The 65,691-nt window shown below is 46.2% G+C and overlaps 8 protein-coding genes and 1 non-coding gene across 17 annotated transcripts; 3 read left to right on the top strand and 6 right to left on the bottom strand.

Moving 5' to 3' along the window:
- Positions 1-7,726: 7,726 nt before the first annotated feature.
- Positions 7,727-11,085, top strand: sox17 (SRY-box transcription factor 17). Its single transcript, XM_028967305.1, has 2 exons — positions 7,727-8,130; positions 9,307-11,085. The coding sequence occupies exons 1-2, from the start codon at positions 7,827-7,829 to the stop codon at positions 10,224-10,226; spliced, it is 1,224 nt and encodes a 407-aa protein (XP_028823138.1). The 5' UTR covers positions 7,727-7,826; the 3' UTR covers positions 10,227-11,085.
- A 4,302-nt stretch (positions 11,086-15,387) lies between these two features.
- On the top strand, positions 15,388-34,676 carry LOC114767362 (tyrosine-protein kinase Lyn-like). Of its 3 annotated transcripts, XM_028959085.1 has the most exons (14): positions 15,388-15,585; positions 18,249-18,912; positions 19,686-19,842; positions 20,189-22,033; positions 27,995-28,079; positions 28,552-28,650; positions 29,105-29,208; positions 29,295-29,444; positions 29,657-29,809; positions 30,369-30,551; positions 31,354-31,430; positions 31,557-31,710; positions 31,825-31,956; positions 34,071-34,660. In XM_028959085.1, the coding sequence occupies exons 2-14, from the start codon at positions 18,253-18,255 to the stop codon at positions 34,271-34,273; spliced, it is 4,002 nt and encodes a 1,333-aa protein (XP_028814918.1). In that variant the 5' UTR covers positions 15,388-15,585; positions 18,249-18,252; the 3' UTR covers positions 34,274-34,660. The 3 variants fall into 3 exon arrangements, with proteins under 3 accessions (XP_028814918.1, XP_028814897.1, XP_028814907.1); XM_028959074.1 differs by lacking the exons at positions 15,388-15,585; positions 18,249-18,912; positions 19,686-19,842; positions 20,189-22,033 and adding exons at positions 27,251-27,348; positions 27,578-27,686; positions 27,822-27,867 and having other exon boundaries at positions 27,983-28,079; positions 34,071-34,676; XM_028959064.1 differs by lacking the exons at positions 27,995-28,079; positions 28,552-28,650; positions 29,105-29,208; ... (5 more) ...; positions 31,825-31,956; positions 34,071-34,660 and having other exon boundaries at positions 20,189-26,505.
- A 70-nt stretch (positions 34,677-34,746) lies between these two features.
- On the bottom strand, positions 34,747-39,834 carry LOC114767371 (kinesin-like protein KIF20A). The gene is made up of 18 exons (XM_028959100.1): positions 39,694-39,834; positions 39,280-39,375; positions 39,091-39,210; positions 38,872-39,010; positions 38,602-38,786; positions 38,348-38,441; positions 38,105-38,272; positions 37,916-38,027; positions 37,781-37,843; positions 37,571-37,714; positions 37,297-37,462; positions 36,959-37,138; positions 36,744-36,883; positions 36,504-36,669; positions 36,295-36,415; positions 36,135-36,205; positions 35,934-36,053; positions 34,747-35,128 (listed from the first exon to the last, which is right to left on the bottom strand). Exons 1-18 carry the CDS (start codon positions 39,832-39,834, stop codon positions 34,895-34,897), a joined length of 2,460 nt encoding a protein of 819 aa, XP_028814933.1. The 3' UTR covers positions 34,747-34,894.
- Positions 39,835-40,821: 987 nt separating this feature from the next.
- On the bottom strand, positions 40,822-42,401 carry rps20 (ribosomal protein S20). The gene is made up of 4 exons (XM_028969604.1): positions 42,243-42,401; positions 41,976-42,075; positions 41,692-41,765; positions 40,822-41,051 (listed from the first exon to the last, which is right to left on the bottom strand). The coding sequence occupies exons 1-4, from the start codon at positions 42,243-42,245 to the stop codon at positions 40,869-40,871; spliced, it is 360 nt and encodes a 119-aa protein (XP_028825437.1). The 5' UTR covers positions 42,246-42,401; the 3' UTR covers positions 40,822-40,868.
- On the bottom strand, positions 41,838-41,908 carry LOC114785027 (small nucleolar RNA U54). The gene has a single exon (XR_003749004.1). It is a non-coding gene; the product is annotated as a small nucleolar RNA U54 (small nucleolar RNA).
- A 1,180-nt stretch (positions 42,402-43,581) lies between the features above and the next one.
- On the bottom strand, positions 43,582-45,737 carry mos (v-mos Moloney murine sarcoma viral oncogene homolog). Its single transcript, XM_028970532.1, has 2 exons — positions 44,226-45,737; positions 43,582-43,817 (listed from the first exon to the last, which is right to left on the bottom strand). The coding sequence occupies exon 1, from the start codon at positions 45,703-45,705 to the stop codon at positions 44,731-44,733; it is 975 nt and encodes a 324-aa protein (XP_028826365.1). The 5' UTR covers positions 45,706-45,737; the 3' UTR covers positions 43,582-43,817; positions 44,226-44,730.
- Positions 45,738-45,796: 59 nt separating this feature from the next.
- Positions 45,797-52,111, bottom strand: plag1 (pleiomorphic adenoma gene 1). The gene is made up of 3 exons (XM_028970531.1): positions 51,972-52,111; positions 49,472-49,804; positions 45,797-49,198 (listed from the first exon to the last, which is right to left on the bottom strand). The coding sequence occupies exons 2-3, from the start codon at positions 49,702-49,704 to the stop codon at positions 48,136-48,138; spliced, it is 1,296 nt and encodes a 431-aa protein (XP_028826364.1). The 5' UTR covers positions 49,705-49,804; positions 51,972-52,111; the 3' UTR covers positions 45,797-48,135.
- Positions 52,112-52,457: 346 nt separating this feature from the next.
- On the top strand, positions 52,458-56,048 carry chchd7 (coiled-coil-helix-coiled-coil-helix domain containing 7). Of its 7 annotated transcripts, none has more exons than XM_028969043.1 (5): positions 52,466-52,520; positions 52,604-52,673; positions 53,840-53,919; positions 54,038-54,136; positions 55,381-56,048. In XM_028969043.1, exons 3-5 carry the CDS (start codon positions 53,863-53,865, stop codon positions 55,483-55,485), a joined length of 261 nt encoding a protein of 86 aa, XP_028824876.1. In that variant the 5' UTR covers positions 52,466-52,520; positions 52,604-52,673; positions 53,840-53,862; the 3' UTR covers positions 55,486-56,048. The 7 variants fall into 7 exon arrangements, with proteins under 7 accessions (XP_028824855.1, XP_028824876.1, XP_028824832.1 ...); XM_028969037.1 differs by lacking the exon at positions 55,381-56,048 and adding an exon at positions 52,809-52,853 and having other exon boundaries at positions 52,468-52,520; positions 52,604-52,713; positions 54,038-55,133; XM_028968999.1 differs by lacking the exon at positions 55,381-56,048 and having other exon boundaries at positions 54,038-55,131.
- Positions 56,049-57,215: 1,167 nt separating this feature from the next.
- On the bottom strand, positions 57,216-63,933 carry sdr16c5b (short chain dehydrogenase/reductase family 16C, member 5b). Its single transcript, XM_028968823.1, has 7 exons — positions 63,686-63,933; positions 62,763-63,093; positions 61,791-61,922; positions 60,094-60,193; positions 59,870-60,014; positions 58,408-58,533; positions 57,216-57,639 (listed from the first exon to the last, which is right to left on the bottom strand). Exons 2-7 carry the CDS (start codon positions 63,081-63,083, stop codon positions 57,549-57,551), a joined length of 915 nt encoding a protein of 304 aa, XP_028824656.1. The 5' UTR covers positions 63,084-63,093; positions 63,686-63,933; the 3' UTR covers positions 57,216-57,548.
- Positions 63,934-65,691: the final 1,758 nt, after the last annotated feature.

The raw sequence follows: 65,691 nt of genomic DNA, 5'->3' as shown, positions 1-65,691 counted from the left end.
TGTAATGTTGCTATGTTTATTCAAGTTTGTTGTAATATTACCATGTTTAATGCAGTTTGGACACTTTTACACTTGTGTAACTGTAATATTACCATTTTTAATCCAGTTTGTATTAATATTGCCATGTTTAACCCAGTTGGGACACCTGGTGGTTGGGATTTGAACCCGCAACCTTCTTTACTTTACTTTATTTGGCAGACGCTTTTATCCAAAGCGACCTTCTGATCACTTCCTTACCTGCTGGGCCACCACTATCATTAGCAAAGGCACCCCAAGAACTACATCCATTATAACACAGTGAAGACAAGTCTCACTGAGTTCAAACTACTCAGAATGAGTCGCGCCTGGAATTTACTTCTTTCAATTCCTGGACTCTGCATGACACTCGATGGCAGCCAATTTATTCAATTTATATAAATTTATTCCCAAATTCTCCCACACCTCCCCTCTGCTACATTCCCTCCACTGGCTCCCAGTAGCTGCACGCATCAGGTTCAAAATACTGATGCTCTCCTACAAAGCCAAACATGGAGTAGCACCATCCTACCTCACAGCTCTTATTACACCTGGCACTGCACCTCGTATACTCCGAGCCTCCAGTACTGCTCGCCTGGTCCCTCCATCTCTGAAGGTAAAAGGAAGACACTCATCTAGACTCTTCTCAGTCTTGGCCCCTCGGTGGTGGAATGAACTTCCCCTCAAGGTCAGAACAGCTCAGTCACTGAGCACCTTCAAACGACAGCTCAAGACCTTCCTCTTTAAAGAATATTTAGATTAAATTGTAATGTTCTTGTTGTCGAACTTTGTGTACAGAATCTACAACAGAGTGAATAAAATAGATGTATTCATAGTTGGGGTCCTTGTGAACCGGAATTGATCTCTTCATCGATGGTAACTTAAGCACGTTGTAAGTCACTCTGGAGAAGGGCGTCTGGCAAATAACGTAAATGTAAATGTAAATGTAAATGTATTCAACAAGGGACTGAGGTCCAACGCAGATGATTGAAACACAGAGTAAATAAAGAAATGTTGCAGATTTATGCTTCCTCTTATGGACCAAAGCAGGAACCATCCATTTTCCCACACAGAACCACAGACAGGTAGTCTAACGGGTTTCTAAAACACTCTCTCACACGCTCACATACACACAATGCATCTGTGCATATGCTTACTGAGTGTATGTGTGTGTGATCAGAGCAGGAAGCAATGAGAGGAAAAAGCAGGTGACCCGAGAGACAGAGAGCGGATCTATTATGAAAAATCCAAAGGGAAGCTGCAATTCAAAAGAAGTATGACTATATATGGGCAGAAAAACTTCCACCAAATACACACAAAAACACACACACATCTACACACAGAAGCATTTTCACACTCTCTTTCCCAAAAACACATAATTCAACTTTCTTGCTGCTTTGAAATATTCTAGACCTCTAGACCTCCGTGTCAGTTCATGACACTTTATGAATGTGTGTGTGAGTGTGTGTGACAGTGCTCGTCCGGTGCTCGGCCACCGCGTGTTAAGCATCTGTGCTGCATCTTGGGAACGTCTCGGGTCTGGAGCGTAACCCGGCCGCCGTATTTATTGTTGTTGCAGGGCCGGGTTGCCAGATTGGGGTCTGCACTGCGCTGATAGTGCCTGTGTTATTGTAAGGCCACAAGGCCATCAGATAAAGAATCTACACACAGTGCTAGATTATACCCGCAGTGATAAGGCATGTTTGGGATGGTGCGGAGCCAGAATCCTACAACGGCGCACACTTTCCACCACCGGTGCCCCGTCGCCTTCCAGTGCTGTGGCACAATGCCGCAGGGTCTGTAACTCACGTTCATCCATCACCGTGCAAAAAAAAAGCCTCCTGGAATCTGATTGACAGGCTGAGACTGTATTTATCAGTGTTGATTATTCATATCTAATTAGCCAAAAAGCCAAATTAGCTAAGCACGTGATGATGATTTCTAATACAGGTTACAGATTCCGGCAGGTCATCGTGCCACTCTAACAAGAACAAGTACTCACTTTAACTCCCTTCTAGCAGGTCTGCCTCTATGTACCATCTACAACTAATACATAATGCAGCAGCACGACTGATCTTCAACCTTCCAAAATTCTCCCACACCACCCCTCTACTACGTTCCCTCCACTGGCTCCCAGTAGCTGCATGCATCAGGTTCAAAATACTGATGCTGGCCTACAAAGCCAAACATGGAGTAGCCCCATCCTACCTCACAGCCCTTATTACACCTCGCACTGCATCTCGTATACTCCGAGCCTCCAGTACTGCTCGCCTGGTCCCTCCATCTCTGAAGGTAAAAGGAAGACACTCATCTAGACTCTTCTCAGTCTTGGCCCCTCGGTGGTGGAATGAACTTCCCCTCGAGGTCAGAACAGCTCAGTCACTGAGCACCTTCAAACGACAGCTCAAGACCTTCCTCTTTAGAGAATATTTAGATTAACTTGTCACCTTCTTATTGTCTGGCTTATGTATAGAAACTACAACAGAGTGAATAAAAAGATTGTATTCATAGTTGGGGGTCCTAGTGAACAATAATTGACCACTTCATTGATTGTAACATGGAAGCACGTTGTAAGTCGCTCTGGATAAGGGCGTCTGCCAAATGCCTTAAAAGTACCAGACCAACAGCAGTGCCGCACAGCTCACGGTGGCTCCTATTTTATACACTATTGTTTTATTAAAGATTATCTTTCATTATGTTTGATTCTCAGCCCCTTCCAACTTGTGTGTGTGCAAAAGGGCAAAGGTTAAGTGTGACATTAACTTCTCATAAACGGCATGACATCGTGTGCGTGTGTGTGTGAAGGTGACGCTTTGTTGTAGATGTGTGTGAGGGTGCAGGTAAGGATGTCATTGTGTGTAAATCAGGTACCTTGGACCGCGCTCGATCGTGTAAACAAGGCCGCCTTTGATGTTCTGCAGACGGATCCCGGACCGGAGGGCTTCACCTCGCCACTGCAGCTATTATTTCGGCAAAATCTCACTTCCACGTTCTTCCACGGGCCGTGTGTGACAGTGCAGAGCCTGGGAGCCGTGAGTGTGACATTACAGTAAGTGTGTGTGTCTGTGCAGAGCTTCCTCTTATATTTCTAATATGTTACAAAACTGGTCCAAATCCTTCATTGGCTAATTCACATTTCTGTAAAATAAACCAAAAACAGACATTAAAACACCAATAGAAAATTCCATGTTTAAGTATTTCATATCACTGACAATCACCCCCAGTGCAAAAGAAGTGCAGGATTGTTAAATTAGGTTCTTTCTTGTTTATCTCTTATCCTTATCCCACCTGAAGTATTGATCACCTGCAGGCGAGTGTGTGTGTGTGTGTGTGTGTTAAGTTTGCGCTCTCTGTGTTTCAGTGTGATCTGTTAGCACCTCTTCACAGTCAAAGGCCACACATGAAAGAGAAATGGTGTCTCTGGGTCTGTTTGCTGAGGAGGTGCTGTGATCAATGCAGGCTCTGGACGTCACACAATGTGTCCAGTGTCATTTCTAGTGACACTCGCACATGCACACACACACACATTTTATTGCTCACTTACACAGGGTGAATGTGCTACGTTTTTGAATAATCGACTTAAAATTATACATTTTTGTAGATGTGGGGAATCAATCACAAACACACACACTGAACTAAGAAGCAAAATAGTGAGAAGAATCTCTGCTGATGTCAGGTCAATATTTAGAGTCTGTCTCTGAGATTGTGTGCCTGTGTGTGTGTGTGTGTGTGTGTGTGTGTGTGTGTGTGTAAAGAGTACCCTGTGGAGGTCAAATACAGGTCAAAGTGTGGAGGTCCTGATATCTGTGGCCAGTGAAACAATGGAGCCATTAAAAGGAGATCTTTCTCTCTCTCTGTCTCTCTCTCTCTCTCTCTCTTTCTCTCTCTCTCTCTTTCTCCAGGAAGACGTCCATTCCTCTGTCTTCACCCACAAACTCATAAAAATTATGAACACGGCTTATAATCAGCAGCAGGACAATGTGGACATGTCACAAAGCTGTGTGTATGAGACGGGGAGGGACATATATTTCCTCCTCGCTGCTTACTGTTGACATTCAGCAGCGGCCATGGCGAAGGGAGAAAAGCTCCTTCCAGTCTTGTTCCTGATGCTCTGCAAGGCCATTTCTCGTTCTGGAGGTGAGGCCGACGTGCACTGGTTCACATCCCAGGATCTCACGCCCGCCCGGCAACCACCCGGCAACACTACAACAACCATGGCGCAACCTTTCACATCATGTGTGTGGTGCAGCGTGTGGCCACAGCCACCTTCCACTTCTGTCACACCATCACTCGGTCATGTTTCACAGAAATTACGATGAGAGGAGACGCCTCCTCTCCAAAACACACCAATTAACTTTTAAGTCTTATTTTACTTATTTATTCGTTATTAAAACCAATCAAGTATCAAATAGTCGCACAATATTATTTTTTTGTACTTATTTAAAGCACACAACATGTGTACATATATACTCTACCAGTCAAAAGTTTGGACACAACCACTCGTTTATGGGTCTTGAAAAAACAACCGAATATGGCATTTACAATCTTGTCTTCTCTCCACCACCTTAAGTTGGACAACAGAGGGAAACAGGGACAACGATCCTGAAGGTTTCTGCTGAACACTTTCTTATCATTCACTCATGTTAATGATCATCTCATTAAATGACTTTTGGTGACAACAATAGTGAACGAAGCAGCCATGAAGATAAAAAGAGGAAAAAACAGATTCATCAAACATACTTCACTTTCTTCTCATACAACAAGCACTAAATATGTTTCTGTCACATGACTCTGGTTGAGTGGGACCTTGGATTACTCAAAATTGCTCCATCTTAGATTTTATTTCACATTAGAAGAAAGAATATGGCATGTGTGACGTGTTATATTAATATTTTATCAGGTCATATTTCACATTTAGTAGTTTCAAGTAAGGTAAAGTTCAAGTAAGGTAAAGTTGAATACAGTTGTGAGCACTGAGCGCAAAATGCACATTTGTTATATTTGAGTGAGACCATTTCTTGGTTTCAGGTGCCTAACATTACCTGCACTTCATGCTACAGTTAAAGAACTCTTGTTTTATTTTCAGTTGGCACAAACCTTAAAAACTTCATTAGCTGTTAGCTAATGATGGCTATATAAGAGCATCTACATGCTGGTGCAATAAGATGTATATTTTACCTGAATAGTCGACTAATCGGTGACTAATCGACTATTAAAACAGATTATCATACTGCTTTAACCAGTGAAATAGTGAACAGGCCCCACAGCGCGGGTAAAATATCTCCTATAGCGGCCTGAGGGATCGTGTGTGTCAAATGTCATACAAGCGGAATTTTAGTTAAACTGAAGATTTATGATACATGGGTTCTACATGAGCGGCTCATCAAATAAATGTGCATTTGTGTGTATACTGGTTCAGATAATATAGCGAGTTTAATGTGAGTGTGTGTCGGTGCTGTTTGACCTTTGTGCATCTGAACGATTACTGAATATTTATGTGTGAGGTATGTGCATATTGTGTGCGTGTGTGTGTGTGAACACATATACAGCTTCCGTTGGGCCCAGTTGGAGTAACTCTCCACCCCCCCTCCCACAGTGCGGCCGGCACTCAGGAGCCAGTGGCATTGTGTAATCCAGCACAAAGACCCGCCTGGCGACAGCCGCCGCGTGTGTGTGTCTGCATGTCTGCGTGTGTGTGTGTGTGTGTGTGTGTGTGTGTGTGTGTGTGTGTGAGAAATATCATGATGCCGGGTGTCTGTGCGTGGAAGAACTGGGTGTGTGAGAATGTGGGTAAATGCCTTCCAACTGTGTGTGTGAGCGTTTCTTTCTAAGGTAGGTCAGTCATCGCACCAAAAGTGTGTGTGTGTGTGTGTGTGTGTGTGTGTGTAGGTGGACAGCATGTGCTCCCTTCTCCAAGGACAGGAAACAGTTTCTCTGGGACAGGAAATGCTGTTCGCCGCAGTAGCTCGCCACTGGATGAGATAAGCGCTCTAACCTCTCCCCTCCCGTACCGCTGGCCGACGCCACACACACACTCCACCCCAGACACACACACACACACACACCCCACCCAAGACTGGACCATGCCTTGTTGGGGTTACACATAGCCAGCACGCAAACTCCCACACACAGGGGGAAAACCGTATCAGGTCATCGGCAGCAAAATAGACGATGACAGTATTACAGCCAAGAACACACACACACACACACACACACTGTGGCCTTAGAGCAGAAGTACCACCCTGTCCCTCTCAAGCTGACCTTTCAGTTCATCTCTTGGGAGAGGAGAACAGGGTCTGAATAGGTGTGTATTAATCTGTGTGTGTGTGTGTGTGTGTGTGTGTGTGTGTGTGCGTGTGTGTGTGTGTGTCAGTAGAATGTTTGTACTATTTTTAATACCGGCACACATGTTGGTATGTGTGTGGTGTCTGTAATACACGGTGGAAAGTATGTAATAAAGGTATTTTAAATACAACAACATTTTCCAAACACAAAAGCATTTTTAAAATTCATATTTACCTTAAAGGGAAATTGTACAAAGGGAGACATTCCGGGGCGCAGCGCACGTAAGGACGAAGCTCTGCCCGCATTATCATGATTATTATTCACACCAGCAGGTGATAGAAGTTCCGTCTCTCTCACACACACACACACACACACACACACACACACACACACACACATCTCCCAAAAACATTCAAGGAAAGAATGGAACAGAGCAGATACAAAAATGCAGCTTCTCCCACCTTTCACGTGACAAGTTTTAGTATTAGTATTAGTATTACATTTACATTACATTTACATTTACAGCATTTATCAGACGCCCTTATCCAGAGCGACTTACAATCAGTAGTTACAGGGACAGTCTCCCTGGAGCAACTTAGGGTTAAGCGTCTTGCTCAGGGACACAATGGTAGTAAGGGGGATTCGAACCCGGGTCTTCTGGTTCATAGGCGAGTGTATTACCCACTAGGCTACTACCACCCTATTAATATAGTATTAATAATCTGAAGTCCAAAGTTTTCATTAACCAGTGATTCAAATGTGTTTCTTATCTTCCCAACAGTAACTGTGAAGTAGGAAGGGACTATCTAAAAGTGTAAAACACATTAATAATAATCCTGATTAAAATAATTAATTATCTCCTAAAAGAAAAGACTACAGATGGAGAACAAAAGTAAACTGCAGCCCAGAATCTCTTTCTCTGCACACATCGTGAAAACAAGGAAATTCTGCAATGAAGACATTCAATAAATCAATATTTCATCAGTGTTTGACTTTTTTTTGTTTGTTTGTTAAGAGCTCAGATAAACTGTGGATTTGACTTTTGCGCAGCACTGCATGATCTGTGCAGTTTAAAAAAAACTACTTTGCTGAACTTACAGGCATGTCGCACTTAAATAAACGTTTGTTGCTACCAATTGCATTAAACAAAGTAGTTTTTACTTGGCATATACTTTTAATACTGCAGGTTAATAATGGTTACATCAGTCGGACGGTGCAGCGTGGTTCCTGCTTTTTTACACGCTGGAAATATGAAAGTCGTGTTGCAGGATGATGCCAGTCAGCACTTCTCGGGTTTATGGGGGGGTGGGAACTTTTTTTTTTTTTTTTATTCTTTTATTATTCCGGTCCCTCCCCCGCGCGCACCGATTGGTCGCGGCTGCGCTTAAAAGTTTCTCGGCGCGCCGGCGGTCAGGTCAGAACACACTCACTCACACACACACACACACACACACACACACTCACACACACACACGCCGGCGAGCTGCAGCGGAGCGCCGGCTTCAGACCCGTCGCCGCCGCGAGAAATGAGCAGTCCCGATGCGGGCTACGGCAGCGACGACGCGCGCGCGCTCATGATGCCCGGCGCGGCGGGTCAGCGCCGCTGCGCGTGGGGGGCGGAGCCGCTCAGCCCCGGGATCGGGATCGGGATCGGGATCGCGCCCGCGGACGCCAAGGCCAAGGGCGAGCCGGGCGTCTCCGGCCGCGGCAAGAGCGAGCCGCGCATCCGCCGACCCATGAACGCCTTCATGGTGTGGGCCAAGGACGAGCGCAAGCGGCTGGCGCAGCAGAACCCGGACCTGCACAACGCGGAGCTGAGCAAGATGCTGGGTGCGTGCACGCTCTTTCCTCGTCATCACCTTCATCTCCTCCCCCTACCTTTACTTGTCCTCACCCGTACCCATCCTCACATGTACCCATCCTTACTCATACCCATCCTCACCTGTACCCGCCCTTTCCCGTATTCGTCCTCACCTGCACCCATCCTTAACTGTAGCATCCTCACCCGTACCTGTCCTCACTTGTACCCGTCCGTACATGTACCCATCCTCACCTGAACCCATCATTTCTCGTACCCAATCTCACCTGTACACGTCCTTAACTTTAGCCATCCTTACTCGTACCCATCCTCACCTGTACCCTTCTTCACCCGTACCCACCCTTACCCGTAGTGGTCCTCACCCGTACCCGTCTTTACTCGTACCCGTCCATACCCATACCGGTTCTGACCTGTACCCATCCTCACCTGCACCCGTCCTCACCTGTACCCATAGTTACCTGCCTGCTTCCCCTTCTGACCCGGCAGAATGTAGGTTACCGCGAGCTTTCCACAGCTTACGCAGCCTTTTTTAAAAATGCATTAATTAATTTAGATTTAAAAAAAGAAGAAAGATTAGGGCTGGGCTTTTATGATATTGAAGAACAGCGGCTATTACTAGATGAAAACTCTTCTACTTTACAAACCCAGAATCACTTCTAATCCGCGCCTGTTTCTGTGATATGGATTTGAAATGTATAGGCGGCACGACATTGATGCATTTAAAGACCATGCCGTCACTCTTGTTTTAGTCAACGGTGCGTTCTGTGGGGGAAAAATGTCATTTCGAAATTAAACACAGCGTTGACACGTCAGGAAGGAGCAGTGAATATACATTTTCGGCCAAATTTGAAACCAGATTTTTCTTTGAGACAAAATTAATCAAATGTTACTATTTAAAATGATGCTTATATTCAGGAAATTGTCCATTTTGGATTCTTCTAAAAATTGTGATCCATAATCTAGTGTTTAATCTAGACGTTTTTCTCCCTGGAAGCAACATTTCAGCATTTTTTTTCTGCATTGCAATAATGGATAAGTTGTACTCTGTGACACTGGGGTGACATGGAGTTGGTATAATGTAGTTATATGTGTTTTGTGACGCCGGTCGACATTTTCAGCGCAGGTTAATTTTAGCCTCCCATGCAGCACATTTGATCCCTGTCTGCCGTCTGTCCTGCTCTTCGCAGGGAAGTCCTGGAAGTCCCTGCCGGTGTCGGAGAAGCGTCCGTTTGTGGAGGAGGCGGAGCGTCTGCGGGTGCAGCACATGCAGGACCACCCCAACTACAAGTACCGCCCCCGGCGTCGGAAGCAGGCGAAGCGCATCAAGCGCCTAGACTCCAGCTTCTTGTTGCCCACCAGCATGGGGGACCCTCAGATTTCATCCCTGGGCCAAGTTGGCACCGTGTGCCTGGAGAGTCTCAGTTTGGGGTATCAACCCCACCAGCACCACCCAAGTGAGCACGGCCACAGCTCCTACCCCATGGCCACCGCGGCCGGACTGGCCCAGTACTGTGAGTCCCAGGCTTTAGTGGGTCCCGCATTTGAGGCCTACAGCCTGCCGACCCCGGAGTCATCACCGCTGGACACCATGGAAAACGAGGGTGCGTTTCTACCTCCTCACGGCCAGAATGAATGCCATGCCCTGCAGGGCTACGCCTTCCAGCTACCACCTGGGGATTACGCCACACAGCAGCCACAGCAAGCGCACCAACACAGCAACGCTCAAGCACAGCTGCAGGCGATGCACAGCGACACACACACCCTCCAACATGGCAACCCCCATTCCCATCCCGGCATGTTGTTTCACCGGCACTCAGAACAAGCCACTCCCCCACCATACCTCGGGTGCCACGCCCATTTGGGAATGTTCTACAGCCCTGGCCTGAAGTGTCCAGGGGGACAGCAGGGACAGCCATCGCCCCCTCCAGACGCTCCCACCTCGGCCGCCACCACTGAACTCCTGGGTGAGGTGGACCGCAATGAGTTTGAGCAGTACCTCGCCTACGGGGGTCCAGATCCCAACCTCCAGGGGCCCGAGAGCCTCATATCGACAGTCTTGTCTGATGCCTCCACAGCTGTCTACTATTGCAACTACAGCAGCGCGTGATTCAGCATTTGTTTTTCCTCAAATACACGTTCTCCCATTCTGTTTCTGTTAATGCAACTACAACAATGCTGTTTTCTATAAATACCCATTCTTCCATTCTGTTTCTATTAATTAACTACAACAACACTCTTTTCTATTAATACCCGTTCTCCCATTCTGTTTCTATTAATTAACTACAACAACGCTGTTTTCTATAAATACATGTTCTCCCATTATGTTTCTATTAATTAAACTACAACAGCACTATTTCCACAAATACCCATTCTCCCATTCTGTTTCTATTAATTAAACTACAACAGCACTATTTCCACAAATACTCATTCTCCCATTCTGTTTCTGTTAATGCAACTACAACACTGTTTTCCATTAATACTCATTCTCCCATTCTGTGTCTATTAATGCAACTACAACAGCATTGTTTTTCAGAAATACCCATTCTCTCCTTCAATTTCTGTTAATGCATTTGCGCTGTTTACCCTAAGTACCCATTCTGTTTCCATGAATGCAACTTCAACTCTTCTGCAGTCTACCACTGCAACTACAGCAAAGCTTTTTAAATGCTCAATGCCCATTCTTCTATTCTGTTTCAATTAATGTAACTATGATTTACTGCTGAACCTACATGAGCACAATTTTCCCTAAAGACCCACCACCCTCTTCTGGTTCCGTTCATTTTTCTGTCATGTAAATATGAACATGGACTGTGGCAGCAATATATATTTTTATTCTGAGGTGTTTCTTTCAAGCGGGCAAACAAGGGCTGTAAAATACTTTTGATAAAAGAGACATTACATTTTGTTAAATATGTTATTACCATTTTTATACATAAAGAAAAAACATTAAAAACATATATCAATGAGTATGTGATTTATCGAATTGTGATGTTTTACCTCTTTCCACTGACACCTTTTAAAGTACCAAAATCACCCCCAACCTCTCTTCCTGTGAGGCAAAATACTTTTCCTGTACAGGGTTGTGTGGGGGTTAGCAGTGTGTGTGTGTGTGTGTGTGTGTGTGAGGGGGGGTTCCAGTGGTAAATTCTCACAGAGATTAACACACCGGACGTCCTGTTCAGCATACTGGACTTCCTGTTTTATGCCGCCTCTGTCGGCCATGCAGGAAAAGGCTGTTAAATATTATTAAATAGGATCTTAATCGCTGCACCCTGCGCTAAACAAAGGCATTATTAACATCAATAAAAGTCCGGCTGACACTCGTATCAGAACACAGGAAGGCGCTTTAGTCCCGAGAAATCTGGCAGACCTGCAACCCAGTAGAAGTGAACACAAAATGTTCATAGTTATGATAATATTTCACTTTATTAACACTGTATGCATTAAAAACACAATGTACGGCATTCATAATCCTGTCGATTACTTCCTGCAGCCCATCGCTGGGTGGTGCCCACAGTTAATGTTAGTGTTAAATGTCGACCTTTAGGAGATTAAACACACACACACACACACACACACCCTACAGGTGAATGCAGACGACCTGAGGGGTGTTAAATGGTTGCCGCATGACAACAGCCTCCTGCAGCAGTCGGCTGGGATAACATCAACAGAAGTATGAGTGTGTGCATGTGTGTGTGTAAATGCGAGGTGAAGATTAATCCCCTTGTTAACACTAATGCCACGTGCACCGCCCTAATAATAACTGCGAATTGTAAAAATAACACTGAGAGAATACGCAACCGGTGAGAATAAGCGATTATCTCACTTAGAGCGAGGTGTCTCCTGTTTAAAACTGTGTGAGTGTGTGTGTGTAGAGATAAAAGAAAGAGAGCCCTGGTGTTATAATTCTTTTTTTCTACATGCCTGATCACTTACATCCAAACCATGTCCAGTTGTGCCCCGCTAAATATAACTCTGACAATCCGAACTGACTCATTTACTTATTATACACACACTTACACACACACACAGGAGGGTTTCAAAGAGCACCTGTCTGTGTTTCCAGGTCTGCGCTGACGGCTGTGAGTGGGGTCTGTGGCTGGGAACATCCTTGGCGTGACAGGAAACACTGTCCCGTCAGACTCACAGCAGGCTGGAGCTGCAGGATTTCCTACCTAATGAAAATAAAGAGAGAAATTCTCTAAACTGAACATGAGGGAGGGCCATGGGATCATGGCGGGGTCAGGTCGTCTTTGTCGGGGTGTGTGAGTGTGGATGCATATTTCTACATATAAAATGGCCAACGGGTTGGTCTGTGAGAATGTGACCAGATGAATCTGTGTGCCCCTCATACATTGAGGAACTAGTCAAAGACAAACAGGAACATCCTACTGACCACAGACAGAAAGACAGACAGACTTATGGGAACCACAAAGGTCGTCTCGATCCTGCTGCCATTACAGAAAAGCTCACTCCTTGGAGGGATGCAAATCTTTTTTTGTTCGTTTATTGCATAACCTCACATGTGTCAATTCATAGTCCTGTATCTTCAGTTTGTTCAATAATGTAAAAATGCAAAGTCCCATAAATGAATAAGTGCATCCCAACTGTGTATTTACATTATACAGGCAGGTGGCACACATAATTAATAAGGCTAATTTATTACTGTTTTAGTTTACCATCATGGTAACTATAACCATTCTCAGAATTGTAAAGTGGAAACCCACATATGCCAGTAAGATGAAACATTGTTTGACTTAAAATGAATGTGTCGGAAATTTCTGTTTTATTCAATAAACTTTTGGAAAAGCATGTTCAATATGATTATTAGTTTTTGAACAGTTAATATGCATTATTTTAATGAGTATAGTGTAGGATCTAGAGTACTCCAGCAGGGGTCGCACACGATCAGTCAGCATGAGTGAGGTGTGTCTGGATAGAGGTGCAGGTCGCATCGGCAGATCTTCCATACCTGCACTGTAAGTCGGAACACAGCCTCTCCCAGCATGCATTCTGTCGACAGTATATCTGCAAATTGATATTTTCTTTACGTCTGTATGAGCGGAATTTATTTATCCTCATAGCATCCACGGTAGGTGACTTGGCGGCTCTGGGTGAAGAGTGGATCCCTGCCCTGCTCCAGCTCATGTTGTGGATCAGCAAGTGAGTTATGGTGTTGGTCCTATTAGGGTTAGGATGGTAGTAGTCTAGTGGGTTAGACACCTACGAACCAGTGGTGGCCAAGTGGTAAGGAAACAGGCCCGCAATCAGAAGGTTGCTGGTTCGAATCCTCCCACACCGGGCGCCTGTCATGGCTGCCCACTGCTCACTAAGGGTGATGTTAAAAGGACATATTTCGTTGTGCTGCACCGTGTGCTGTGCTGCAGTGTTTCACAATGACAATCACTTCACTTTCTTTCACCAGAAGACCACCCCAAACCACACTTACTCCCATTGTGTCCCTGAGCAAGACACTGAGTGTCTCCAGGGGGGGGACTGTCCCTGTCACTGATTGTACTGATTGTAACGTCACTATGGATAAAGTCGTCTGATAAATGCCGTTAATTAAACATAAATGTTAGTGGAACCTGTGTTTGACCAGGAATGTGAATCTGTGTCGTCTAGTGCCACTTCTCTCTGTTCTTGGGCGCGTTGAGTGATTCACTGTGGAGAGAAGTTAATGTTTGTCTGCCAGTGGTGTGATAAGGGGGTTGGCATGGAGCTCCAGGGCGTTGGGGTTTGACAACAGGAATTATTAGGTGTCAATGTGGCACACGCCTAGGAATGCCTGGAAAACCGGGAACTGCTGTGAAACAATGATGAAATGGTGGGTGATAAGAAAGTGAGTGTGTATTGAACTCCCAGTATCTCTGTGTGTCCCACTCTTATCCCATATCCCCAACATATTCTACATTTTTTCCCCGTAAGAGCAATGTCGTGCTCCGCCCTGGCGCCTCGAGTTAAAAATAGATGAGCAAGGAATCCTGACCACACATGTACACCAGTGTGTGTATTGTTCAATTTGGATCTGATCTTTCTGCCTTCACACTACCCATGATTTCAGTGTGTATTAGTATATTAATAATTAACCATATTCCCGCTCTCTCTCTCTGTCTCTCAATCTCTCTCTCTCTCTTTATATATATATATGTTTGACCAGGAATGTGAATCTGTGTTGTCTAGTGCCACTTCTCTCTGTTCTTGAGCGCGTTGAGTGATTCACTGTGGAGAGAAGTTAATGTGTGTGTATATATATATATATATATATACACACACACACACACACACACACACACACACACACACATATATATATACATACATAACACCACCAGATTACCAGGTTGGATGGTGAGGTGTCACACTCCCAGCTCTTTTGACATTCCACGAGTTTCCCCTGTTGTTCTGGGAGTGAGATGGACTCATCACAGGAGGCCACACCAGAATTCCAGAATTCCTCGGCTCCAGTTGGTACGTCATTCTTTCCCTAAGTACAGACAGTCATTTGGTCAGAAACACACACACACACACACACACACACTAACATAGCCCATATGACACATTTAGCTGCACTAAGGTTCTCCCTCTGGTTATAAGGATGCTTTATAGAACTACAACTTGAACTGTTTCTTTATAAACAGAGTTCAAAAGCGGAGAAGCTCTCTCAGGCAAGCTGCGTCTTCATTCTGGACGACTTCAACCCACACATTAAAATCATGCTTCTTTCTTGTTTTATCTGTTTATTACGCGAACAAGCCCAACCCTTAATGCTGCCATCAGAGCCGCGGTTAGTTCTAGTTCAAAAGCAGCATCCACTGTGTGTACAGACAACTGCAAGTTGGTGATGATGACCAGGGTGTGAATTATGCTCACTCCAGCCTTGTGGAGGTCCTCTCGGGCTTAATCCTTATTACCAAAAGAGTCTCGATAAGATTACAGCTGCACAGGAGAGAAATGCACGGCAGCTCGGGCCATCTGGGGTTTCAGTAGGAACCCGAAACGGCATAAATTTATCCTTATGTCCTCACCAAACACATTATTTTCAGTGCATTTCCCTGTCCTAATGGTTCTATTAGAATGCGCCTTTAATGCTACCTGAACCTCAAATGTGCGTGTCAGTGCAATAAAAGTCACGCAAGCCACACCAACTGTTGCCATGAGTATTTTTGCAGGTAGCAGAGTGTCGCTGCAGTGAGATTAGCCTTGAGCAAAGATTAAGCAAATTAAGGCTGAAGGCCATCTTGAAATAATCTTTTGTCTGGCATGAGAGCAGCGCTCCAGATGGATTTTTCAAACCTCTAGTTCTACATGACGAATGGTTCCGAATAAGTGAGGTTTGGTCATGTTGTGACGCACGGGAGCTATTTCTCTTGCTAAAGTGAGGAGAATTTATAGGCACGAGTGATAGAAGCACTCAGAAGGGACAGTATTTCTGTTCAAGAGGACACTGACATCTCAGTCTCAAGGTAGGAAGTCAATTTATTTCTCACTGTTTCAATTTTAAATTGTGTCCGTTCAGCCTGGAGCTCATGGAGATACAACAAACCAAATTTCTAAATCCTGTGTGTCAGTAGAATGGTTCTAACAATAGCCATTGTATAACTTTGATGTATTTTAGGGAACGGTTCCTTTGTAGTGGCTTCTTTTCTGAACACAATGTAACGCAGACCCCACTTCTATAATGTTTTCACGGAGAGAATCTAACGAGTACTAGTTCATGATTTAGCAAATGAGCTGTGATTGTGGGATGAACAGCCTTGCAGAGATATCCGTGACTGCAGGTTTCTGTGTTGATTGTGTTCGGAACGTTGCCAGATAGGTTCCACGTACCAGTATGTTGCTGGATAAACAACATATGCCCACAGTCTGCCATTCTTAACCCACTGAACAGCCACAGGCAGGCCTGAGCATTCAAGTCCTTGACCATCCATATTATGTAAAGTTTTTTTTCCTGAAAGAAACTGAAGGAAACACTTTGTTGACACAAGAATACCCTCTTATACAGTAGATACAGCTTGTTCATTTATGCCTCACCACAGACTATTGCCTTGACATATGGCAGGAAGGATCATGCTCCTGACAGAACACATGTGATGTTGGGTGGGACGTGGAAAAGAACAAAGCTTTAGACCAAATTCCATGCTCACAAGTTCCGGACGTATTCTATTTGACATGCTGCTAGAACTGTAGTCAGTAGGCTACACAACGGGGATGTCCAAATGCTGAAACACACCACATTCAACTTTAGCTTAACATTAACATTTATTCATTTGGCATTTATCCATGACTCAATCTGTCTGATTACTCATAGGTGGAACTTACAAAGTGACATGCATAGCATCACAATCAAATCACATTTCATTTACAGTGCCTCCAGAAAGTATTCACAGCATAATTTTCTCCACATTTTGTTTTTTCCACATTCCGAAATGGATTAAATAATTTTATTCCTCAGAATTCTACACACAACACCCCATAATGACGGAGGAAAAACGTTTACTTGAGGTTTTGGCAAAGTTATTTTTAAAAAATGAGAAATCACATGTATATAAATATTTACAGCCTTTGCTCAATACTTTGTTGATTACAGTAATTACTGCCTCAAGTCTTTTTGAATATGGCGCCACAAGCTTGGTACACCTATACTTGTCCAGTTTGGCCCATTCCTCTTTGCAGCTCCTCTCAAGCTCCATCAGGTTGGATGGGAAGCGTCAAAGCACAGCCATTGTAAGAGATGTTGACTCAGATTCAAGTGGTAGTAGCCTAGGCATAACACACTCGCTTTTGAACCAGAAGACCCAGGTTCAAATCCCACTTACTACCATTGTGTCCCTGAGCAAGACACTTAACCTGAAGTTGCTCCAGGCGGACTGTAACTATTGATTGTAAGTCGCTCTGGATAAGGGCGTCTGATTAATGCTGTAAATGTAAATTCAAGTCTGGGCTCTGGCTGGGCCACTCAAGGACATTCACAGAGTTGTCCTGAAGCCACTCCTTTGATATCTTGGCTGTGTGCTTAGGCTCGTTGTCATGCTGAAAGATTTACATTTACGGCATTTGGCAGACGCCCTTATCCAGAGCGACTTACAATGGGCTTCCATGTTACCATGTTACATGTTATTCACAATGTTGTAGTTTCTATACATAAGTCAGACAATAAGAAGTTACTCTAAATATTAATATTTTTATTATTAATACAATTTTTCAATTTAAATAATCTAAATAAAGATGAACCGTCGGGCTCTGGAGCATGTTTTCATTCAGGATGTCTCTGTCAGTGTGCTGCAGTCGATATTCTCTCTATCCTGGCTAGCCTCTCAGTTCCTGCCGATGCAAAGCATCCCCACAGCATGATGCTGCCAAGCTTCACTGTAGGGATGGTATTGGCCTATTGGCAAACTCCAGGCAGGCTGTCATATGCCTTTTAATTAGGAGTGGCTTCCGTCTGGTTCTGGATCACCTCCCAGACTAAGGCCCTTCCTCCCTGATCACTCAGTTTAGGTGGCCGGCAAGCTCGAGGAAACGTCCTGGTGGTTTTCAACTTCTTCCACTTATTGATGATGGAGGGAAACAAAAGACACCTGAGTTCAATTTTGAGCTTTGTGGCAAAGGCTGTCAATACTTGTACATGTGATTTTTTTTTTTTTTATAAATTTGCCGAAACCTCAACTAATCCTTTTTCACATTGACATTATGAGGTGTTCTGAGGAATTAATTAAATTAATGTTGGAATAAGGCTGTAACAAAGTGTGGAAAAAATAAAATAGAATTTAATCCATTCTTACGAATTGCAATTTGCACCCAAGATCACCATATAAACAACTGATTGACTGATAAAATGTCCCCTTATCTGAAATAAAAACATTTTCATAATATTACACTTTTTTCCCTTCTGATATTTTTTCCTTCAAGCAACAAGTGAGTTTCTTTTCAAATGAGATTTTTTTTGGCTCGAGGTTTGACATGCCTGTACTTTTCACTATTAAATGCTATTAACTGAGGTCTGCTCTTCATCAGTTTTCTAAAACTATGAATACGTTTAAAAGTGAGGCAAAGTCAGAGGACTTTGTAGAAAATAGAAGTCAGAAACAACAATAGGTGACTGCTCTCCATTTTTCTTGTTTCCAAGCACAATGAGTGATGCGCCACCCTTCTCCCGAAAGGCTCCTCTGCCGGCCCAGTCCTCCAGCAGTGGGCGAACACTGATGACGTCACGCCTGCCTTACACGGAGCCCATCGCCTCCAAGCACGTCTGCTTCTACAAGAGTGGAGATGCCCAGTTCAGCGGCCTCCCCGTGGTCATCAACAACCGCACATTTAAGACCTTCGAGTCGCTGCTTGACAACTTGTCCAAGCGAGTGCCGCTGCCCTTCGGTGTGAGGACGATCACCACCCCACGTGGTCACACCACCGTACGCTCGCTCGAGCAGCTGCGCCATGGACACGCCTACCTTTGCTCAGACCGCCGGCCGGTCAAGCCTGTGGACCTGGACCGGGCGCGCCGGAAGCCGCCGCCCTGGTACCATCCCAGGCCTGTGAGCGAGGCCCGGCGCAGGGCACTGCAGCACAGGGACAACCAGGGAGTGCAGAGGCGCGCGGGGCGGAGGCAGGAGTCCCGCGTTCTGCTGCACACGCCCAAGCGACTGGTGGTGTTCCGAAACGGAGAACCTGAGGAGAGGCACACGCTGCTGCTGCACAAGAGGAACGCCCAGTCCTTTGAGACGCTGCTGGGTTACATGTCGCATGTGATGCAGTTCCCTGTGATGAAGCTGCACACGCCTGATGGGCGGAGGGTAAGAGCATGGTTTCATCAATCAGCTGACCCTTACCATACTAGTAATCTCCATATATACATAAAAAAAGGATTCCACATCACCATATCCTCACAGATCCTACCATGAACCATGTTCAGGGTTCAGAATGCTTTTCAAGGAAACATCTCAGTTTCCCTGGCCAGGCCTTTGCTGGAACTCGCTAGAATGTTCCATTGTTCCATTGTTTTCTCTCCAAATTCTGTCATGAAAACTTGCCTTTACTCTTTAAACACACAAAATGGCATGGGTCAGTGGTTACTATCACTTCGGCCCCGCTTCTTTACCTCATGCAGTTGGGTTACTGTGGTAATAGTACTCTGGGTTACTGTGGTTGCCGTGTTTGGAGAGCATTATCCGGTGACATCACAGACTGCCGCATGGTTGTGGGACTCACAAATAACATCCAGAAAGGGAGAGGCTACTAAGCTCCTTAGGCGCTTCATCCTCTTATGTCGTAGTGCACCCTGGGATATTACCTGACTGGCTGTTTCATAGACCGATAGCACAAGCTATGCAGACATTAAATAAACTTTTTCATGTGCTATAAACATATTTCATACATTCTCTCATTTAGTTTTTAACAGTCAATGTGTCAATAATTACTAGAAAAATGTCCTATGTAAGAGTTTAGCCATGCAATAAACCAAGACAGGTCTGCTCTATATCAAAATAGGAACATAATGTGATATGACCATTATGTTATTTGTTGGATCAAGAATATGCTTGTAATTCATTTTTAATCAATGCTGAAGGTGGATGGCCTCCCTGCGCTAATCCTGTGCTCAGGGGTGTTAGTGGCAGCAGGTCGCGAGCCATTCAAATCCGGAGACTACAACACCCAGCGACCCCCTGCTCCAACATGGCTCCCAGCTAAAAGAGTGGGCGGCCAGCGTCTGCAGCCTGGCCGACGTAAGTTCAGCTAATTTATTAGCTGCCGCTGATTGATTAGCTGCAGAGTGTTGCTGGCAGGATAAGGCCTGGGAAAGTGCTGAGGCTGTAATAGCAGTAAAACCTTCTGTGGCCTACTTACATCTCACAAGTAGAGCTGGCCACCAGGACGGCTCGTGCAGATGCTCCTTTGACATTTTATTTGCTCCTTTGACATTTTTTGACATTAGCTTTGCTAATTTGTGTTTTCTTTTTGCTTTTTTATGCTAACGGGATGACATCGCTTGGCGTTCCTGCATCATCTGATTGGACATTTTTCTTTCCTACACGTCCATGTTGTTGCCTACATTCCTTATTGCTTCTGAAGAGAAAAAGAAATCACCCTCCAGCAGCTCAAAGTCTCACCTTTTCTCCCCGTCTTCCGAGCGCTTTCTCATCAACCAGTTACAGAACAGCGTAAGAGGCTCAGTGGAACTGGGATCCGGCCAGCAGCTAGAATCAGTCGCTGAGACGGACACTCTAACCATCGGGGAGGGCATGATGATGGACGACGCTCAGATTTTCCCCGATGATGACATCGAGAAGTCCTTCCGGGTCAACCAGGATGGCAGCATGACCGTCGAGATGAAAGTACGGCTAACGATCAAAGAAGAGGAGACTGTACAATGGACAACCACACTGAGCCGGTCCAGCATAACCAATCAGATAAAAGCATCGCAGCTTTCTCAGAGCAGCATGGATACATGCTTACCTGTCTCCTGTAACCCCCCTCCGGACCCTGGACCTTCTGCTAGTGAAGTCAGCAATGGACGCAATAGCAGAGAACATAACGGTCTGCCTCCCCTGGAGAACTCAAGCAGTGATGACATGGAACCAGAACAGCAAAAAGAAGAAACAAAGATCGAAGTCAGTCAGGGCCAGGCGTCTATGGAAAGCATCCATCAGATGTCTGAAATGGACATTGAAGAGAACGTCAGGGGGTCCTATTCTTACCGAGAAGAGATGCAAAACGGGGAGCTGAAGCAGGGGTACTGCATGATGCAGCAGTGCAGCAGTCGGCCCGTGCCCAAACCCCGAAGTACATGCCTTCCAGAAGGCCACAGCAACCTCAACGCAAGCAGCAGTCTGCAGTCACACTGCAAATCCACAGAAATTGTCCAGCTGAAGGGCGGTGGAGAGGAAATCAGGGAAACTGTGCTCCATATTTATGAACAGCAGACCTGTCAGGATAACTTCTTGGCCAACGCACAGCTGCACGTCCAAGGACTGTTGACTTGTAGTCCTCCACATGTCAAGCCTGCTTCCTCAGAGGTAGTGGGACCAGAAATTTTAGACAAACCTTTCTGCTCATCCAGTATGATGTGGGCATCCAACCAAGGTTCATCGACTACTTCTGGGTCATTTCTGGGTAGCAGATCGGCATTTCAAGCTTTGCAGAGCAGCTGTAAAGACTCACAACCAACAGAGAATCAACTTATGTCCATCATCTCGCCAGCAGTAAAAGGCGAGGACACTCAACGGTCTGGCATTATGAAGAAAAGGAGACCCGTCAAATTTATTGTACGAAGGAATCACATTTTGCAGACCATAACTTCAGAAAAGAAACACAAAGAGCACTTGGCGGAAATTCTGAAAGACATTCGCAAAAAGAGGAACAATGCGGATCACTCGTGCAGCTATGTGAAGCTCGCAGACCATTTAAAAGCAAAAGCTGTTCAACAGCTTCTCAAGAAAAGAAACAAAATGAAAGTGGCTGGGTACAGAGGAGATGACTATGTTATGTCATTTATGGTTGAGAACATCAACAATGAACAATCAGCAGTAGAACAGCAGGACACCATCCAGGCTGCAAGGAGAAATGTTCTGGAGGTGGAAGACATGTCTGGGAAAGCAGTACTAGTGCGGCAAACATCAATGCACGAGGAGGAACACAGCTTACGAGAGAGTAAAGAGTTGACTGAGAGCATCTCTTTGCCTGCTCTACACTCCTCCTCCTCAATGGTCAATGAGTATGTGCAACACTGGCTGCAGATGAGCAAAGAAAGCAGCACACCCCCTTCTGGACTTGCATCCAAAAAAAAGAAGACTAAACAAGTACAAAACAAGTCTCTTCCAGTGACCCCGGAACATTGTGATCCTGCCAGAAACCTCCTAAGTTATCCAGTACCTAAGAAACATTCACCTGAGAGAACATCAGCACTAAGAGATGATTGCAAAAGGAGCAATGCCTCTGATGAAAATGCACCTAGAAATTCCTCTGCCTTGTCCAAAAACCTTGCAATAAAGATGGTCCAACAGTGCACCAAGTCACCACTGGGGAAGACCATCTCTCCCCAGAGTACACAGAATGATCTGTTATCATATTATGCATCATTAGAAAGTGTATCACTATCAGAAAAGTCACAGACACCAACCATCATCTCATCAAAAAGTTCTCCACTATCGAGCTATAATTCTTTGGACAACCAGTCAATGAATGATTCTTTACTGGACAAATCATTGTCCGGAAGTAACGTATTGGAGAAGGCTAATAATTCCCTGAAAAAGATGGATGAGGTTCATGCAAGTGGAACGCTAACCAAAGCTACACAAACCACCCGAAATCAATCTTGTGAGAAACCAAAATCATCCAAGCTCACCTCTTCTCAAAGGTCTGACATGCTAACCCCAAACACCAGAGTGTCTTCCATTAAGACGGGCAGAGCGACAACCAGTAATCTCCAAAAGAAAGTGGAACCAATACCAACAACATATAGAGTAGCCCCTGACATGGGTGTACAAACAAAGCGAACCTTCTCTGTCAGGATGGCTGCCCGGCCTGATATGAGGCCTGTTCTGGATCAGCTTTGTCTTTCCATCCAGTCTTTGAAACAGATGTCTCAGCACAAGCGGCCGTCTTGTCTGGAGAAGTCTAACAGTGTCCCGGACTTTTCATCCCATGTAGCCTCCACATTTGGCTCATCCTCTCGAGTACTCCTTGCTTTCCTTTGTGTCATGACTTTGAAGGATGGCCTCGCCAACCTCAGTACAGGCAGACAACCGAGCTCCACCAACCCCAGCTATTCCGAAGCCTTGATGCTACTGGACTCCCTCAAAGAGCTGGCCAGAATAGAAGATGCAGCTCTGCTAAATGCCAGTCTGAGCAGCCTGCAGAAGTCAGTTTCTGCACATTTGCTGCACAGTTGGAGGGGATTCCAGGACCTCAGTGACAAGGCCATGAGTTGCAGTGTCTCCCCAAGCAGCTCCAAGGGTGACGAGTCATCGAGTGAGGGTTCAGAGGAAGAGAAGGTAATGCAGGAGCTGATGGGCGAGCTTGGAGTACCAGAAAGAGTCAGAGAGGAACTGGCAGCTCTGGGTAGTGATCAGGAAAGTATGGCAGAGACCCACCATGGGCAGGAGGATGTGGTGGACAGGCAGGACTGTTTGGAAGACAAAAGTGTCGAACAGAGCTGTCTGGAGATCAGTGAGCAGATACAAGAAGGTGAATCCATTCCAATGTGCAAAGGGAGTGACATTCCACGGTCCCTGCCTAGAGAAGACACTGTAAGCTTCACAGATGCTGTCCTTGAGGATGAGGTCCATGTCTATGTAAAATCAATCACTAATGAAATCGTAGCTCCACAATGCAAAGTCACGTCAGATGATGACAATTCTGCAAGTGATCAGGTGACAGAGTCAGGTTTTCATGATGAAGAACCTTCAAGGCTACATGGAGCTGAGCTAGAAAACTCCACCAAGCTGCCTTTTATCTATGTAGACAAACAGAGGGAAGATCATGAAGAGTCCAGAATTAATGATGGCAGACAAAGCAGTGTTGATGAGGCAGAAAGAAATATTAAGCACAAGCAAGAAAAAGAGAAAGAGGCATCTGATGTCGAGGAGCTGGAAACAGTTGCTCAGGATCAGGACTCGGTCAGTCGCTTGAAATATGAGGTCAAGGCGACAGAGCCCGAAGAGTGTAAAGAGGATAGAAAATCAAGCTCTGAGGATGATGAGGAGAAGTTCAGTCCAGAAGAGGAGGATAGCGATGTGGACGAGGAAGAGGATAGCTGTGAGGAAGAGGAACGAGTCGACAGCAACGTTACTGAAAAAGATGTTGCAGAAATCTTCACTAGCCAAGACTGTGCTGAACAGCAACCAGAGGAACTAGCAAGCTGTGAGATGGATCAAAATGTTGTAAAGAACACTAGATCAGATGGGCACCATGGTACTAACCATGAGGAGGAGGACAACAGGCAGTCTTGCTCCATGGAGGAGCACTTTATTCTGGACAACCCAGAATGCTACACCATTTATCAAGAGAGCTACAATGTGGAACTCACATGTTCTCCACAAAACAGATTTGACTGTGGGAAAATCCTGTCTAGTCCCACTGTAGCGGAGCAAGCAGGTTCCATCGCACAGACTGATAGCAGTATGGATGGCAAGGTAAAGCTAGATACAAATGCCAGAAGTGCAGAACATTTGAAGACCGCGGTTCAGAGTGGTGCACCTGACTCCCACGAGTTAAAGGTGGGAACCCCTGAGGGAAAAGCAGCGAGAAATGCCAAAGAACTCAGGCAAGAGGGCATCAGCAGTGCACAGATTGTTCACACAACTGAAAGCTCACCAAACCCAAGGACTCCATCAACATCGTCCTCGTTAGCGTTCAGCTACGATTCCAAAGGCCAATCTAAAGACATCGAAGGTGATGTTCAAAATAGTAGAGTTAAGTTAATCCGGGAGATGTTCATGGCCAAAAGTAACACAAACAGCCAGTCTGCCCAAAGAAGAATTCCAAGTTCCTGCACCTCCGAAGTGTCTGAATCTCGTCCTGAAACATCAGATGGTGGAGACTACAGCGTGCAGGCCTCCCCAGAGCTATTGAGCGGCGAGGAAGACACTGGGAGATTGTCCATCGCCAAAGGCTACGTCAGGAGAACTATTGAGCATCTTTATGGAAAGAGCACCTTGAATGCCAAAGGCCCGGAGGAGAACCGAGCCATATCTGGCCCTAGACAGAAGCGCAGGGACTGCTCCTCTCTCAACAGCGTTAGTAGCCTCACGTCCTTCCACGAGGCGCGCTCTCAGGTCAAGGCTGACCTGTCCTACTTCAATGCCACAAGTTCATTTGAAGCATCTACTGAGCCAATGCAGTGCATCACCCTCAATGCCCAGGTGGACAGTGCTGGCGCGATTCTTATTGATAAAGGTCGTTGGCTTCTGCGGGAAAACCAGAACAGTCCGAGTTTCCTGTCGGAGTCAGGAACTCTGCCCTCAGGTGATGGAGACGACAGGCTCCGATCCAGAAAGGACGATGCCTCGTATTCTCTATTTCATTCAGAGTCTGTCCACGTATCTGAGAGGGAGGAGACTCCATTGTCTCAGTGCACCTACCTGACCCTACCACATGGGGCAGATTCGGACCCTGAGGAGGAGAACAGCAGAGCCGAGGCCAAGACTTCCAAAAGGACACGAGAATCAAAAACATCCCCAGCTACAGAGGCTGCAAAAACGTGGGCTGAGAAGAACGGCAGCCTGTCTGCCTTCATTCCCGAGTTCAGGGTTGTGGATAATAAAGTGCATCCACTTCCTGATGGCCCTGTTGTCACTCAGCCTCCAAAGGGTCAAGCCGCCCAGAAGGCACTGAGCCAGCGTCCCCCTATGGAACCTGACCTTCTGGAGGTTCTGTATGTGTTTTGTGGACAGCATTGTCCTTTACTCTAAACTTGCTTCTTCTTATCGATAGCCCTTCATCATTAGCACTTATTCTGAACGTCCAGCGGACATCACCCTTGCCTGTGAATCAGCTGATGATCGGTGAACTTCACTGGATGCTTCTTCTTACAGAATAGAAATGTGGCACTACAATTTTTGTGTATGTTCTAACAAATATAACAAGTGATGTGCTCTGCGTGCCTGGAATTCTCAGTGACCATGCTCTAAATAGGAATAAAATTCTTTTTCAAGGAATATTTTGTAACATAATTGCACCAATGTGTAAAGGATGATATGACTGCCAAATTTTACAATGAATTAAACATTGTTATATGCATGAAATTCATAAAACTGTATAATAAACGTCTTAGTGATGCATAACTGATAGCTGTAAGTATTCTTGGAGAGAGGATAGTTAGTTGTAAGCTACAGAGACTGCTAATTAATTAGAAGAAAAGACAATAAGTAATAATTATATTTTTTGTTTATAAATGATGATGTATCATCACAGGCAGCTGGAAATTTAGATGTAGTGTATTTGTTTTTGTTTGTTTTTGTACTTTAATACATTGTCATAAATTAAAATGTATTAAATACATTTTTATTTAAATGATGGGGTGTGTTTAATGGTTTTATTACACCACAGCAATACATAAATAAATAAATACTGCTATCTATAATAATAATAATAAGGATTTGTCTTGTGTTCATGACACTGTACATCTATACATCAGACACTACCCTTCACCCATCACCACTACCACCATCAAGTTAATATTGAGAAGGCCCCACTTTTGTAGCCCTCACCCATCTAGGTATGGACCAGTGATCAAATGTGTTTTTTCCTGCTCATGCCACAGATGACTGGTTTGATATCTGAAGGTCAAGTCCACGGGTGCCAGGTGCTCCTGTAGCCAAAACGTTATTCACTTTTCCTGTCAGCAGTCAAAATGGATGTCATTTAAAAGTGTTTTTGTCATTGTGAAACACTGCAGCACAGCTCACGGTGACACAACAAAGTGTGTCCTCTGCTTTTAACTCATCACCCTTAGTGAGCAGTGGGCAGCCATGAAAGTTGCCCGGCGAGCAGTGTGTGGGGACCTGATCAAGGGGACCTTAGTGGCACCTTAGGGCGATAAACTTCAATTTTTTACTCGCTAGGCCACCACACCACATACACAAAACTGCAAGAGCATACATACAATGAAGATGATTTGGTTCATTAGTTTACTTGGCCAATCAACAGACTGCAGTACAGCCTTCTTTCCAAACGATGGCGGAATACAGCAGTTTTCTTCAGGTCTGTTTCTCTGGGGGAAGAACACAAGTACTTTCTCTTTAATACGGACGCTTGTTTGTCTACAATCATTGTGCCAATCGGTGCTGACCCGTCCTGAGCCTTAGAGCCTCTCATTCTGCAGGAAATGCCTCTCGCCTGTTTATCTGTCCCTTTCCTGGCCTCAGAGCATCACTGAACATTACAAAACAGAAAAGACAAATTCATTCCAAAAGAACCTGTGATCCTGTATATTTTTGTCAGAGGCGGTATTATTATTAATAGTATTACTTTTGTTAGACTTCTGGTGTCTAGTGTATTTTCCCCCCACGGTGGAAACTTTCGGTGCATCAGCTGATATACTAGTCCCTTTAAAGGCAGGCAGAAGTGCGCAATGCATCCCTGGGGACATGCACTGAAGCGTTATTATGTTTTCATGCAAATAAAGTGATAAACACGCAGATCTCAGCAGCGGGAAGTTTCTGCTGAAAAACCCGTCAGAACAAGAAACAGTCGCTCCAGGAAAAACACAACACTCATGTCTATAGTTTAAGGTAAAGTGTTGTTTTTTTTTTGATTATTATAAATTTCTATTCATTGTGTTGTCACTAGATGTAGGCATTACATAAATGTATAATATATTACTATATAACCACATTTTTGAAACAGCTCAGTAGCTTTCTTCATTTCTGAGCTTTTTCCATTAAATATTTGAGTGGTCTGTGATTATTTTCCCCACAAATTAAACTTTTTTGTAAATGTAATGTTTTTTTTTCTTGTCAGTATGGGTTGTGTTAATTCAGGACTCAAAGACCCCAAGTTTTTGGATCAAAACTGTTGCCAGGACGCAAGTGGAGTCCGATACATCACAGACCCCACCAGCAAAAACCGTGTAAGACCCTTGTGTGTGTGTGTGTGTGTGTGTATGTGTGTGTGTGTGTGTGTGATGGCAGTCTAAATAGAAATAATTTAAAAGATTCAACTGAAGACTTTTCCTTAATTATGTTCTCTTTTTTTTCACCGCTAGAAACAGAGCAATCTTCTCCCTGGACAAATAATTCAGACTGAAGATGGTATTATTCTTATTTATGAGTGTATGATGGAAATGACATACATGCATTAGAAATGCGTTGACTGGACGATGCTTTTCACTTACCGTCCGAGGTCTGCACGTTTTTCACCCCACAGATAACAGCAGCATAGTGGTGGCACTTTTCTCCTACGAGCCCTGCAATAACACAGATCTGTCCTTTAAGAAAGGGGAGAGACTGAACATACTGGTCAAGTAAGTGAGCCTGTACCAACACTGTAAAAAAACATAAACACTGCAAACATTACGTAACGCTCCAGGGTAGGGATCCATTGATGGCACTCTATATTGATGTAGCTAAAGTACATAAATATATGAAATATAGTTTCAAATGGTTTAATCTTCCTAACATTGCTCATCTAAAAGTGCAAAACACTCAAATTATACACAGATTAAAAAGTGAAAGAGCTAAAAATGTTTATAAGACAACCCTTACATTTAAGACGCCCTTACATTTATCAGACGCCCTTGTCCAGAGCGACTTACAATCGGTAGGACAGTCCCCTACAGATGGAGAACAAAACAGAGAACAATAGGAGAACTAGGAGTCTCTTTCATTATGTGGTCATTCCATGAAAATAAGAAAGCTCTGCAATAAATTGTTTAGGTTAATCAATATTACATACTTTTGCAGAGTTTTGTATATATATATATATATACATTTCAGGAATGGTGAATGGTGGAAGGCCAAGTCGCTGGCCTCAGGGAAGGAAGGTCTGATTCCCTCCAACTACGTAGCTGCAGCCAATAGTTTGGAATTGGAGGAGTGAGTATTATGAATACAGCGATGCAGCTACAGCACACAGTGGTGTATGGGTGTAAAAAATCCAGCATATTATGCATCTTGTAAATACTATGCTGAATCTCTACAACTATCCATAATTAGCCAATAGTAAATGTTGCATGAGTATTTCAAGCACCACTAGATAGAGCTGATTGTGAATGTGGAAACTTACACATGATCAATAAACTTATTTATATGTATTAATATTACTTATTAAGCCTGTACCATTGTGGTATGATGTTTCTTTTTTAAATGTTAAATTATAAAAGGTTAAAAAGCAGGATGGGATGAAATAGTTATAAGAATAGATATATAACGATATTCATCTACAGGAATATATGTGGAATATAAAATATATTGTGCTTAAAGTTCTACTTCTAGTTCATTTATTGCCCTCTCAAGGTTCCGTGATATCATGAGCTTGCGTATATTTCAGATGGTTCTTTGGCAGCTCCTCAAGAAGAGATGCGGAGCGGCTGCTGCTGGCCCCTGGTAACAAAGCAGGAACGTTTCTCATACGGCAGAGTGAGACGACCTCGGGTATGATGAAATCATTTTATATATATTTGTGATCATCATAACCCAGTCAATATGCCTGAATGTCCAACTTGCCTGTCACTCTGCAGGAAGTTACTCAATGTCAGTGAGAGACACCGATGAACAGGGCGCTGCTGTAATTAAACATTACAAGATCCGTAACCTTGACGATGGGGGATTCTACATCAGCCCCAGGGTCAAATTCCCAGACCTGGCCAGCCTTATTCAGTACTATAAAGGTGAATCCCAGGACAGGACACTCAGCAACCACCACGTGTTCAGGTTTACGTGTAAAACATGACGTGTGACGTACAGAAGGTTATTCAACTTTCTGGAGGGTATAATATATTTTAAAAATGGAAGGGATGTTGAGGTAACTGTTCACTACGGCAGATATAGCACCAGGTGACATACACAGAAAGTGGAATTGGGTGTGTGTTTGTGGGTACAGGCCAGGCGAACGGTCTGTGTCGGAAGCTGGACAAGGCGTGCGTGAAGTGCAAAGCTCAGACACCGTGGCATAAAGATGCCTGGGAAATCTCCAAGGAATCGCTGCGGATGGTGAAGAAGCTGGGAGCCGGGCAGTTCGGGGAAGTGTGGATGGGTGAGTTGTGTGTGTGTTGAATAGAGAGTGAAATCAGATAAACAGATTTTTTTTGTCATTTTGGTTTGTATGTGTGAGCATGTGTGTGTGTGTGTGTGTGTGTGTGTGTGTGTGGTTTTTGTCTATATTTTTAACCCGTCGGAAAGATGGCTTTAGTGAAGCAGGGTACTTCATTATTCTTCACAAAAATCTACGCTATCATCACCTAATACTAGTTTAGATACACACCTTCTAATTAGGTTCTACAACCAGTTCAAACCAAACAGATTCAGTTCTTTCAGTACAATTCATTCAAAAAGTGAAAATGTACCTCACTCAGTACTTCCCAGTGAAATACTATTTCTAAATAGTATTTATATTTATACTGGAAACATTTTTACTGGAATCATTACAGAGGGCCATCATCACCTTGGATACAGAGCAAAATGTGCTTTAATGCCCATATGTCTTTTATGCAATAATATGGACAAAAGTGACGGTATCTAAATACAGCGTGCAAGAACTGACATTCTAAAAGTGAAAAAATTGATAAAATGTAAAACATTTTTGTCCATCTCAGCGATATACAACAACAGCACAAAGGTGGCGGTGAAGACCCTGAAGGAGGGCACCATGTCCGTAGAGGCCTTCCTGCAGGAGGCCGAGCTCATGAAGAGCCTGCAGCATGAGAGGCTGGTCCGACTCTATGCCGTGGTCACCAAGACCCCGCCCATATTCATCATTACAGAGTTCATGGCGAACGGTACGCTCACAAACAGCCCCGCTGGCACGCATTTGGTGGCAGAAAACGGGCTTCGCCACTTTCAGTGTCATATGTTGTCATGAGTAGAGGTGTGAACCTTCACTGGTCTCACGATTGGATTCTAATTGATTATTAATGCACCGATAATCGATTTATTCAATTGCGGTTGTTAATGCATTGCTTATCGATGCATTAATAATCATAATTGAATAGAATCCAATTTTTACATTAAGAGAGTTAAGGCCTCATTTACATGGACATCAGAACCAGACATTTTTATGTGTTTGTGGCTTCAGATGAGCACGGACTAAATGCATGAACGTTTTCTTGCTATCAATTTTTGTCTAAATCCTGATGAGCATTAGACAGCAACGAGCAAACACCATTTGGAACGTCTGTATGGACGACTCCGAAAACAGACCTAAAGCAGATCAGGCCGCTACAGTCAATACTGGCACTAATTTTTAACTTTAATTTTCATACCATCGCCAGAAAACCACCAAGCAACATCATTATGATGTAATCGATTATGTTCTGCACCACATCAATGCAGAATTGACTAGGTCTGAATGTCTTGATTATGGATGTATTGATTATGAGATTCAATTCAACGCCCCTAGTTGTGAATGAATGCAGTCGCCGTGTACCACAACGTCCAGGAAACGGGGACACAGCTGCATTCAGAACTACAGAAATACATCCCCTGCGATGCACATTTGCATAAAGGCCACAGGCTGCAGACCTGCCTTTCTGTTCACCCTTCGTTGTCGTGATCTCATCCAGCCCGTGGTTTCTGCTGCAGGGAGCTTGTTGGACTTCCTGAAAAGCCCAGCGGGACGGAAGCAACTTCTGCCCAAACTGCTGGACTTCTCTGCACAGGTGTGGTGCTCAGAATGAAGTCAGTGTTGAGTGTGTGTCAGGAACTGTAAGCTCTAGTGCTCAGGGGGACAAAGTCTGTCATGCGTGTGTGTGTGTGTGTGTGTGTGTGTGTGAGACTGTCCTCAGATTGCTGAGGGGATGGCGTACATCGAAAAGAAAAACTTCATCCACAGGGACCTCCGTGCCGCCAACGTCCTGGTGTCTGAGAGTCTGTTGTGTAAAATCGCCGACTTTGGCCTGGCTCGCATCATTGAGGACGACACGTACACTGCCAAAGAGGGTATAAACTCTTGATTATTTGCATAATTTCCACATCATTTGCATAACTGGTAGACAAAATATTAGCAAATCCCCCACATTATTTGTTGTTGTCTTGGTTTTTTTTATGGTAAAGGAGCAAAGTTCCCCATCAAGTGGACGGCCCCAGAAGCGATAAACTACGGCTCTTTCACCATCAAATCAGACATGTGGTCCTTCGGGATCCTGCTGTATGAGATCGTCACGTATGGGAGAATGCCATACCCAGGTGAGAGGTGACAGGGGGGTGGGAGCCAGGGACTGTTGTCCCAGTGTGCCATCTGCTGGCAAAATTATTGAAATGCATGTTAATTTTTTTACATTTCCATTTAAGGCATTTGGCAGATTTACAGCGTGCTTTCATGTTACCATCAAGTTATCAGTTCTGCTTCACTAGGACTTCAACCATGAATACACTCATTTTATTCACTCTGTTGTAGTATTTCTTACATAAATGAAACTATAAAAAAGTTAAAGTGAAAGTGAAGTGACAGTCATTGTGAAACCCTGCAGCACAGCACACGGTGACACAATAAAATGTGTCCTCTTCTTTTAACCATCACTCTTGGTGAGCAGTGGGCAGCCATGACAGGTGCCCGGGGAGCAGAGTGTGGGGACGGTGCTCTGCTCAGTGACACCTCGGAGGGTCGGGATTCAAAGCTTCCGTTTCTTTAACCTCTAGGCTACCACTGCTCCTAAAGGTACAAGTTAATCAGAATATTCTCTAAAGAGGAAGGTGTTAAGCCATAATTTGAAAATACTCAGTGACTGAGCTGTTCTGGTTGAAGTTCATTCAACCACCTAGGGGCCAAGCGGTAGCAGTAGTGGCCTAGCGGTTAAGGAAGTGGCCCTGTAATCAGAAGGTTGCAGGTTCGAATCCCAATCCGCCAAGGTGCAACTGAGCAAAGCACCGTCCCCACACACTGCTCCCCGGGCGCCTGTCATGGCTGCCCACTGCTCACTCAGAGTGATGGGATAAGTGCAGAGGACAAATTTCACTGTGTGCACCATGTGCAGTGCTGCTGAGTATCACAAGTGACAATCACTTCACTTCAAGACTTTCAGTCACTTCGTACTTTCAGTGGTGGAGGGACCAGGTGAGCAATACTGGAGGCTCAGAGAATATGAGGTGCAGTGCAAGGTATAATAAAGACTGTGAGGTAGGATGTTTGGCTTTATAGGCATCAGTACTTTGAACCTGAAGTGGGAGGTAATGTAGCAGTGGGCTGGTGTGGGGAGTTTGGGAAGGTTGCATTCTGTATTAGTTGTAGAGGTAGGTAGACCTGCTAGAAGGGAGTTACAGTAATCCAGTCCTGAGATTACTAGGGACTGAAGAAGTATCAGGGTGACCTGTGTTCATAGATAAGGGTAGTTACATCTGATATTATAGAGAAGGATTCTACTTGAGTGGGAAATGTATTACTTTCCTTTTGCAAGTTCAGCCACTTGTCACACATAGAGGTTTCACAATAGTGGCTAAATATGTGGGGTAGTAGCCTGGTGGGTAACACACTTGCCTAAGACCCAGGTTCAAAACCCACTTACTAACATTGTGTCCCTGAGCAAGACACTTAACCCTGAGTGTCTCCAGGTGGGGACTGTCCCTGTAACTGCTGATTGTAACATCGCTCTGGATAAGGGCGTCTGATAAATGCTGTAAATGTGCATGCATGCATAAAGACAAAAAATAAAACAAAGTCATTTTGTGGGCTCAGTATAGCTGTCTGAAATTTGGAGTCTCTCTCCAAAATTCAGCCTTGGTGCAGAATTACAGCCACTTTGATCCAGTCCCACAATGAGATTTCCCAGGACGCGCCATTTCTGTGTCTGTATATTTAAATGCGAATGAGGAGGAGAATGTTGGGATGAGGAGGAGAGCAGCCTATAGAAGTTGAGCAGGCATTCGCCAAGTCACCAACAACAACGTTTGGCACAGGCAGGAAGTCATGAGTATTTTTATTTTTTTTTTCCAGAAGAAAATAAAAAGAACGCACTGGTTCAGAATCTCACATCATGGAACTAAAAAAATACATTCGTACTAATTTTTACATCCAATCACTGAGCAACTGCTCGTTTCCAAGCCATGACGGTCGGTGGAGATAATGTTTTATTGGAGGGGTGGGAAATTCACTGGGTGAAAAAAAGCATGAGAAACAGGAGGTAACCTTTCCCCTTATGATGTTATAAGGGGACAAATTCCAGATCAAACCGTTTGAGCTGCTTGGTAAAAAAAAAAAAAAAACTTTTAATATTCAAACAAAGGTCTAAATTTCTGGAGATATATGGTTATAAAGAATATATGGTTATAACGAATGAAATGTCTGTCCTTATGCTGTCACCCAGGAATGAGCAACAGTGAGGTGATGGCCCGGGTTCAGCGGGGTTACCGGATGCCCTGCCCTGATAACTGCCCCCCGGAGCTCTATGACACCATGAAGACGTGCTGGCTCGCTGCCGCAGAACAGCGGCCCACCTTCGACTACCTGCAGAGCGTTCTAGAGGACTTCACCACAGCCACAGAGGGCCAGTACCAGCAACAGCCATGAGACCAGCAGGGACTTGAACCCGCTGCCTGCCTAATTTTTCAGAATTTCAGACTTTGAGCTTGACATTTAAATGTTCTCATAAAACCCAGAAATGAAGCACACATGAAACTTTTCAGGATTAGTCAGCCCACGTTTTACAAATTAGCACTTTATGCTTTAAAATGTTCACAGTGCAGCACGGCAGGTGCTGCATCCACCCACCAAGGAACTCGCCATGAACTAGAACCTCCATACAGGACAGACCCCCCACAACTCCTGAAGACTGCTGTTGCGTCCCCACAGTTTCTACATGAAATGATACCAGAGATGGAACGTCTTGGTCCAGCAACAGGAAATATTCATTTTCCAAGCCTGTTGCGACGTCACTAACTGAAATTAAATGAAGATTTTTGTAATAAACTATGTTTGTTATTGTTCTGAAAGTTCACACCAACTTCAAACAAAAGCCATAAGCCCTTTTTGTTGATCACACGCATAACAGGGAACATTAAAATTGAAAATTAAACCACAGACTTTAATATAAAATATTAATATAATAAAAGCAATTTATTGGACAAACCCTAAAAAACATTTAAAAACACAGATATTGAAAGTAAAAAAACTGAAGTATGAACATGTGCCTCAGCTAGGTTTTTTCTTCAGCGAAGGCGTAGATCGGACAGACTTCCTCAGGCTGCGACACAGTGCGTTTTTCCGGGGCGACGTCACAGACTCCTTTATGTTGGCCAGCAGCCCCCGCCGCGGCCTGGACTGTTCCGCAGAACTCTGGGAGAGTCGAACCAGCTCCTCCCTCAGGGAGCACAGCTCCGCCTCCTTCTCTGTGAGCTCACACTGCAGATGCTCAGTCTCTCGCTCCTTAAAATCAAAAATAAAATCCAAAAATCCAGAAAATGGCATACCGATCTGTAGGATTATGCCGAAACGTACAGAAGAGCATTTACAAGTAAAATTTACATTTACCAGACGTCCTTATCCAGAGTGGCATTACAACCAGTTTTGACAGGGACAGTCCCCCTGGAGACACTCAGGGTTAAGTGTCTTGCTCATGGACACAATGGTACCAAGTAGGGTTTGAACCTGTGAGTCTGTGGTCTTCTGGTTCATAGGAGAGTGTCTTACTCACCAACATCTCAACCAGTCACGGGAAAATGTTTCAATTATTACCCACAAAACAATGACTTCAAAAGGACGTAACAGTTTAAGTGCTTAATAGAAATATAATTTCAAATAAATATAATCTCACTATCTGGAGACACCTGAGTGTTGACATTGTAAGACTACATAACCAAAGGGTGTCAAAACTATTATTCCACATATATCAGCATCCTGTTTAAATTGGTGGTGGCCTAGCGGTTAAGGAAGTTCCCCATAATCAGAAGGTTGCCGGTTCGAATTCCAGTCCGCCAAGGTACCACCGAGCAAAGCACTGTCCCCACACACTGCTCCCCGGGCACCTGTCATGGCTGCCCACTGCTCACCAAAGGTGATTATTAAATACAGGACACATTTTATTGTGTCACCGTGTGCTGTGCTGCAGTGTTTCACAATGACTTCACTTTCACTTTTAAAACCTTATTGAAATCAGTCCATACACTGTCTAGAACGTTGGGACTTTTCATAGCAAGATCACATTTAAGCGTGCCAGCAGTTTAGTGTTCACCTGGTACACCAGTTTGTTCTGCAGGGTCTGGACCTGAGTGAGTTTCTCCATGTAGCTCTCCCCCGCCTCCTGCAGAGTCTCATTAAGCTCGGAGATCCGGCCCTCCAGGGACACGATGAGCTGCGACACACACACACACGGCATCATGACGTGGCCCAGCAGATCTCCACAGATCATACAACCTGAAATAAATCTATTTACCTCCTGCTTCTCACCGCAGAGCTTTTCCACAGCACACTTCTCCTTGTAGAGGAGTTTACACCGCTCTGCATCTGACCGAAAGCAGACCAAGGCCAGAATCACAGAAGGCAGCGCTCTCAAATCCACGATCAAGCAAGTTACTGACTATCGTGTACGGTACCAGAGTCCTGAGGTGCTGCCTGGTCGTTTCCCGTCTGAGTGGAGCTCTCCTGGGTCAGCGCAGGACCCGCCTCGGACCGCCGCAGCTTCTCCTCCACCTCCTTCAGCTGGCTCTTCAGCTCCTGACCAGAGAACCAGAGCGGCAGCGTAAAAAAAAAAAAAAAACAGAACTCAGAACCGTACTAAAACACAGGGGGCGCCATACTCCACCTGCTCTCGGTCCTGCGCAGTGTTCAGCTCCTCTATGGGGATGTAGTCTTCCTCCAGGCGCTCCACGGCGCACTGGTAGGCGTGGTCCTTCAGCGCCTCTTTGTAGAGCTCGAACGTGTTCTCCAGCTTCTCGGCATAGCTGTCCTTCAGCTCCTCGATCTGACGACTGAACGTTCCAGATGAAGGTCAGCTTTCTACGTAGCCTCCTCGGAATAAGGAGCCTAATAATTCCTGGCTGACCTGTGCTGCTCCTCGCTCTCCATGAGCTGCTGCAGCATGGCATCACCCATCTCCTTACGAATCTGGATCTCCTGTACCAGGTTCTTCCTACGCTCGGCCAGCAGCTTTGCCCGCAGGTTCTCAACAACCGATAACAGATCCTTTAGGAAGAATGGAAGTTTTTCTAGTCCAAGGAAACCAGTGACAATTGGAGAAAGGTGAGTCAGGTCAAGTACCTCCTGAGGTAATATGGACACGTCGGCCTCGTCTTCTTCGTCCAGAAGTTCCTCCTCTGACAGGTAGTCATCCACTGCCTGGGCATCGATCACACCGTCCCTTAGCAACGGTTTTCCATTTCGCCCGAGGAGACGGGGGGTCAGTGGTTCCAGCGAACGGGGTTGGATGACCTGGACAACCTACCATTCAAAAATTTAGTTGAAAGTTGACCAAATTAAATCAAGGACATAGTACAAATGAGATGTAGGATTTCTTCTTTTTCAGTATCCTAATGAGTTCTCCAAAAAAAACTTATTTAGCAAACAGGAACGTAGTATATAAATCTAAGAAGCCAAACCTGCTTGGCAATGGCCGAGAACTTCATGACCTGCAGAGTCTCGTCGTACGTTGAGGCACACTGGTTGATGTTGACTATCATGGAGGCACGTCCTTTCCCACAGAACACAGACTGGAAAAGGCGAGTCAGCTTGCTCTCCCGAAACGGGACGTAGCTGCTCTTCACCCTGGGAAAAAAAAAAAAAAAAAAAAAAAAAAAACACGGGCGATAGAAGCAGATGAACGGAATCAACCAATGCGGTGAGGTAACAAAAATAAGCGTTTTGAAACCGCACCCATGGCTGTGGTTCCGGAGGGCTGCGATGCACTTCCCCAGGATGAGCAGCGAGTTGTTGATGTTGCCTGCCTCCTTCAGACGCTCCCCGAAAGTGTTGGTCTTGTTGCATCGTTCCGAACCGGCCAGATCGCAGAGGGAGAGCCTAGAAGAATGGAGCAGGTTGCGGTAACGCGTTCACCATTGAGGTGCTGTGACTGGAAACACTCACTCAGACATCCCCTGAACATCAGCGCCGTCGATCTTGAGGAGCTTGACCGTGAAGATACTGTGGCTGTGGAGACCAAATACAAACTGGGCTCAAAAAGGGCGACAAAAACGTGCAGAGCGGTGGTTCCAGCTTCACCTTCGGCTGGACAACTGGTTCATCTTGGTGGAGGCCGAGCTGCGGTTCTTGTTGCCGGCACGCAGGACCTTGCAGGCCTCTTCAGAGTTCTGGATATTCACCCACCGCAGATCTGATCCACACAGAACGGATCAACACGAACCGGGGAGAGGGGGGGAAGGTGGAGAAAAATCCAAATGAAGCGTGTACCTTTGACGTAGGAGTTGCCGCTGCCATCTTCACAGACCCTCAGCGCCGGGCGTTTCTTTGCCTTCGAGGTGACTGAGGGCTGCAGCAGGTCGTAGACGTATTCGTTGTAGATCTCATAAAACGCCACCCACACAGAGTACTGAAAACGCAGGTCTTCACTGGAAAACTCTAGATGGAAACGTAAAAAAAATTAAATAACCATATTCTGGAATTTAAAAGATGAATGAAATAAATAAAATGAACCTGTCTGGTCATAGGAGACCCCAGAAAAGCATAAGCTGGAGACAGAGGAAGAGCTGCTGCTTCTCGACCTGCTCTTCCTCTGGGGCTCAGACTCCTAAAAATGTACAAACAAAAACTAAAAACAAGTACTTTTTAAACTCTACTTAAAAAAATGTACAAAGCCAATCAGTCTAATAATATCCACATCAGCGTTGACTTCTTTGAATGGTCCGACTTTGGATTCGATTTAAGAAGGAACTCCTGAGGTCATTCACCTCTCTGAGCATGGAGAACAGGGCCGCCTTGCTAGTTTTCTCCTGTTTCAACTGTTCCACGTCAAGCCTCTGGACGTCGCAGCTGAGGTAAGGCTTCAGGTCCATGTGAGCATACTGGTGCCCACTAATGTGCCTGAACAGAACATCTAGAGCCCTGGGTAGGATACCAGGGTCCTTTGAAGAACCTGGGACCGACAGGCACGGGTAAGAAAAAAAATCTCATGTGTGAACATTAACAGGCTGCAATATTGGAAGACTCCTGCCCCTTACCCTGTATGGTGTGGGTCTTGCCAGCATTGGTTACACCATAACTGAACACCAGAGCATTTTTCCCTTGGAGGAACTCCAGGACCTGGGTCTTGATTGTACCATCAAAGACATCAGCCTGGCCAATGTCGGGCCCAAAAATCTGCACCAGAACACAAGACTGTGCTTAAAGTTCCATGCAAAACTGCATCTTTGGCCCCATTTGTGTGTCTGTGCGGGCACCTGAGTGAAGCTGAACTTGTGCACGGGCTGGCCGACACCCTTCTCACTGTTCTTCATCGAGGCCGAGCCCTTGGGTGCATGAAGAGCCACGGTTTCTGAGCTCTCCAACGCAACACAGCCCTGAAACGGTGAGGTGTTGCGAGACAGTACAGCCCGGCAGTACCTGAAACCACCAGCTCGGCCACCTACCTGATCTTCATTGGTTCCTAGTTCCTCCTTGGAGAACGGTCGCACTCGCAGGTAAACTTTGAGCTGCTGCTGTTCAGGACAATCTGACGACTCGCTCTGAGAAGCAGACCATTAAACTGCTTCACGCACAACATTTTACATATACAGCCTTAATCAGAACGTCTTACAACTAGTAGATACAGGGACACTCAGGATTAAGTGTCTCGCTCAGGGACACAATGGTAGTAGGTAGGGTTTGAAACTGGTTCATAGAAAAGTGTTTTACCCACTAGACCACTCGTTAATTTCTCAGGAGTCTATCTGGCTTACATACAGCTTTATTAGACAGGCCAGCTACCGTTCAGTCAGTGTAGTAAGGTCCAGGCACACAGTTTAATTCTAGGGAAGGGTGGTTAGGAGGTTTTTAGAAGGTACCTGTCCAGAGGTAATGGAGGAGATGCCAGAGAGTTCAGGCAGCGCTGCATGGCGAGGTCCGCCCGCGTGCAAATCGTTGCACGTTGACTCCATGGCCTCCAGCATTGTGCCATCGTGCGTCAAATCGATGACCGTCGTCATGACTGCACACATCTCCAATGAAAGGTGGGAAGACCTTCCGGACATGAGACGTGAGAAACGACTGGCTAACAAACTCACCAACTGAGCACATGCACAGAGCTCTCCACTGATGAAACGACCTTCTGGAGACAGAACTTCTCACCCAGACCCCGGACTCCAGACGTTCAGCAAAAACCTAGCAAAAAGCCCCAGCCCTTTGCACCAACTTTATTAACTATTCTCATTAAGTCTAATAATGGGTCTACCAACACAGACTCAGCATCAATCATGCTGACCAACCACCGGTCTTCGTCTAACGAGCTCATTAAGACACCTGTGGACCGACCAGAGGCACTGTCCAATCCGAACTTCCAGCGACGTAACAATGGACTCTGAACAGCTTTCATGATGCAAGTTTTATACACCTTGCATCCAATTTCATTGTACAGCACATTACTACATTATTTCAGACATACCACAGGTGTGGAGTTTTAATTTTGCATGGTGACTGCTTTCATATTTCAACTTGATGGGTTCTTACACACTTTTACAGAAGAAATTCTGTAACTTTTCAGCTACTCTGAGGTATATTTTCATGACGTTCTCCGAAATGCGCAAATCACAAAAACTCAAGATTAACCAAAAGCTAAAACTTTAAAAGTAAACTTGACAACCCTAAAAAGTTGGAATTAAAAGTGAAGTGATTGGGGACGCAATTCGAAAGGGCAACCGTCTAAATTGCGGGTCCAATTCCATATTTCCAAGGCCTCCACTGCCACAAGCTTTATTCTGGTGTGGGGGTGTAAGATGGTGGTTGTTCAACCAGCCACACCGGAGTCTTAAGATCCTCAGTGAGATGAGTATTTATTTATTCAGATCCCGAACCACCAAGGTGCGGTCCCCAATCATTTCCCTTCAAGTACAACTAATATTTCACAGATTTACAAGGTCACAAAATAGGAGAAGAGTAATTATGGTTTTAAAAATAAATAAAACACACAAAGAGCCTTGGGTTATTTTTTCTATTTATTGAATTGGTGACTGATAATCGCACATTACGCATCGGCAATGGTGACCTCCACCTCAACACCAGGCTCTATGCTGATGCTGGTAATCTGCTTGACGATCTCAGAAGGGCTGTGCAGGTCGATCAGGCGCTTGTGGATGCGCATCTGGAACCGGTCCCACGTCTTGGAACCCTCTCCACAAGGAGTCTTACGGGTGGTAATACGCAGGGTCTGAGATCAAGAAGAGTAAGATTTACAAAATTAAATTTAGAGACAAAAACAGTGATCACTACTAAATGTCCCCTATTACAAAAATGTCACTTGTGAAATAATTTAAACATTAATACAAGTTTCCCTAGCCGGTCTATGGCCTGAAGTGGCTAGAAATGGCGATAGGTGTAAAGAGAGTTTTGGTTATTCTGCTTCACCGTTCAGAGCGGCAGCTCAGACAGTCGGATCTGGAATTTGTACCCTTATGACATAAGGGGATTCTCCTGCTTTCTCCACCCAGAGAATTTCCTGCCCCTCCCCTAAAACATGTTCATGTTTTTCTGGAATAAAGCCAAACATTGTTGTTAGTGAATAGTGTTGATGACGTCATTTCCTCCTTATGACTCCCTCCTCCTGTTCCCGCCTCTCTCCTCCTCATTAGCATTTAAATAAAACAGATGAAAAAATGAGTCCTGGGAAATCTCATTGTGGGACTGGATCAAAGTGGCTGTAATTCAGCACTAAGGTTGATTTTTGGAAAGAGATGTCAGATACAGTATAAGTGGACCAACACCACCGATATAAAAGAAAAAAAAAAAATGTCAGGGGACCTTTAAAGGGAGGGAGCTGATCTGTACAGCCTGGTTCAGTGCCATGTTACCTTGGTTGGCATACGCACGGGACCCTTCACCTTCAGGCTCTTCTCCTTGGCACCACGGATCAGATCTGCACAGACTGGTCGGGGGAGAACGAACAGCGTGTAAGAGCCTGGCTAACATTAAAACAAGCTCAGTCCTTAAAACAATTCGGCGGCTCAGAATAGCGTATGGAATAATTCATCCGCAGTTCATTCCAGAAAGGTGTTCTCCTCACGGCCGGCCGTATAACTACAAGGTAAAAGTGACCCTAGGGATGAAAATAATGAACAGGAAGCCTTTTGCTCACCCTTCTCCAGCGACTTGACGTTGCGGCTGGTCAGGGTGATCCTGATACGGTGGATGGCCACCTCAGCCTCCACGGGAGCCTTGCCGGAGTCTTTAAACGCCTGCGGAGGGAAGAGCGGGCGCGGTCACTACTACATTCACGTGCCAAGCGAGCGAATTGGAAATGAAAGGCTCGCTTTGGGGGCGACGCGGGTCCGAACCGTGGGCCTGGCTTCGGGCGACACGTCCCGCCAACTACGCGAAACGGTCAACGGCAGGGTTCGCTCACCATCTCTGCACTTTCCTGACCGACTTATTCGTTTGTCCGTCGGGGCGAACAGCGGTGAGCCAGGAAACGTTGGGCTGCGTCGTTGCGGCCGGACTCGAAAAGAAGGCTGTGCGGCCCGCTCACGCCCATATATAGGCGACATCCGGGTACCGCGCGACCTCTTCTTCTGTGGTCTGAAGTGCGGCGAAGACCCGGACAAAAGACGCGCAGCGCCCCCTACGTCAGAGCGGAGCAATGTCCTGTTTTTAATGTGGGTTGAAGGAAAAAACGTACAGTACATTTACATTTACAGCATTTATCAGACGCCCTTATCCAGGGGCGACTTACAATCAGTAGTTACAGGGACAGTCCCCCCCCTGGAGCAACTTAGGGTTAAGTGTCTTGCTCAGGTAGATTCTCACTAAAGGCATCAAAACTATGAATGAACACATGTGGAGTTATGTACTTAACAAAAAGATAAGATAAACCTTTATTAGTCCCACAAGTGGGAAATTGCACTTGTCATGGCAGAAAGTGGACAGAAGCAGAAGGCATCACAAAAAAATAACATAAATATTTATCTGTATATATCTACAAATTTACAATTTAAACAGTTAACAATTTAACAGAATGTGCCAAAGTGTGTGTGTTTGTCTGTGTATGTGTATGTGTGGTCAGCTGTGAGGTCTATGTTATAGAGTCTGACAGCGGTTGGAAGAAAAGACCTTCTGAACCTCTCCTTCCCACATCGTGGGTGCAGTAGCCTGCCACTGAAGGAGCTTCTCAGTGCTGTCAGAGTTTCCTGCATGGGGTGGGAGATGTTGTCCAACAGGGATGACAGCTTATCCACCATTCTCCTGTCACTCACCACCTCCACTGGGTCCAGAGGGCATCCTAGAACAGAGCTGGCCCTCCGGGTCAGCCTGTTCAGCCTCTTCCTGTCCCCAGCGGAGATGCTGCTACCCCAGCAGACCACACCGTGAAAGATGGCTGATGCCACTACAGAGTCATAGAAAGTCTTTAGGAGTGGCCCCTGTACTCCAAAAGACCTGAGCCTCCGCAGCAGGTCCAGCCTGCTCTGCCCTTTTTTGTAAAGTGGATTTGTGTTATGAGTCCAGTCCAGTTTATTGTTCAGGTGAACACCAAGGTACTTGTAGCTCTCCACTGTCTCAATGGCCATACCCTGGATGTCCAGTGGTTGCAGTGGAGGATGTTTGTGCCTGCTGAAGTCTACCACCAGCTCTTTGGTTTTTCCAGTGTTGATCTGGAGGTAGTTCTGCTAGCACCAGTTCACAAAGTCCCTTGTCAGTTCCATGTACTCCCTGTCGTCCCCATCAGTGATGAGGCCGACTATTGCAGAGTCGTCAGAGAACTTCTGCAGGAAGCAGTTGGTGGAGTTGTGTGAGAAGTCTGCAGTATAGATTGTGAAGAGGAACGGTGCAAGAACCGTTCCCTGCGGAGCCCCTGATGAAGGTCCACTCCTGTGTGCTCCAGCTTGTCCCTCAGGATTGTGGGTAAAATGGTGTTGAAAGCACTGGAGAAATCAAAGAACATGATTCTCACAGTGCTCCTAGCAGTCTCCAGGTGAAAATGGTCCTGAAAATAAAGAAAACACATTAAATGAGAAGGTGTGTCCAAACTTTTGAACTGTACTGTGCATATTACAGATTATTTTATGTTTAATAAAATATTACAGATGCAGGCTATGTGTCTTATTAAATAATACATTAATTCTACATTTTTGTAAAACAAATGCGTCATTCCGTTACATACACAGAACAATGACTGCTAAGCTTCAGGGATCTTCAAACGGACCAGTAGCATCATAATGGGCATGTAATGTACACCATGATGCTGGACTAAAACTCTGCACTGTCCAGTACCTCCAAACATGGACCGATGCTCTATACTACACTTCTCCACCTCTACAACTGTAGGACTTATTCTCTTATTGGACAAATAATCACAAACCCTGCACTGACACCATTTGCAGGCTCACTCTACCTTGGAGGGGCGTCCCTCTCTGTATCACTCCTTCCCAAGGTTTCTTCCTCTCTCCTAGAGTGAAAAATACTTGTTATAAGAATAAAAATTGTCGTTAATACCGGCCTGGTTAGATGTGACTTAGTTATCGCAGCAACTTGTCGGGTTCCTGAGTAGCGCCACCCCGTGGCAAAGATTAAAAGAACAGCAACGTCACGTGGGGCAGGAAACTTCTGCCATTAAGTGCCAACTTTTCTTTAGTGTCTATTTGGGGCATTTTACAAAACAACAGTTACGATTAGTAACTTTAATCGCGGCTCTTTCTCATAAGGTCCTGAAAATAATTATAAATATGATAGAATTTGGCAAAGTGGAGTTAAGTGTGATTAGAAAGGGAAACGAAGAGGTAGAAAAGCAGCATTTAATCAAAACGTAGGAACACTCACAACAAAACGCACATTTGGCAATATTAACATTATATATCTAAAAAATAAATTTAAAACAAAAAAAAATCCCGCAGTCCCCTTCAGTCCCCCACGCTGCCCAGCTCGGCCTCGATCTCCCCGGCCGACGGACGCCGCTCCGGCTCCGCGCTCCAGCAGCGGCCCAGCAGGCGCGCGCACCCGCGCCCCAGCGCCGTGCGCGCGAACCGCTCGCCGCGCACGCACGGCCGCGCGCCGTACGCCACCACGGCGTAGAGCACGTGCTGCCGCTCGCCGCCGGCGTACGGCGTCTCCCGCGTCAGCAGCTGCCACAGCGTGATGGCGAACGAGTAGACGTCGGCGCGCAGCGTCACGGCGCCGCCGCGCAGCAGCTCGGGGGCGCGGTGCGTGTAGGTGCCGCCGCACTGGCCGCGCAGCGGCGTCAGCTCGGCGGCGCCGTCCAGGCGGAGCGAGCAGCCGAAGTCGCCGAGCTTGCACACGTCGGCGTCGGACACGAGCACGTTGGCCGGCTTCAGGTCCAGGTGCGCGACGCGGTGCGCGTGCAGGTAGCGCAGGCCGCGCGCGATGTGGGTGGAGTACTTGACGCAGCGGGCCGGCGGCAGCGGCTCGGCGCTGCCGTAGATGACGCGCTGCAGGTCCGCGGCGCCGGCGAACTCCATCAGCACCGTGCCCACGTGGTCGCCGTCGCCGGGCGCGCCCGCGCTCGCCGCGAGCACGCGCACCAGGTTGGCGTGCGACAGGCGCGCCGCGTTCAGCTCCGCCCAGAAGCTGCGCCGGCACGCCAGCCGGGTGTTGGCGTGCTTGCGCACTTTCTTCACCGCCACGGTCCTGCCGAAGTACTCCCCCTTGTACACGGAGCCGAAGCCGCCCGAGCCCAGCGGCTCCAGGCAGCGCAGCTCGGCCCAGTGGATCACCGACGACCACGGGAAGGCGGGCGCGGGCACGGGCAGCGTGCGCGCGCCCGCGTACTTGCCCAGGGGGCTGCTGCAGGGGCCGAGCCCGACGGAGGGGCCGAGGCCCGGGGGCAGCAGGCGCGTCGGGGGCACGGGCGACGGCATGGCGGAGACACGCCCCTGCGCGCCCCCTCACGTGACTTTACCGCGGGCGCGCGGGTCACGTGGCGCGAAATTCAAGCTAATCACGGCGGTGTGTGGGAGGAGCTCCCGAATGAGCGCGCTTTATTGACTTTCAGTACATGGTAGACAGTAACACTGGGCTGGAGGCTGCAGCTCTCCTCACATAGCAGCATCGGCAGAAACACACACCCCTATAAATAACCGTCTCTTTGGATGACGTCACCGGGAGGAACTCCAACAGTTCGAGCTTAGACACTCACTCACTCACTCACTCACTCATACATAAAGATATATGGATCATACAGTCTATATTTCATACAAATACAACAGTAGTTCGTAAAATACATTTTTTACGTAAAATATACATGATTAGGAACAGGAGTCCGCTGTCACAGGATGGCATTTCATAAGCTTGTCGCACGGCCGGTCCTATGCAGCCAACGCGCATGCGCACTCAGCGCGGCTTGAGATTTGAAACGAGGAGAGAGAGAGAGAGAGAGAGAGAGCAGGTCTGTAGCACCTTCTGGAGGTCCAGGAGTGTCCATTAGCAGCTTCTTCTGATATAATGATATCTCAGGATTGTTATTATACACACACTCTCACACACACACACACACACCTGTACCACGGAAACTGAGAGGGCAGGTTGCTAATAATGGTCTGTGTCTCTCATGAAAGACTAACAGGAAATCGCCCAGTCAAATGTCAGCTTCTGTTACAGGTGCGTTTCGGCGGTGACGTCATAAGGGCTCCTGCAGCGTCGTTGAAATGTCGTCATATTTCATCGCTGTAAGTGCTGGTGAAAGCCACTCCCATTCAGTGAAATCACGCAGTTCTTTAAGACTCTCCTACACATGTTTAAAAATGTATTACATTCATATTTTTAAGATAATATAGATATAATTAGTCCAAAAATTCTTACATTACGGTGGCAGGCAACTACTTTTTTCATACTTTTTTCTTAGTTAAATATATACTTTTATATATATATATATATATATACATATATTTTATATAGATATTTTTGGTGTGTCTGTGTAGAAGTGAGGAGGAAAAACAGTTAGTCCTGTCGCTCATTCTTTTCTGAGAGACACAGACGGTTTTGTGCAAGTCAAGCAAAATGAGTCAAACACTGTAAGAACTGTACCTGTAAAAAACAAACACATTTAGCACATAGCATATACACGCTAACGTCCCTCTACTGAGCTGAATATGACACTGAAATCGGTTTGAACAACAAAAACAAACGGACAAATCCAAAAGGCATTCGGTACGCTGAAAGTGCTATAATGGAAATAAAACACACTGTGACTCTGCTTCATCTCTGTCCCTCTAACGCGCACAGACATAAAACCGCACGAACTACCGAAAACGTGGCCTCTGCCGATGACGAGACGTCACGTTCTCTTCTGACTGTTAATTAAGAATTTCCATAATGATAATGATAGCCTAGTTGCTTATTAGAACTGTTTAATGGTGACGCTGTGGCAGAAAGGCCAACTTTGTTTGGACGACGGTGCACCGAGAGCATCTAAGCCCTGCGGGCCTGGGCCTGGCTGGTCAGCGCAACCCAACACTGCCCGGGTGTTAATGGCGAGAGAGGAGAAGCCACCGTGTTAAGGATAAGGCAGTTCTGTGTTTGTCTGGCACTGATGCGACTCACGCCAACATGTGGTACCGGTTACGTACTCACAGCCGACAGAGTTGTGCGCGTGGGTTTTACGATAAAGTCTTTGTAAATGTGTCTATTTTTCCCTTTTTCTTTTTGAACCAGCACAGCATTGTATTTCTATCGGTCCGGAAACAGCAGCATAAGGAGAAACCACCCGGGGACAAGGTGGGAAGAAGAGGAGGATGAGGAGGACAGGAGGGATGCATGAAAAGAAAATGGATGAGTGAGAGGTGGCTCTGGGGTTTTGGTCAGCTTTGGCTTTGTAGAGATCAGAATTTGTTGATGGACTCCCGGCTTTCAGTACCAAACAACTCGTTAGCTAATTACCTCACATATAAACCACTATTAGCAAATATAAAAGTTTAAATTGGTTAGCTGTGATGGAGCTCACACCATTACAAGTTCAAAGTGCTAAAAAGGAACCATTTCTACGGTTAATCTATTAAAGAAACACTTCACTGCAACCACATTCTATAAACTTGCCCTCCCTCCTTGGCAGTCGGTCGCAAATGGGCTTGGCCACGTCACCTTGAAAAATGGGGCGAACTGGGGCGCGAGGTGCATTAAGCCGGCACTACGCGCTGAGTGCGCCTCGGCGAGCGCGGGTTTAAGGCCACGTGGTGGGTATGAACGCATTACTGGCATTAGGTGGGTGCTGGGTGTTTGTGTGTGCTGCTGAAATGCCTGATTGACATGAGGCAGACTAATGGTTGTGTTATGGCTGCGGGTTCGTGTACTGGTTACTGGAACGCCTGGTGGAAGCGAGGCAGGGTGGTGGTTGTGTTCAGGCTGGCCGCGGGCACGTACGCAGAGGAGAGGGTGTGCATGGAGCTGACGGACTCTGTACTGGGGTCCAGGGGAATGGGTGGGGCCAGGTGGGGCAAACCTTCTTCTGCCTGGTAGGAGACTCCGAGTGCTGGCCCCGCCCCCTGATTGTAACAGGGCCCGTTGAGAGGCAGGAAGTTGAAGAGCTGCGAGAAGTCCAACGAGGACGAGCCCAATGTGTCACCTGCTAACGTGCCAGAGCTGCTGATTTTGGGGAGGGGCGTGTCCTCTGAATGACCAGGCTCTGGGGGCAGGTGGTTCTGCAGCTCCATTAGGTAGGTCTCTAGATCCGCCCTCAGGGGTGGAGGAGGCGAGTAGGAGACGGGACCAAGAGGATAGCGCAACGACAGCGGCATTGGCGGGGGAGGGGAGGGGCCAAACATGCCCCCACCAACGATGGACAACTCATCCTTCACCGAGCCGCCCATCTCACAGGGCGCAGGCGGCAGCTGGCAGGCGATGGGATCCAGCTCCAGCGGCTCCGCCTTGACGGCCAGCAGCAGCTCGGGCGCGTGGCTCTTCTTCACGTGCCGCGTCAGGTGGTCCTTGCGGCCAAAGCGCTGGGCACAGTACTGGCAGAGGAAGTCCTTTCGGCCTGTGTGCACCACCATGTGGCGCCGCACGTCCTTCCGGGTGTAGAAGCGGCGCTCACAGTGCTCGCACTGGTGCCGCTTCTCTTTCGCGGCCGACGAGCTCTTGCCGGCGTGGCCCCGCAGGTGCTCCAGTAGCAAGGAGGTGCTGGGATACGTCTGCAGGCACACCTGGCAGGTGAGGTCGCCGCTGTGCGCGGCGTGGAGCGCCAGGTGGCGCTTGAAGCCCAACTTGGTGTTGTAACTCTTGCCGCACTCGTCACAGGTGAAGGCCTCTTTGTTGGGGTCGTGGGTGTGCAGGTGGTTCTTCAGGTGATCTTTGCGGTGAAACATCTTCTCACAGTAACTGCACTTGTGGGTTTTCTCTGGCGAGTGCGTGGCCATGTGCCTTGGATGCAAACACACTGGTTAGGTAATACGTTCGGACAAACTGGGCCTAGACTAGTGGTTCCCAACCAAGTCCTCAGGACCAAGTCCTCCTGGTATCAGGAACTGGCTGGTGGGTCCAAATTCATCTCACTGTGATCACACTCCGTGTAATGAAATCTTATTGAATGAATTGAATGGACTGAATGAAAGATTAACTGGACCGAAGGACCTGAGGACTGGATTCGGAATCGCTGGTCTTGTCTAAAATATGTTGCTTTGCGCGGCATCGTACCGGAGCAGCTTGTATTTGGAGACGAAGGCCTTGGTGCAGTCCGCGTGTGTGCAGCGATACGGTCTCTCGCCGGTGTGGGAGTACGAGTGCACCTTCAGCTTCTCCACGCTGTTGAAGGCCTTCTCGCACAGTTGGCATGGAAAGTTCTTCCTCCCTTTGCCCTCCACCCTCCTCCTCCTCGCCCTGGCTCGGTCCGTGGTGTGAGGGCAGTCGCCAGGGGTGACCGTCGCCATGGCAACCTAGGACAAGCCGGCCGAGAGGTCGCATGCGATGTGCCCCGACACTGAGACAGTGAGGAACCCTAAACTCTCAACACCGCAAGGAGCCAACGACCTGAATGGAGGATAAAAGGAGGGGTTTAAATTGGCAAATCGGAAGTGTTCATAAATGTTTACGATCAATATGTGTAACGATGTTGGCAGCTTCCCGAAATGAACAACGGTACGCAGGACAAGCTCCTCTGACAGTGAAATGCCCAGAACTGCACTCGTTCCATTCTACTGTAATAAGACTGTAGCGACACAGCCCGCCTATAAAACAACGTCCTGTGCTAGTCTACGGGTCACGGTTCAAAGCGGACAAAACCGTAAATCACAGGAAGTGGCTTTGACTCTAAAACAAACGTGAGTGAATTTCTGGGTCCTCTGCTGCACCGGCTTTGGGGTTTTCCTCATGATAGTATCATCTGTCTACGGAGCGCACTTTCAAAGTAAAGTCCTTCTTTTGGCAAGTTCTTGTTGTCGCACGCTCCAAGCTTCCTTGCAGCACCATCTTGTGCCAGTCCTCTGGTAATGCTTCCTTCTTCAGCCTTTCTCGCCCGAGCGTACATTCCACCGCATCCGTAACGTCACCGCCAATTCACCTTGTTTCTTTAATTACTACACATTCATTTGACAGGCATCGTTGAAGTTTTGTGCACCCATAATCAATCTATTTAACAAAAATATATGTATTTTTATATGTTCAGATTTAAATTTAATTTGTGAGGACCAGCTGTCATGTTGCAAAACATTTTTGTTTTTCTTTAATTCAGTCTGATGCAGGAAGGATCCAGAATAATCTGATAAATGTAAGGCGCCCGGCACTAGCAAACTCTTCTAAATCAATCATTTCTTGATGCATTATATATTATGCTGTTCATTTTACTCACATCCAAACATATTAGATTGATTTAAATGTTTAAGTCAGAGTATTTATACTATATTCACACAAAATTAAATAGTTCCAAAAATACTGATGTACATTCATTACGAGACAAGGTTTAAATATTCTCATGCAGTTTTAACATGAAACATCTGTCTCTTTTTCAGCAAAATATACAACGGGCAGTTTTCTGAAATAGTGATAATCTGCCAAAATGAAATTAAAGGGTAAAAAACAGATTCAACCCCGATTTTACTTTAATGTGAAAGTATATTCATACAAAATAATCATAATAATCATAATAAGACTGTGCTTTAAAAAATATAGACACATAAAGCACTGCACTGAATGGCTGGAAATGCATGAATCATAATGTAAATCATGCATTTATTTAAAAAAATTAACAAACCTATTACCTAAAGGACCATATAATTAGAAATGGTACCTTAATCTACTTAGACAGAATTTCTTTCGCAAGAACATTTAGTTAAACACTTTTCCCACGGTGTGAGTTTTAAAACAGTTCACAAATGTGACACAATGACGATAAAAATTTCGCTCAAATTTATACACTATAATTAACCAATGGAGCTTATTCAATCGTCGTCGCTTTACTGACAGGTAATCAGACTGGACGTGGCGACTGTCGCTTTAAGACGCCGAGCCGCCTATATACGACCCGGCGACCAGCGCGTCGCGGACGCGCCGCTACGACGCGCGTCCAAGCGTATTAATGCGCGTGCACGGCGTGTGTGTGATGCTCGCCGGGTCCATCATTTACAGCGCGGCACCCAAAACAAGCACCCACCAAGAGACCCTGACGGGGTCCCAACCGACCCCCCCAAAAAAAATAATACCCCCGTGCGACGCAGCCTGACGCGTCCACGCTCCGCGGCGCGCACGCATGTGCAAATTCGCGCGGCGCCAGGGCTGCGTGCGATGCACTATTGAATATATATATATATATTTTTTTTTTATTTTAATTTGTTTAAAATTTTTCCTTCGCGTTAGAGCGTGTAGTACGTCCACTTCGGCAGAAAAGCACACAGCAAAAGAAAAAAAAACAACTGTCTGAAAAGTTGTCGCAACTTGTCCCAACTCCGCCGATCCCCCGAGTGTTGACATTCGTTTGCGCGCAACGTGACGCGACGCGAAAAACCGTGACACGATGTAATTCCTATTCATTTTTCCGCCTGTTTACGCCCGCCGCCGCGTCTCTGGCTGCTCCCGGACTGGCCGCTGATTAACGCGAAACTTTTTCTCCCCCCTCAGCTCTCCGCTCTCTCATAATTTAAATAACCCCGATATTTTAATTCAAGAACACAGTAACAATTTACTTCCTTCGCGCCAAACTCACCGCAGACGCGTTAACATCCTTCCTGCGGTGTTTTTCTTCACTTTCAACTGTTTTCCGAATTTTTAATAATTTTTTCCTCATATTTTTCGCTGGACTCGGCGGGCCTGAAAATTGTTTGCTTTCCTCTCTTTCCAGCAGCCATTGTGTATGCGCTGCGGTGCAACCGAACTAGCCCGACGGCCACGCCCCCTCAAGCCCCGCCCTCCGCTTTGAGCCGCACGATTGGCGCGGCGTCCCGTCACTCCGCCGCTCTCTCGCCCCAACGGGCCCCGCGAAACGTCCGGAGTCTCCCGACTCGCCACCGACTCTGTCAATCGCTGCGACTCCGCTCCGCAGTCGTCTTTAGATATGGGCGGAGCCAAAAGAGTTCGGAGGGACGCTATTGGTCGCGGCGGGTGTCGGTCTGCTGTCTCGGCGGCGAGAGCGCCTCGGGTAGAGGCGTCCTATTGGCTGGCGGCGACGTCCGTATGAAGTGGGCGTGGCCCCGTCCAGTGCGCGGCGTTCAGAATGACGTCTAACGAGGCGTGAGGTCGACGGCGAGGGGACGAGGTGGGTCTTCAGATAAATATATCCGCGTCTTTCAGTCTCTTAGTACGAGCTTCTTGTTGATTTCTTTGGTTTCGGAGTTGCAGCGAGGTCGCGGGCGGATCCTGATCGATATCGGGACCCGATTGGTGATCGGCGCAAGGCTCGTTGTTGAAGGTCAGGGCTTCAGACCTCCGTTCTACACGCAGAGACGACAGTAAATCTGCAGCAGATCCCATATTATCCATGAATTATGGATTCTGGTCAACGTCTCCACAGTACAGAACAGTAACCCTGAAATTGTTCAAGCAGGGACTATCTTGAGGTGCAAAACGCAAGTAACCCTGAAAGTTCAAAGTAAGAGTGTTAATAACTTGATGTTGATATGTTCAGGTTGAGATTTCTTGTTCTTTCAGCTGCATGCATGAAAATGGTTCTACATGTATAATTTAAACAAAACAGGGGTGGTAGTAGCCTAGTGGGTAACACACTCGCCTATGAACCAGAAGACCCGGGTTCAAATCCCACTTACTACCATTGTGTCCCTGAGCAAGACACTTAACCCTAAGTTGCTCCAGGGGGGGACTGTCCCTGTAACTACTGATTGTAAGTCGTCTGATAAATGCTGTAAATGTAAACAACATTTCTCCGGAACCTGGTTGTACATGTAACATTTAAACAACGTTTGTCCTGGTTCTACATGTAACATTTAAACAACGTTTGTCTGGGTCCTGGTTCTACATGTAACATTTAAACAATGTTACATACTGATATAAAGCGACCGTGCGTGACATCGACAAACTGGATATATAAAGTACAAACAGGACACAGGCAGTGCAACAGAGACATTTAATAAAAAGCATGTAGACAACAATGAGACAGACAGTGCTAAACTAGTGAAATGAAGTAAAAACAGTGCAAGTACCACTGTAGGTACCTCATGTAGAGATGTTCTAGAAGAACTGAGTGTCATCATACATCAACTCTGTATGATGTATGATGATCTCCTACAATCAAAAGTCTACAGATCTAGAACAGTGTTTTATCGCTTCCTCTACATGCCATGACACTGTGTCACAAATACGATGTCATTTTGCAATAAACACATTTGATAAAACAATATTTGACTAATGTCTGCCGTATGGGTTTTAATATCGCTGGCATTTTAGATGGTGGTTTTGTTGTCTCTGGTTTGTGCTGTTGTCGCTGTTGGTGCTTCTGCATTTTATGCCTTTATTTCATTTATTTGAGTTACATCACCAGCCTCATCACTTATATCTGTTACCTGTTAACTATCACTATACATTATTAGTGTTTTCTTCTTATTTTATCTCTGGATTCAGCGTTTGGACGGTGGTGCTGTGAGATGATGAGTGCCGGTGCCACCAAAGTCAGGAACCAGGATGCCAACCCTTGCATTGATGTGAGTGCGGAGGGCTCACATGTTTTCTGTCGTGAAGCGACCCTCCCACATTTCACCAGCAGAGTGTTTTTCCCGGCGGTCTCTTTTGGACTCTGATGGCCGTGTTCTTTCTCCGCAGGAGAGCGACGCCTCTCAGAAGTGCCTGGACCGGAACAGCTACGACAAGGCCATGTGTTCAGCCTTCTTCCAGAGGTACAAAGCCTGCAGGAAGTACTGGGTGAGTGGAGAGGGTAATGGCGCCCCCTGTCTGTATCTCGCTAAAGTGTGTGTGTGTGTGTGTGTGTGTGTGTGTAAGGGGACCCGCACAGTAAAATGCCACCACGGCATTACGCTCCAGGTGTCTGTTACTGTATTAAAAAAACCTAACTAGCATAATTAATCTGACGGGAGGTGCAGCCACCAAATTAAAGCTGCATGATGGAGAGAGAGACAACAGCGCCGAGCCACTTCTCCTTCATATGTGTCCCATAAGGACAAACATAAAAATCAAGGCAGAAATGTGGATTTTTATTTAATTATAGCCAGTAATATTAAATCAAATCAGCACATTTTAACAATGTAGGTTCACCAAAGTGCTTCACGGTATTAAGAATAAACTAAAAGCAAACACAGACTTTAAGAAATAAATGTTCAATATATTGAAAAAATTTAAGCTGGGGAAAAAGAAAACTAATTAGAAAGCAAGTAGATCAATATATTTAGTATTAGACATTTCAAATATTCGTTCTGGTAATGTTGTGTTTTCACCCCAAAATGTTAAGTTAATTGTAGTTGGTGAAAAAAGCACAGCACATGGTGACAGAGGACACGGTGAAATGTGTCATCTGCATTTAACCATCACCCTTGGTGAGCAGTTGGCCACAGGTGCCCGGGGAGCAGTGTGTGGGCACGGTGCTTTCATCAGGGGACTTCAGTGGCACCTTGGCGGATCGGGATCCGAACTGGCAACGCTTCAGTTACGAGTCCCCCGGCTCAGGCTTATTTGTCTCTCTTTAAAACATTTTTGGAATATTTACGTCATTTGTTAATTTTATCTTTTATATGCTCATTGATAAAGTGAATTTTATCTTGATGACCTAAAATCCAGTATCCCGGATGGTTATAATATACAGTACAGGCCGAAGGTTTGGACACACTTTCTCATGTGTTTTCTTCATTTTCGTGACCATTTACATTGGTAGATTCTCACTGAAGGCATCAAAACTATGAATGAACACATGTGGAGTTTTGATGCCTTCAGTGAGAATCAACCAATGTAAATGGTCATGAAAATGCATTGAATGAGAAGGTGTGTACTGTATATATTGATTTAAAATGTTCAGCTTCTGAAACATTGAATATTATTTCATTTATAGGCTCAACATGTGGTTGGTGACGAACGGCTTTGATTTAAATTCCGCATAAATGAATAACCTTCATCCAGCGTGCTGCTGTTTTTTTGAAACCTCTCCCCCCCCTCAGCACGGCGTGATGATCCAGCGCCGTCGTGACGGGGTGACGCCCGACATGCCCACCGCCGCCGAGCGTGAGCAGATCCTCACCGCCCTCGGCGGAAAGCCCTACTGAGATAACGCGTTCACGGCGGAAGCTCGACGCCTCCGGCGCCGGAACACTGGAACCGTATCTGCAGCTCCGCTGGGGGTGGCGCACGTCGGTGCGGGGGCTGGAGGACCCACGGTGCCCGGTTTTGAATGGATGGCACGTCTCCTCATCATGGCTGCTGTGTCTTCGCCGGGGAAAAAGCAAGAAAAAATGAAACCTGGCCATGTTGGACTACGTCAAAGATGGCGCAAAATAAATTAGTGATGAAACTGTCTGTGTTATTTATTTTTAGATTTAAAACGATATATATTTTTCTAAAGCCTCGGCCTACATGAAGGGTTTTAGGAGAAGCAACCTTGCAGCCAGAAGCTCTCCGCATGTACGGAATGTTTTTTTTGACGCCACTATTCATCATTGAAATGTTATTAACTTTTTACAATGTGCGTGTGTGGTTTCTCTCACACCCCCACCCCCAGACCTAAAGAGATTTTAACACTTTTTGTCTATTCTTAAGGGTCTGAATGTCAGTGCCTAATCTACTTACTGGAGAAAAAAAAACTTTTTTTTAAATAAAAAAATTAATTCTGTGTTGTGTACGTGTGTTTTTGAGTATTAACATCATATAGCATGATAAACATGTGAAATAATGTATTCCCCTGTGAACCAGAAGACCCAGGTTCAGATCCCACTTACGACCATTGTGTCCCTGAGCAGGACACTTAACCCTGAGTGTCTCCAGGTGACTGTCCCTGTAACTACTCCTGGTAAGTCGCTCTGGATAAAGGCTGTAAATGTAAAAAGAATAATTTTTTGGCCATTCATCTGTTCCAGTTCAAAAAGCAAGCAGAGTGACCGTAAAACTGCTGCTGATGGTGGTTCCTGCGGCCCTGAGCGGTGGGACCGGGCCCATGGTGTGAGACGAAGTGCACCTCAGTTGCACGTCCCTGTATTGGCCGCTGCGCACTTCCTCCTTGTGGGCAGCAGGTGGCGCTATAGGCTTTCATGAGAATGATAGGGGCCCAACAATCCTGACGCTGAAGGTGGAACTCTTCATTTTCTTTTTGGAATCACATTTACAGTCACTTATAAGAGTGAAATTTTACACTTTTGCTTGAGTTTGGGGTTTTTAGACAGAAGCTCTGTAGATTCCAGGTGGTGACATTAGTGGAAGGATTTTGGGAAGGATTAACGTGTGTGTGTGTGTGTGTCCTCCCACTCGTGTCACGCTCCCCTGTGACTAATGTTTTTGTGATTAAATTTAGACGTTGAGTGCCGCTGTACAGACCCGCCTTTTTTTCCAGAGAGACGCGTGGTTATGTAAAATAATTTTTTTCAGCATCGCTCACTGGTCAAAATTCTTGCTTTTGTGCGAAGGTGAAATTGCCCGGGTTTGTAATTTAACCCCCCCACCACCAATCTTCAGTCGTGTCATCTGTGTCTGCAATTTCAGGCACCGTTTAACGCACAGCGGTTACCCGCAGGGACGCCACTATTTCATCTGCTAACCTGGTGGGCACCCAAAACTTATAGTTATTACCACTGTATGTAGTAATAAGAACTTATAACCTGTGTGGGTGTATAATGGGGCAGAGACGGCCTAGTGGGTGAGACTCATAACCGAAGGTGCCCTCCATCAAGGCGCCGTTCCCACACACTGCTCACTAAGGCTGTGGGTTAAAAGCAGAGGATGCGCATAATGCTGTGTGTCACAATGACAATCACTTCGCTTTCAAATATTTGTATGACAATGGTTGTATTTTTAAGAAACTTTTATGGCAGGCATAACACAAAAACAGGAGCAATACATGACACAAACATGATACAATCATTTGTCAAGACTACGTTCTAGCTCTACATTATGATATCATCCATTTTATAAGCTATATATATATATATGGTGTAAAACTGTAATATTATCTCATCGTTACGCAGAATATGCACGGACCCTTGGTCTCCCTGCAGTCCTATTGGTTCCTCCATGGGCAGCTCTGTATTCTCATTGGCTCTTGGCTAAGCGGTCCGTTTCCTTCTTCGTGCTCACGTCTGCGGTTTCTGGTTGAGCGGGAAGAGTTTAGTGCTGTGGTCCTTCACTGGATCTTCTTTCCTTTAAAGTGTGCCATGAAGTTGAAGGCGCCCATGTAGTCCCCCAGCAGGACGCCCAGCTTTACAGGAAGCATACTGCAACAAGCACACACACACACACACTGTCAAAATGTGGTGACAGTTCCCACAGAGGACAAGAAGAAGCCACCAAGTCTCGTCACACTTACTGTGGCAGTGTGACAAGGATAGCAAGCTGAAGCTTTTAGTGTGTGTGCGTGTGTGTGTTTGAATATGAGGGAGATTAATGAGTACACATTTAATGGTTTGTGGAAATGACTAAATGCTGCAGGGTTAAAAGACCACCACACTTGCTTTTACATTTTTAACTAATTTCCAGTCTTTAGCAGCTAAAAAAAAAACAAATTAACCTTAAACAAGTCTTTTTTTTTCCATTTTCCCCAAAAAGGCCTGATATGCACAGCGGGGCTGTTTGTAAAGTACAGATTAAACCTCATTTCATGAAATAATCCTTTTAAAGGACCATTCTTATGATCTCTTATTTCCTAATGGGGTTCCGAATAACCTGTGTGTCATAAAGTTACTTTAATATTTTTACAGATTTACATATTATAAATAGGTTGCTCTTGTTGTAAACCAAAACTGTATTTATTACCTATATAAAACCTTGGATAAAGCCTGTATTTTAATGGCATAATGTAAATAAAAGATAATAAAGCCATGAGTTGATAGTAAATGATTGTTTGTGTGCATTTCTAGTATTTCATGCTGACGGCTGTTTTTAGACCAGCATGAAAAGACAAGTTAAGCTGGTCAGAGCTGGCATGACGCCTAAAGCAGGGTTGGTGGCGTTAAAATGATTGTATGTCACTTCTTGTCACTCACTTCTTCAGTGTAAGCATGAGGTAGAGGCTGCGCGGCATGTACAGGTAAACCTGGTCCCTCAGGATGGCATCCACGATCTTCTTACACACGTAGTCCGGCTCCAGGATGGGCAGGACACGAGGCCACCTGCAAACCCACAGGAGATGCAACCTGACATGCGAGACGTGGCTCCGGGCAGTCTGTCAGCCGCTATCACGCCACCTTCCTCCGCCCCCCTCGCCCTTCCCTCCACGGCTCAGGGCCCAAGGTGAGTCTACAGGTGCGAGACGCTTAACAATTGATGCAAGTCACTTGTCCAAACACGGCAGATCACAAGGCGGGAGACCCTGCGGCGGCCATCGGCCCTGCGAGAGCCACGGCTCTGACGCGCGTCCTCAATCACGCCGCCGCTTCGCCCGGATCTCTCGCCCACAGGAGCAGTGATGCGGTGGGGACTTTATTAAACGAATATGTCTCTCACTGAGTTTTTTATTTACACACTAGATTCGTATGAAACATTTAATGCCTGAGGTGTGAGTTTTCACTGGTCTCACGATTCGATTCGAGTACGATTATCTGATTATTGACCAGATTGATTGATGCAATATGATGCATCCCATCAATTTTTTTATATTCCGTTTTCAAATACGTCAGTGAGATGAGAGCTTGTTCACGTGGACGTCTGTGTCGTGGAAATGATTTCCATCACCGAGCATCTGAGGAGCCACAATGAGAAACAATTACATTCATTTAGTCACGCGTTATTTACATGCGCGCATGGGAAGACTCGCTATCCGACTCGCTAAAGGCACTACTTTTTGATGCAAATTTTTATTCCGCCGCCAGAAATGATTCTGTTATCGTTATCGATTATGTTCTGCACTGCACTGATGAGGAATCGTCCACGCCTTCATCACGATGCACCGATTATGAGATTCATTTCAACACCCCCATTTAATGCAGCTGCATATTGTTTACTGTACACTCGCACCAGCGTGTTGGAGGGCGGGCGGGTCTCATCACAAGTAATTATTTGAATGAATCTGGACTTTAAAAATGTACGGTTTGACTGGCCTGTTTTTATCCTTTTTTTTCATACTGCTAGAAATGCGGATGAGGAAATGTTACGGTTCTTCTTGTTCGCATGGCTCTATTGACAAAGTATTTAATAGAATTTTAAATTCATAACACTGACAAACATGAAAAAGAAACACGGTTGCCGGGCTATCGGCGCCTATAAAAGCAGGCGATGCTGCGCCTCAGGCTCTGTAAATACGCATCGCGCTTTTTTATTAGAGACTGATGCCACAGGCCATGTTTAAAAAGGCCACTTATCAGGTCAGGGGCCAAAAGGCCAGGCGCTTGAGGGACACACGCCTGCGTGCTCTTGCTCTGAAACGTTAGTCCCGTTAGGTCTCGTTCTAATTACGAGCTGGAAAAAATGCGAAGCGCCTGGAGGGTCCAGAGGTCCACCCCCTCTTACTTGGTGTTGGCCCCGTCGAACATGCCGGTGTTGATGAAGAACGGGCAGACGATGGTGGTCTTCACGCCGTCGGTGCCGTTGGCCAGCAGCTCCAGGGCGACAGACTCCGCGAAGCCCACGGCGGCAAACTTGCTGGCGCAGTAATCTGCAGTGGAAACCGAGAGGGAGAGAGAGTGAGAGAGGAGAGAACACCGGGAATAACGTATATATTGCTACGCCACTACCTGCCAGTCCACTGACTCCAATCAGACCGGCGGAGCTGGCGATGCTGACCAGGTGGCCGTGGTTTCCAGCCATCATCGCCGGGAGGAAGGCCTTGTAAGTCTGCAGGGGACAAATCGTCTCTGGCTTTAATTAAAAAGTTCGACTTCATTACGCCCCTTTATTTTATCAGTACATTGCAGCATGACAGCTGAGAAGCCGCTCTGGCCGCACGATGCGCCCGTTAATTAAAATATGAGCGTGGTGATAAAGCCGACTATGTAACAGGAGCACACTACCACGCACCTTCTCCTTCCTGGGTCTCACATTTTTTACATTATGGAACAAAACCGATGACGTAGGACCATGAAATAACACACGTGAGGTTATGTATCCCTCCACATTTCTGCTGTGATGGCAGCATTTCACACTCGTCTTCTCTCCACCACCTTAAGTTGGACAAAGGGGATGGTTTCCAAATGTCCTGAAGGTTTATACTGAACACTTTCTTATCATTCACTCATGTTAATCAGTATCTCATCAAGCAGCTTTTGAACGAAGCAGCAATGAAGGTAAAAAGAGGCGACTCTGAAAAAACAGATTCATCAAACGTTCTTCACTTTCTCCTCATACAACAAATGCTAAATATGTTCCTTGCATTGGATTATTCAAAATGGCTCCATAACCACCACAGGGTAGGGGCGCCCAGACTTTTGACTGGTAGACGGGGTTCTTACACATTTTTACTAAAGAATTTCCAGGACTTTTCAGTTACTCTAAGGCAAATTTTAATGACCACATGTGATCTCTGAAATCTGTGAAAATGTGGAAAAAAAAGTAAAAATCTAAGCAAAAAACAAAAAAAATTAATGAACCCTGAAAAGCTGAACTGAAATGACAGTGTTTCGTCCTCCAAGTTCGTGTAAACCTGAGTAAAATCCCTCAGGTTCTGGCGTAGATCATCAGCTGTAATTTACTTTTAAAAGGAGACGTGCAACTGAGAAAGTTCCGGAATATAGCAGTGCCACCCGGTAACCACGTGACATGGTTCACTAAGTAAAGCCAGCAAAGATACTACAGACCTGTGCTGGTTTTAAACGTTGTAGTTGTAAACGTAGAAAATACATTTCTCAGTCTTACAGGAACTACGTACTTCGCTATACATTCATGGTTTGGTCAGATTTCTTTTTCAGAACTTTATATGTTTGTTACCTGTTCCAAAACTTCACAAGGCCTGGATTTTCAGGGTTTTAATGTACATTATCCTGCCCGTCCCCTTCATGGACTGCTGGGGTGGTAGTAGCCTAGTGGATAATATACTCACCTATGAACCAGAAGACCCGGGTTCAAATCCCACTTACTACCATTGTGTCCCGGAGCAAGACACCTAACCCTAAGTTGCTCCAGGGGGGGACTGTCCCTGTAACTACTGACTGTAAGTCGCTCTGGATGAGAGCGTCTGATAAATGCTGTAAATGACTCAACTTTGATGTTTTGTGCGTCGTGTCTCACCAGCAGTGGTAATAGACCAGTCAGCAACACGATCACATGTGATCCAGATCACCAGCGAAGTCACAATCGATATGCTTTGATCAGAAACTGAACATTGATCAAGGGGCCAGATAACACCCATTATAAACGGAAAACGGTCTTCTGGGAAGGCGTGGCTAACACAGTGGCCACAGGCCGTGCCTAATAAAGTGGCCGGTGAGACGCTCACCCAGAAATGCGCCATGCTGTTGACCTCTACCGTCTTTTCGATGAGGCTGTCCGGAGAGTCCAGGAACTTCTTTCCGGTCACAATGCCGGCATTGTTTATTAGGATGGTGATGTCTCCAACTTCTCTCTTAACCTGAAACACACACACACACGCACACACACGCTATAGTTATTTCCTGCAGCTTTGCCTTCAGCCTCTGAGCTATTTCAAATGACCCCTTTCGAGCCCTAGGGGTCGGCAGGGGTCAAGGGAAGAATGCCTTGATCCCGTTTGTAAGGGGAGCCGTTTAAAATGGACGTGCAGAAAGAAAGGGTGGAGGAAGGGCCGGAGTCGTTCTCACACCGCGGCACTCACCGATAAAAGGGAAAATGTTGCGTCTGGAGCAACAACGTTCGACATCTTGCACAAGGTCGCACACGCACGTGCCGCAATCTCTTTACAGCAGCGTACTACGCAGTAACCATATTAACATGCTGGTGCATCTCAAGCAGCAGCAGAATGTGGTGGAAAGGGTCTGAAAATTCTGAAAATGTTAAATACGTTTCAACGGACGTTCCCTTCGACTTCCACCCAGCGCACCCAGCGCTTTCGGAACGGCCGTGTCTGCAATTTCGCCCTATCTGTGAGCGTTCAAAGTTCCACGATCCTGGGCGAGCTCCAGACTATACGGCCACAATCGTTATTACAACCTCGCCTCAACGTTACCCCACTTGTCCCTGCGGCCTTATCAGAACTTTTCCTTTCTGGACCAAGTGTGTGGTCTAAAATTGCTCAAACAGAGCAAACACCACGGAGCTGGAATCCTCAATACGTTATCGTCTGTCTGGAAGCCCTGAGACTGGAGGGTAGAACATGCAAATTCGATTCAGCACCACGCTCATTTGCATCTCAGCGACATTTTGTCCTGCTTCAGCCACTGTACCCTTCAGGCCACCAGAAGGTATTTCTGGCGCAGGCGTGCAGCCACCTCACCTGGTCAGCGACCCGGTACACCTCGCTGCGGTCGCTGCAGTCGCAGACGTACGCGCTGGCCCGGGCCGAGTATTTCTCCCGGATCAGGCGCGCCGTCTCCTTGTTGCCGTCCTGGTTGATGTCCCACAACACCAGCCGGGCGCCCAGCCTGGCGAAGTCCAGAGCCAGGAGGCGGCCGATGCCGCTGCCCGCCCCGGTGATCAGAACCGTCTCGCCAGCGACACTTTTGCGCCGCGAGGGGACGATGAGGCGGAAGACGAACTCGATGTTGTAGTACACGGACATGCAGAGGACCTTCAGCGACTCCAGGAGGAAGTTCATCTTGGAACGTCTGTGGGAGAACGTGCGGAGGGTTATCAAATTCAAACTCGAACTTTATTTGTCACAAACACAGTCATACACGCTACGATATGCAGTGAAATGCTTTAGCGACTGCTACAGACCTCAATATTGCAAATATTGCAAACATAACCAAATTTGACACTTTTATGTTTTTAACATACAATATTGGGCATATGCAGCACTTTTCTTCCTTTACATTTACAGCATTTACCAGGGACAGTCCCCCTGGTGGCACTCTGAGTGAGGCTGAGTGTCCTGCTCAGGGACACGACGGTAGTACACCAGGCTACTGGCGCCACTAACACGTTCATAAAAAGATCACAGAACGCAGCTTTTTATGCCCAATAGAGCTGTTCCGAGAACAGATCTCACCGCGTTAACAAAAACGACGCGTGTATTACCGTTTAATAACTGTTACGGATGCAAAACAATGTTATCGATCGCGAAAAGAAAGCCGCTTTTTTGGTGAATCGTTAAAGCACCGATCGATCGTCTCAGCATGTATATTTTTCCGGGTTCATTGACCCTCCCGGGCCATCGAGCCGCCGCCGACTGCAAGGCCCCTCGGCCGGGTCACTTACCTCGGTGGCGTGTCGCTGCGAGGGGGACGCGGAGCTGCGCGGCGGCGCGGCGCGTTTATATGTCTGCCGGCGGGCAACCTTCGGACCGCGAGTCCGTGTTTACTCGGAGGCAAAGTTCAGCCGTCCGGAGGGTAACGGGCCGGGATGGAGAGGGCGCGGTCTCCGGTTAACCTCTCGCTGCCCGGCAGCGCTGGAAAGCCGGCCCGGCCGTCGTAAATTTCTTTTTTTTTTTTTGCTTCACAGCCACATGACCGTTACCTGACAGTCGCGTAGCAACGACACGCTGCGTCACAGCTCGCCCTCGTGACCTCACGCAGCCCTCGGCTCCGCGTCAACTTTGCCCCAGTGCAAGGCATTGTGGGTCGAGCGTTCGCTCCCATTGTGTGTGTTTACAAGAGGCGGTGGGCGTGGCGAAGCCGTAATAATAACCGCGTGTCGGGTATATATGCTCCTTCCTGTCTAAATCACGCAGGCCACGTGGGAAAGTGATTAACCATCACACTTACAAAAGGAGCAGCATGTGGGGACAGTGCCTTGATGAAGGGGACGTCAGTGGCACCTTGGCGGTTCGGGATCCGAACCCACACTCCAGCTCTTGTCCAGTGGAAACTGGCCGTGGGTGGGTGGGTGTGAATGGCGTTGGGTGACATGGACAAGGACCAAATTGTGGTGGTTAGATCCTCCAAAACGGCCTCCAAAGGTTCTCCAAGGAGGGAAAGAAGCTGTCCACCGGCAACAGGGTCATGGAAGGCCAAGGCTGGAGTGGAGGCAGCTGAACAAGGTCGAAATCCTTCCGGTTTCTATCCAACCTCTGAGTTTCGGCACCACCTCAATAAGCCAGAGGACTTAATGGAGCAGCTTGTGATGTCTTGGTCCGAGATACCGCAGCAGATACTGCCAGAGGTCGTGTGAAGTCCATGCCAAGGGTCACAGTTGTATTGGCGCCTGTTCTAGCTCTTTCTTCACGAGCGTTTCCGTTATCCTGCCCTTCTTTCTCAGCCAATTATCAGACACCGCCTCCTAAATCATCTCTATTATGATAATTAGCGCTTATTAAGAAGAGAAGCCGTGCCAGGAGGCGCACGATGCTTCGGCCAAGGAGGCGCTTGGCACACATTGACACACATGTTGCTGTTCTTTTTTTTCTTGACGTTTCGTACGTGTCGTCTTGGTATTGACTCAGCACATCCCATCACAGCTTTTCAGCCCGAACCTCAGTTCTCTGCACACGAGGCTGAGTCATATGTGACACATTCGTCACTAAAGGCCACAAATCTGGAACAGCAACAGCACCACAATTACTACTTATACATTCTTGTTAATATTTCTATTATTGCTGTTATTACTAATATTAGTATTACTTTTTGGGAGATGAACGTACCCAGAAGGGCTTTAAATCGCCTGATGCACTGAAAATCATCAAATGTGCCGACTGTGCCAACACAAAAAAATGTGGAACATTAAAAAGCATGTAAAAGCAAGGCGCACTTGGGACAGGCGGAGCCTTTTTTTCTCTAATTTCTATATCTAAAATTTGAATTTGATTTACTGTACAGGCCAAAAGTTTGGACACACCTTCTCATTCAATGTGTTTTCTTTATTTTCATGACATTTACATTGGTAGATTCTCACCAGAGGCATCAAAACTATGAATGAACACGTGGAGTTATGTACTTAACAAAAAGTGGAGACCTGGCCTCCCCAGTCACCAGACCTGAACCCAATCGAGATGGTTTGGGGTGAGCTGGACCACAGAGTGAAGGCAAAGGGACCAACAAGTGCTAAACACCTCTGGGAACTCCTTCAAGACTGTTGGAAAACCATTTCAGGTGACGACCTCTTGAAGCTCATAGAGAGAATGCCAAGAGTGTGTAAAGCAGAAATCAGAGTAAAGGGTGGCTATTTTGAAGAAACTAGAATATAAAACATGTTTTCAGTTATTTCATCTTTTTTTTGTTAAGTAAATAACTCCCCATGTGTTCATTCATAGTTTTAGATTCTCACTG

The sequence above is a fragment of the Denticeps clupeoides genome, chromosome 2 (assembly GCF_900700375.1).
Source record: "Denticeps clupeoides chromosome 2, fDenClu1.1, whole genome shotgun sequence".
Lineage (NCBI taxonomy): Eukaryota > Metazoa > Chordata > Actinopteri > Clupeiformes > Denticipitidae > Denticeps > Denticeps clupeoides.
Note: the sequence above shows the minus strand (reverse complement) of the source record. Positions and strands in the feature narration are given on the sequence as shown.

What these genes read in the sequence shown, in the direction of transcription:
- chchd7 (XM_028969022.1), top strand. Translation starts at nt 53,863, where the DNA reads ATGATGAGTGCCGGTGCCACCAAAGTCAGGAACCAGGATGCCAACCCT. An exon ending in ATGCCAACCCTTGCATTGAT is followed by an intron (nt 53,920 to 54,037) that starts GTGAGTGCGGAG and finishes CTTTCTCCGCAG; the next exon opens with GAGAGCGACGCCTCTCAGAA.
- plag1 (XM_028970531.1), bottom strand. Translation starts at nt 49,704, where the DNA reads ATGGCGACGGTCACCCCTGGCGACTGCCCTCACACCACGGACCGAGCC. An exon ending in TCCAAATACAAGCTGCTCCG is followed by an intron (nt 49,199 to 49,471) that starts GTACGATGCCGC and finishes TTTGCATCCAAG; the next exon opens with GCACATGGCCACGCACTCGC.
- sox17 (XM_028967305.1), top strand. Translation starts at nt 7,827, where the DNA reads ATGAGCAGTCCCGATGCGGGCTACGGCAGCGACGACGCGCGCGCGCTC. An exon ending in GGAGCTGAGCAAGATGCTGG is followed by an intron (nt 8,131 to 9,306) that starts GTGCGTGCACGC and finishes TGCTCTTCGCAG; the next exon opens with GGAAGTCCTGGAAGTCCCTG.
- mos (XM_028970532.1), bottom strand. Translation starts at nt 45,705, where the DNA reads ATGCCGTCGCCCGTGCCCCCGACGCGCCTGCTGCCCCCGGGCCTCGGC.
- LOC114767371 (XM_028959100.1), bottom strand. Translation starts at nt 39,834, where the DNA reads ATGACGACGGTCATCGATTTGACGCACGATGGCACAATGCTGGAGGCC. An exon ending in AACCAGTTGTCCAGCCGAAG is followed by an intron (nt 37,844 to 37,915) that starts GTGAAGCTGGAA and finishes TGGTCTCCACAG; the next exon opens with CCACAGTATCTTCACGGTCA. An exon ending in TCTCGGCCATTGCCAAGCAG is followed by an intron (nt 37,139 to 37,296) that starts GTTTGGCTTCTT and finishes TTTGAATGGTAG; the next exon opens with GTTGTCCAGGTCATCCAACC.
- rps20 (XM_028969604.1), bottom strand. An exon ending in CGTCAAGTCGCTGGAGAAGG is followed by an intron (nt 41,766 to 41,975) that starts GTGAGCAAAAGG and finishes TCCCCCGACCAG; the next exon opens with TCTGTGCAGATCTGATCCGT. An exon ending in CCGTGCGTATGCCAACCAAG is followed by an intron (nt 41,052 to 41,691) that starts GTAACATGGCAC and finishes TCTTGATCTCAG; the next exon opens with ACCCTGCGTATTACCACCCG.
- LOC114767362 (XM_028959064.1), top strand. Translation starts at nt 18,253, where the DNA reads ATGAGTGATGCGCCACCCTTCTCCCGAAAGGCTCCTCTGCCGGCCCAG. An exon ending in ACACGCCTGATGGGCGGAGG is followed by an intron (nt 18,913 to 19,685) that starts GTAAGAGCATGG and finishes TCAATGCTGAAG; the next exon opens with GTGGATGGCCTCCCTGCGCT. An exon ending in GCGTCTGCAGCCTGGCCGAC is followed by an intron (nt 19,843 to 20,188) that starts GTAAGTTCAGCT and finishes TTGCTTCTGAAG; the next exon opens with AGAAAAAGAAATCACCCTCC.
- sdr16c5b (XM_028968823.1), bottom strand. Translation starts at nt 63,083, where the DNA reads ATGAACTTCCTCCTGGAGTCGCTGAAGGTCCTCTGCATGTCCGTGTAC. An exon ending in TGGAGTCAGTGGACTGGCAG is followed by an intron (nt 60,015 to 60,093) that starts GTAGTGGCGTAG and finishes TTTCCACTGCAG; the next exon opens with ATTACTGCGCCAGCAAGTTT. An exon ending in TTCGACGGGGCCAACACCAA is followed by an intron (nt 58,534 to 59,869) that starts GTAAGAGGGGGT and finishes GTGGGTTTGCAG; the next exon opens with GTGGCCTCGTGTCCTGCCCA.